The sequence below is a fragment of the Thamnophis sirtalis genome, unplaced genomic scaffold, assembly GCF_051295495.1.
Source record: "Thamnophis sirtalis isolate CommonGarterSnake01/CBP01778 unplaced genomic scaffold, rThaSir2_p1.2 scaffold_4, whole genome shotgun sequence".
Classification (NCBI taxonomy): Eukaryota; Metazoa; Chordata; class Lepidosauria; order Squamata; family Natricidae; genus Thamnophis; species Thamnophis sirtalis.
Window position 1 is genome coordinate 127,383,648 of NW_028261384.1, and position 72,089 is coordinate 127,455,736.

Genomic DNA, 72,089 nt, shown 5'->3' on the forward strand with positions numbered 1-72,089 from the left:
GATGTGCACCTTGCCGTTATATAAATTCCTAAATATTTCATTTTCTTTTCAATCTGAATGTTTATTTCCTTGGCCAATTCCTCCCTCTGCTGCTCCATCATATTTTTGATTATCATTTTTGTTTTATCTTTATTGATTTTCAATCCTGCTACCTTCCCATAGTCCTCTAATACCTCCATCAGCCTCTTACCCAATTCTAGTGGATCTTCAAAGATAAAAACTGAATTGTCTGCAAATGGTTGCAGTTTATAGACTTCTTTCCTAATTTCTAGACCTTTAATTTAAGATTCTTTCCGAATTACCCTTGTTAGCACTTCTAAAGATAATATGAATAACAAAGAAGATAAAGGACACCCTTGCCTTGCACCTTTCTGAATTTTAAACTTTTTGGCCACTTCTCTGTTCACTATTACTTTTGCTTTTTGGTTGGAGTATATCGCCCAAAACATGTTTAAAAATTTATCACCAAATTCCATATATTTCAATTGTTGTAATATGAATTCCCAATTAACGTTGTTGAATGTTTTTGCCATTCTGGAAATAACAGTGTTTCCACTATGTTTCTCCTAGTATTCTAAGATATCTAGAATTATTCTTATATTATTTTTTATTTGTCCTTTAAGTAGTAAACAATTTTGGCCTGTGTGTATAAACTTGTCTAGGAACCTTTTATATGTTTTGCTATTATTGAAGTGAATACCTTGTAGTCTGCATTTAACAAGGATATGGGCCTATAGTTCTTAATTAGCATCTTGTCTTAGTTTTCTTTTGATATTGGACAATATTCAACTTGAATCAGCTGAGCCAGAAAGAAGGAAATATAGGACAGGAAAGGGTGGGGGGCAAATATCAGCAGATATAGAACTCTTAAAGCCTTTTATGGCCGAGAATATGTTAAAAACACGTAACCAAATTAAAAATGACACAAGAAAGTTTGAGGCAAGGTTTGATTCATCAGCAAGGGAACTCTGGGAAGAAATCCAATGTCTGAAAGGAGACATGAAAAAGTGAAAGCCAGAGTAGATTATATGGAGTATAAATTGGAAAAGACAAAGCCCTTATGTGAAGCTGAACTGGAAGCTCAGATTGAAGAATCCCAATTGAGATTTTGTGGAATACCTGAACAACCAGGAGAAGACAAAGATGAAGGATGGTGAAGGCCTTGGCCCAGTTAATTAATAAAGGAGAAAAAAGAAATGGGAATCGATTTGGACAAGATTTACAGAATAAAATCCTGATTTGCCTTCAGAGGAAAGTTACCAAGGGATGTTCTAGTTCATTTTGTAAGAAGAAGAATAAGGGATCATGTTCTGGATTGCCATATTAAACACAGGTTGAGAATAGAAAATATAGATTTTATTGTTCAGAAGGAAATTCCATTTTGAATTCCTTACTTACATCATGAAACAGATAAAAAAATATTCCACTAGGATGAGTTGGAAAGGGTGATACTCACCTACCATGAACAAAGATTTAGACTGAATTCCACAGCGTAAGACATTTTGATCAAACATAAATTAATTTCAGCTCGACATGGAGAAATGGGTATAGAAAATAAATCAATGGTTGAGCAAGCTTAAAAGGATGGTATTGAAGAAGATGGCATGGCAGAGAGAAAAAGAGGGAAAGAAGAAGATGTGGCCAAGATAGTTGTACAAGAATCTACTATGTTGCTTAAAGATGGAGGTTAAGTTTATCACATGGCATATTAGTGGAGGAAATACCCCATTTTTAAGTGTAGAAAACTTTTCATTATCTGAGGAAACTTAATGTTGATATAGTCTGTCTCCAAGAAACACATATCAAGAAACTAGGTAAGAAATATTTGACAAATAAACAACTAGGAGATGAATTTATATCAGCTGGTGTAAAAAAGAGCAATGGAGTTGTCTTATATATAAAATCCCAATTTAAACTTAAGCTACCAGATGAATATGATAGATTTGTAGTAGTGGAAGTTGAAGGCAGTGGAATAAAATCATTAATGGTGGGTGTATATAGGTCAAATGTTGATAGAATCATTTATAAAATATTTAATGGACCAGTTACTGCCCTTTTCATGTGGAAACTGGCTTAAGATGGGGAATTGGAAATGAAGTGACTACACCAGCTTTGGGTAGAGCATCCATCAAGGGGATTAAAACCTGACAGGGTAAATTATCGAAGACTTCCTTTGAGAAGATGGACAATGGACATATCAGAGAATATCCTTTTTTTTCTGAAAGACATTAATCTTTTTCAAGGATTGACATGATATGGATATCTAAAAATCTCTCAAATAAAATTCTGAAAGTGGACATTCTGCCTAAATCTTTTTCTGATCATAATCATGTGCTTCTGGTTTTAAGAGGAAAGAACTCGAGTTTTAGATGGAGATTCAATGAAGCTATTCTACAAAAGGAAAGGATTGTAAAAGACCAAAAAGAAACTGCAAGAGTAATTTGAGAATAACTTAGGTAAAAGGACAAACTTAACAACAGTATTGAATGCTAATAAAGAAGTTAGAAGCGGCTATTTTATACAACACAATCATTTAGAGAAGAAAAAAATAACAGGAAAAAGGCACAAAAGATATTGGATGCAATGAGACAGAAAGAAATTCAATTGCAAAAGACACCCATGGATCTTAAAGTTTTATACCATAATCAAATTCTTACAACTATTGTCTATGTTAACAGTACAGGAAATAGAAACAAAATTGAACTAAGCACAACTAAGATACTTCAAGTTTGAAAATAAACCAGGGAGATGGTTGGCATATATATTAATAAAGGAAAAGCAGAAGACAATGATTGTAAACATTTATGTAGGCAGTAATATAATAACAGACATTGAACAGTAAAAAGTCCTTTCATAATTTCTATTCACATTTATACAAAAGACAGGAGATTGATATGTCAAAAATAGATGAATATCTTTGAAGGCAACTGCTGTCTAAACCCAGAGGCATCAATGAACTGATAACTGTTTTTGAAATATCATAAGCCAATAAAAAAATGAAGCCAGGCAAAGCCCCAGGCCAAGATGGTCTTACAGGCCAATTGTCAGGCCTGGCACATTTATTGCTATGAGAAAGTGTGTGTGTGGGGGGGGGGTATTGTACAGGGTGGTGAAGATATCATCAAAACAGTCTTTCTTTCTTTGTGAGTCAAGGACATATTGTTCTGCACCTGGAGTGGCGTGACTGGGAGGCATCTCCAGTCGGGACAGTGCTTGATTGGACCATGGGATGGACATGTGGATGCTGGGCATTAACTTGGACTTTTGCTTGGGTGGGGAAAACCTGGAAACTTTCAGATTTGGGTTTTCCAAGATGTTCCAATAAGACATCTCTAATAAAATGGAACTTTGAGGAAACTCAAGCCTTGGAGTCTTCTGTCATTGGGGGTGTTACTTGGAATCCTGACACCAACATTATAAGTGCTTTGAGGATGAACTTCTCCGATCATTAAAGGACACAATAAATGATACACTACAGGGGGGGAAGATACTGCAGACATGGAAAGAAAGATAACATTGTGTTGCTACCCAAGGAGGGTCAAGATGTTACAAAGACAAAGAATTGTAGACCAATTTTATTATGAAACAAAAATGTTTAATTATTTAATAATTAAACAATAATTATTAAACAAGGATTACAAACTCTTTGCTACCATTTTGGCAGAAAGATTAAAGAAGACATATATGCATGAAGACCAAATGGGATTTCTGCCAAAAAGACAGCTAAGAGATATTGTGAAAACTGTCTTAAACATTATTGAATGCTTATAATATCATAATAAGAAACAGACAGCCTTAATGTTTTTGGAATGTAAAGTAATATAATGTAATGGAATAGAATAGAATAGAATAGAATACCACACCACACCACACCACACCATACCATACCATACCATACCATACCATACCATACCATACCATACCATACTATACAATAGAATTACTGTAATACCCTTACACATAGACATATTTAAATCTCTATTTTGCTTTATGGATCTAATGATTTTATTTTTTTTCTTGTAGCTCGTGTTTTCCTGCCTCTGCAAGTCCTCACAAGTCTTATTATCATTATGAATTGGACAGGAGAAGAATAGAATAGAATACAATAGAACAGAACAGAACAGAACAGAACAGAATAGAACAACGATGCCCTTACACATACATTATATTGCCAAAACTATTCTCTCACCCATCCATATAAACAGAAGCAGTTGTGAGCGAATACTTTTGGCAATATAGTGTACGTATATTTATATCTCTATTTCTCTTTATGGATATAATTATTTTATTTTTTTGTCTTGTGGCTCATGTGTTTCTGCCTCTGAAAGTACTCACATGTTTTGAAGTTGTTCACATATGTGACTGTGTTATTATCATTATGAATTTAATCAGTTTGAGTCTTGCAAATCCTATGGGACTCCATGAAAATAGGAGCAACTAACACTGAATAATGGTATTTATTGTCCCCATCCTATTCCAACCCATGGCTGGGAGCCCCAAAGCTCTGTTAGTTGATTTGATAGTATGTTGCTCTCTCTAGTTTCGTCTGAAAAACATCTCCAGAAGGCATATCAGTCTGATCTACTTCAAAGATCTTGTTGCAGACAAAAGCATTTGTACACAGAAAGAAGACACTCATGGAAGATGTTAGTATTTGTGGAGTTGCTGTTAATAGTATTGCCTGAAGTGGTGTGCAAGAATCCTAGCCTTCAATGTGACTTGCAGGAGCCTCTTCCTATTCAGCACACCTATCATCAGCTTGGAGACATTAATATTGCTGGCATTATTTCTGCCTTCTTTGCATCTTCTAATTCCATTGATTTCATTCAAGATCCTTCTAAGGGATTTCATGATGGAACTATGTAAGTATATCATTAATTTATTGTCAAGCTCTTAACTTTGCTGGTAAATCACATGATGCTTGAAATATTTTCTTCCGGTGGCTAAAACTCCAGAAAGGAATGTCTAAAACAGGATGTCTAGGTTTATAATTAAGTAAAGTGATATTTCACTTCAGTTTCAGGTAAAGTTGAAATGCTTCAAAGAGAGATCAAATTTCCATTTATAATAAATCACATATAAATATCTATTATTTTAGAGGTATGTATGGCTAGATTAATTAAGCTGTCACTGCAGTTAAGAAAGGAAAAGCACATATTTCCCATGATAATTTTTCTCATTGATATTTCTGCTACCAAAATGGGGCAATTTCATTCTGTTTATAAACTATTCTTAAAAGCTGTGCTTTGGTAGTGGGCCATTCTCACATAATATAACACAAAAATAAGAATTATTGAACACATTCAACAAAATATGCTGAACTGAAAGATTGCAAGGCACATAATGTGAAACAGAACTCTCTTAATGTATTTTTAAAAATTGTTTTACAGAATAGTTTTTCAGAATTACCAGCATATCCTGGCCTTAGCATTTACTATAAAACAGATTAATGAAAATCCCCAGATCCTAACCAACATCACGCTGGGCTTCCACATTTTTAACAGCAATTTTAGTCCAAGCTGGACTTACTTTGCCTCAATGGTTCTACCTTTAACTCAGGGAAAATTCATCCCTAACTACAAGTGTGGGATCACAAATACTTTGGCTGCAGTCATTGGGGCACCTGACATCTCTCTTCACATGGCAAGTGTGCTGTGCATCTACAAAGTTCCTCAGGTAAGATTTGATGTAGATATACACTCTCATTCTGTCATAACTCCATAAACATCTGAATGCTTCACTCTGTAAAAAGGAGAGACCTTTCGGATAAGTAGATATTATTTTTGCATGCATGATAAAGTTGGCATAATAAGATGAGTAATCATAAGTCTGAATAGATGGTGAAGCTATTTGACATAGCAAATTCCAGATACTGAACTAAGGTATGAAATATTCATAATAGATTCCACAAAAATGTATTTACTGATACTTCAAGAGTGACATCTTTGTTGTTATTTCCTAATCACTACAAATAATTGCATAATGTTTCAGTATATAAAAATAACAAAACACTCAAATCAATGTACACATTTTCAGTGGCTCACATAGATATTTGCAATTGTATATGTTTATCTTTCTGTAGTTGATATATGGCTCTGCTCCAGTCATGGATAAACAGAGTCAAGCATTTTTCTTCCAACAAATGTTTCCGAATGAATCCCATCAACGCAAGGGCCTCCTGCAGTTATTGCTGTATTTTAGATGGATCTGGATCGGAATTCTTATAGTAAAAGATGAGAAGGGAGAGAAATTCCTACAGGAGGTGCTCCCCATATTTTCTGAACATAGCATCTGCATTGAATTCATAACAGAGTTACCAAATGTAGCTTTTTACAGTGATTTTACTGACACCATAGATGAAGGATTACATATATACCACGTTCTCATGAACAGCACAGCCAATGTGATAATCCTATATGGTGAAACTCAGTCCATATCAGTTCTGAGAAGTTTCCTTCAGTTTTCAGAAGTGGAGGATGTACCAAAGAAGAATAAGATCTGGCTTATAACTGCCCAGACCGATTACACTTCAGTTGCCGTTCATAAATTTTGGGATATCCATTTTCTACATGGTGCTTTATCCTTTGCAGTTCACACAAGGGAGGTCCAAGATTTCCAAGAATTTCTTCAAAACTTAAATCCAAACAACAACCAGCATGATTATTTTCGAAAAGAGTTTTGGGAACAGGCATTTGATTGCTCCTTTTCAAACTCAAAAACCGAGACCTCTGAGAAGAAATGTACTGGACAGGAGAGGCTTGAGACTCTTCCCACATCTGTGTTTGAAACATTAATGAGTGGCCAAAGTTACAATATTTACAATGCAGTCTATGCTGTGGCACATGCTTTGCAATCTCTGCATATATACAAAGCCAGAGGAACAACAGTGATAAAAGAAAGAAGGAAACATTTTCACAATCAAGTGTGGTGGCAGGTAAGTCTGTTAGCAGAGTGGTACAGAAGCCATCATATCTTTAGCTACAACAGGTGTCTATAAATTCTAGCAAAGATTATTCCCCAGGGTTATTGATGTCTGAAAATCCAAAATTGAGATGTAATAATGGATTAACTAATGATAACATTCATATGCTGATATTAAAATTGTAAATGGCATTCTACAAAATTCCTTAGAAGATGCTTCTTTTGATGAAATTAACTTAGCCCTTAAACTTATATACCACTTCACAGTGTTTTACAGCCCACTCTAAGCAGTTTACGGAGTCAGCATGTTGCATATTGCCCCAACAATCCAGGTTCTCATTTTACCAACCTTGGTAGAATGGAAGTCTAAGTCACCCTTGAACAGGTGAAAATAGAACTGTCGGACTGCAGGCAGCTGGCAATTTACCAGAAGTAGCCCGCACTACTGCATTCTAACCACTGTGCCACCACAGCTCATGTTCTTTTTCTATGAGGCATAGGGTTCTGACCTTTCCATAGACTATTTCTATACACAGTTATTATCAACAACACATGAATAATTTTAGAGCAAATGGATGGAGATGAATGAGAGCAGCCTTACATGCTTCCAAGAACATGGTTCTGAGAGATGAAGGTAATGGCTGGATGTGGTTTTTAGTATCTCAGGGCGGTAAAAGAGGACTAAGATTGGATTTTTGAACCTTCTTTTTGAGACGTATGTACTCCTTTAGGATGAAATAATAATAGATTTCAAATGATGGATGTGTAAGCCATCAAATTTAGCATCAACTTAATGCAGGATTTCAAATTCCAGCAGCTCCTGGAGAGGTTGACTCTGGCTCTACTTTAATGCATCCCAATAAAAGAAACGTCATTGCCCTTCAGTCCTCAATTCCCATCTTCTACTGGGACTTTGTTTCTTAAGTAGAATAGTTTCCTAAAATTATTTTCTAAATTAATTTTAGATTTAACTTTCTAAAAGTATCTATCTTCCATTATATTGTACATTTTATGGAGAGTCCTAACTTAATGATGGTCATTGGGACCTGAATTTCTATTGTTAAGTGATGCAGTTAGAAGTTGAGACATCACTTGACCAATTACTGACTTCCGGGATTGGGATCATGCAACCACATTAAGTGAGTCATAAGTATTGCTTGTTCTGCACTGTTGCAGTTTCAGAGGGTTGCTGAACAAGCAGTTATTAAATAATGAACTCCTGTACTCAGTTGCTAAGTCCTGTCTGAGTTTTGCAATCTTATGAACCATAGCAGCCCAGACCCCGCTGTCCTCCACTGTCTTCCAGAATTAAAGTTCATTGTGCTGATGACATTATCCAATCATCCAGCGATGGGATTCAATTACCTTCCCTACCGGTTCACAAATATGAACAAGTGTGCCATGTCAGTGCATGTTCACTATCTTCTGCGTATGTGCACTGGTCTCACATTTTGTCCGGGCAGGTGGCAGCAATCTCCTACTGCCACCGTTACCAGTTCGCCTGAACTGGAGAGAACCAACTGAATTCCACCTCTTCAACCATCTTATCCAATGTTTAATTGAAAAAAGATTTAAAAATTGGAAGAAGAATTTTAAAATTGGAAGAAAAATAAAAAATTGAAAAGGACTTTTTCGTTAAAAAAAAAACAAAATTTCAGAGATTTTTTAAAAAATTAAGAATTTAGAAGAGTTTTGGGCCCTTTCTGAACTAATATGCAACTTCCTTTTTCTTGGAAATCCAAAGCTTTTTTCTAGGGGATGCTTTGCTCTTCACCATCTACTCCCCACCTTGAAAGTTTTCCCCTTTCCTCCATGTCCACAAGTGTTATCCTTATCCTTTTTTCACCGGGTTTCATGGCTGCAATCAGGATCTGCAGTGTTCTTGGAGCCCATGAAAACAAAATTTCTTCCTTTTTGATAGAAACCAGGTGTGGGTTTCAACCGGTTCGCGGCGGTCTCCGTGAACTGGTTGGTCGGCGAAACCAGAAGTAAGTAACTTCCGGGAACGGCGAAGGGCCCACCTGCCCGCCCACGCTCCTTACCGGTCTTTGAAGGCTTCTACGCTTCCACGCAGGTGCATGGCACATACAGCACCTGCACGATTCTCCGTGAGCAGCTGGATGGCACATACAGTGCTTGTGCGAGTCTCCGCGAGCAGCTGCAGCATTGCGCAGATGCTAAAACGCATGCATGAACTGCATGCGTGCACGAGGACGCCGCCGGCCCCATTCCGACCGAACCAGTTGGAACGGGATTAGCAACCCACCCCTGATAGAAACCCATTTTGATCTGGGTGGATAAAACTATTTAGTATTTTTTGAGTCTTCCTGCTAATATTGAAGCAGATAACTTATAGTCTGAGTTTAACAAGGAGATGGTGTATAGTTCTTATTTTGTGATAGATCAGCCACCTCCTCTGCATCAAGGAGAGAAGCAACTTAGAACTGAGGAGAAATTTCCTGACAGTTAGAACAATTAATCAGTGAAACAGCTTGCCTCCAGAAGTTGTGAATACCCCAACACTGGAAATCTTTAAGAAGATGTTGGATAGCCATTTGTCTGAAATGGTATAGGGTTTTCTGCCTAGGCAGGAGGTTGGACTAGAAGACCGCCAAGATCCCTTCCAACTCTCTATTGTATTGTATTGTATTGTATTGTATTGTATTGTATTGTATTGTATTGTATTGTATTGTATTGTATTGTATTGTATTGTATTGTATTGTATTGTATTGTATTGTATTCTTTTGACAGAAGTGTAATATATGCTTCTGACCATGATTTGGGCATCCTGCTCTCTGACCTCACCTTGTTCATAACTTCTAATAGTGGAAGAGACAATGATTCCTGGAGTGTCTTGTAAAATTCCACTGGCAACGCATCAGGGCCTGGGGCCTTTCCACTGTTTTGTTTTTTAAGTGCTTTGGTTAACTCCATCATGGTTATTTTGCCTTCTAGTATTATCTCAATTTCTTCAGGTATCTGGGGGAGGTTGGCTTCTTGTAAATATTGTTTAACTCCCCCCTCTTCTATATTCTCTTGTTCATACAACTTACCATAGTAGTCTTGTATAATTTTCTTCTTTTCTGCATTTCCATAACAAATTTTCCCTTGATCATCTCTTAATTGCAATATTTTCTTTGATTCTCTCTTATTTCAATTTATACGCCAACCATCTACCTGGTTTGTTTGCAATTTCGAAGTAATTCTGTTTAGCACCTCTAATTTTTTGTGCTAGTTCCTCCTTTTCCAACAGGTCCATTTTGTGCTTATTTATGTCCATTTTTATTTTAATGTCCTTTTTTGTGGGGATTTCTGTAACTCTTTTTCAAGAGCTTTATAGCCATTTTCTAAACCTTTAAAAAATTGTCTTTTCTTTATATTTCTCTTTCTTGTGTAGTCTATTATCAAGCCTCTGATATAGGCCTTCATTGTATCCCAAAGGTTCTGCATCGATGTATCTTCTTTTCTGTTTTCTTTGAAAAGGAAGGCCAGTTCTTTTTCCATTTTCTGTACAAAATCCTTCTCTTTTAATATAGTGTTATTTAATGTCCATCTAGATCTTTTCCTTTGTCCTTTCCATTTAATTTTAATTGGATTGTGATCTGCACAGGTACTTGTTTCAATCTCAATTTCCTGCACATTACAAGTCAGTTCCATTGTGGCCCATATCATATCAATTCTGGAACATGATAAATGTCTATTTGAATAGAAAGTATATATATATATATTGTAGGGTTTCTTTCTTTCCAGACATCTTTTAGATTTATTTCATCTATCATTTTTAAAAAAGGATTTTGGGAATGGTTTTCTATTTAGCTTTGTTATTTTTTGTGTTTTATAGTCCATATTCTGATCTACAATTTCATTAAAATCTTTGATCATACAAATATCAGCATAGTCCAAATCAATTATTTTCCTGTGTAGTTTTCTATAGAATTCATCTTATTTATCATTAGGAGCATAAATTGCAATTAAATGTATTTTCTTAGTGTTGTCCATAATTTCCACCATCAGCATTCTTCCATCTTCATCTGTATAAATTGGTTTCACTGGAATTGTATCTTTAATGTAAAAGATCACTCCTCTTTTCTTACAGCTTGCCAATACAGTAAATATTTTCTCAAGTTTTGGCTGTGCCAATAAGTATTCATATTGTTTTTGAATATGCACTTCTTGTATACAGATTATGTCCAATTTTAATTTTTCTAATTTGTGAAATAATCTTCTTCTTTTAATTGCTCAGTTAAGTCCATTTATATTTGTTGTAATCATTTTTTCTTTTCCATGTTTATGTTTTATAAGTAGGATTTATAGTTCTAGTTGATTTCGGTTCTCGTCGTTCTCTAATATCAATGCCGCCTACAGCACTTTCGTTTATTTCAAATCTGCCTACAGCACCTTCTACTTTCTCAGTCTCGGCTGTGGATGCCTCTTAGAGTTCTATCAACAATTCTTCTTTTGCAGCCTACTCAGCTTTAACTCTCAGATGTTTTATGAAGAATGCTTTGCTTTTTCAATTGTATCTATTCTGTATCTTTGTCCTTGCCATGCAAATATTAAGCCTTTTGGTATAAGCCAATTATAATTAACACATTTTTTAAGTAAAATCTTATTTAGGAATTGATATTCTCTTCTCATCTCTCTCACTTCTTGAAATTTGTTTCAGAACAACAATCTCCTTACCTTCATATTCCAATTTTCTATCTCTTGTTCTCTGTAGTATTTGTGATTACATTATTTTCTTAATAAATCTTACATGGACTTCCCTTGGGAGAGCATTTCTCACTGCATATCTTGTGTAGACTCAAAACGTCTCGTCTATAGCATCCATCATCCTCTCTCGGATTATCTCTAACACATCTGTCAGAATGTCTGATATTATTTGTGCCAAGTTCTCTCCTTTTTCTTCTATATTTTGAAATCTTAAGAAGAATTCTGACCGATCCATCTCCCATCCCAATATTCCGCTGTTATCTTTTTCCACCGCACTCAATCTGCTGTCAATGTCCTCAATTTTCTTCTCTCTTTGTTCATCCTTTTCTTCAATTTTTTTGTAGTCTGTCCTCATATTTCATCATCAATTGTTGAATATTTTCAATTTTTTCCTGTTTTACCTGTCTTTTGTTCTATATTTTATGTTTATTGTTCTATTGACACAATTCTCTTTTCCATGTTCTTTTTTTCAATGGTTTCTGTTCTCTTTTCAATGCTCTCTCCTCTTACTTGTAGTTTTTGTATACCTTGCATAATCGCCTTTAATGTTACTCCCTTGTCTTTTTTCTGTTGAAGCATTGTCTGTATTGATCTTTGTCCTCCTGCAGGTGAAGAGGAGGGAGTTGCTGTTGTGGAGCCAACAGTTGTTATTTTTTTACTCATCTTCAAAGGTTTTCTTGTGTTTAATCCACCTCTTCACTCTCTAATCCCTGCCTTGAAAGTTTATCCCTTTCCTCCATGTCCATAAGTGTTATCCTTATCCTTTTTTCACCAGGTTTCTTGCCCTTTGGTTGTACTTTACAGGACATAGCTATACAGACCTCTGCTTTTTAATATGCCATCTAGGTTTTCCAAGAGCAAGCATCTTAATTTCATGGCTGCAATCAGGATCCGAAGTGTACTTGGAACCCATGAAAATAATTTCTGGTTGGGGAATTTCTGTTGAAAATATTGCAAAAAATGCAGATAGGAGATAATTTTTTACAGTCAATTAAAGCAATATACCAACAGCAAACAGGACAAATCATAGTCAATGGAAGTTTAACAGACTCTTTTCAAATTGGAAAAGATAGAAGACAGGGCTGTCCTTTGTTCCCACTATTGTTTATTATAACTCTGGAAGTATTGTTGAATAAAATACGGGGCTTGGATGGTCTAAAATGGATCAAGATTAGGCAGCAAAAATACAGAGTGCATGCTTTTGCGCATGATTTGGTCATAATATTGGAACAACCGCAGGAATCCAGTATGGTTTTAATGAATACGATTAATCAATATGGTCAAGTGTCTGGCTTTAAAATAAATTTAGGAAATACCAAAATATTAGCTATAAATATGAATACTAAACAAAAGGAAGAACTAGGAGGGATGCTAGGATGTGAGGTAATCAAAAAAGTCAAATATCTTGGAGTTAATATTTTAACCTCAAATGGGAAACTATATAAGCATAATTAAACCACTTTGGCATAGTATACAGATAGAGATGAAAAAATGGGAGAAATTGCACTTATCTTTGCTGGGTAGGATAGCGGCAGTGAAAATGAACATCTTACCAAAATTTTTATTTCTCTTCCAAATGTTACCTATACTTTAAAAAGATGCGAATCTTTTAGAATGGCAGAAGAGTATCAATAAATTTGTATGGGCAGGAAAGAAGCCGAGGGTAAAGATGAAAATTATGCAAGATGTATGCAAGAGAAGAGGCTTGAAATTACCTAATCTAAAACTATATTATGATGCAGTGGCACTATCTGTAATTAGTGATTGGACTCATTTAACTAATGATAGAATATTGAATATTGAGGGACACGATCTGGTATATGGTTGGCATGCTTACCTGTTATTCAACAAAAAATTGGACAAGAATTTTAAAAGTCATATTTTAAGAAATGCTTTATTGCGGGTCTGGAAAAAATACCAATATAAATTAAATGACAAGATACCCATGTGGGCAATTCCTAGACATGCAATTGAAAATATGAATATAAGGAAAGAAGGCGGGGCTTAGCAGTGAGAAGACAGAGTTTCAGGCTATTCCTGAAATTCCCCTATTCCGAAGGAAATTGGATGGTTTGTTTTGGACCCAAGCTGTCCCAGAGAGACAGTGAAAGGTAGGAGGAGATCCAGTGATCCCAGAGACGTTTGCAAAGTCCCTGGGGGCTTGGAATTTAACCTCCTTTGCCAGTTCCTTCTGGATTAGCTGTAAGCTAACCGAAACTGCATGTTGCCCCTAAGAATGGTGTGAGTGTTTTCATCTGATAAGCTGATTTTATTACGAGATATGATCCGCATAAAAATTTAAGCTAATTGAAACCAAAGAACAGAAGAATCTAGCGGCTAATTGGTTTTTTTAATGGGTTTATGGCCGGTGGTTACCCTATTTCTTAAATGCTTTAAACGCTATTTACATGGATAAAGGAAAGTTTACTTCAACATCTCCTCTGACTCTCTTTAAATGGGCTGTAAACCAATTTACTATAATTTGGCTCCTCACAATTTGACACTTTTATTGCTTGGCTGTGTTGGTCTAAGATCAGATAAGATTGCACAGTTCCCAGATTGTTTTTACTTGCGAATACCTTAAAGCCTCTAAAGGAATATTAGCTGTGTCATGAATATGGTGTCTATACAAGCTTCAAATGATTCATTTCAAATGATTTTCTCCGCATTTCAAAAGTTGTCTGATACATATGACAGATTTGAAAAAAAGCTGGACTATTTGTTGTTTTTAACATCAAAATATGAAGAAAAAAGTGAGAACATTGAATGTTTGAATGTTCCTGAAATACAAATGAAGAATGTCAGAAATGAAGATTCTCAACTTGCTGACACGCCGGGCGTCTGGTTTACTTCGGAGGGAGAAAGAGATGCAACACTTGAAAGGGGGGCAGCCATACAGAAGATTTATTTCAAAAGACAGAGTGCAGGAGGAATGACAAGCATTAAAGAATCTATACTTTATGAAACATCACTTGCAGAATTTCCGATACCACCCTTGAGAATTAAAGACAAGCGTAGGACAACGTTATTATATCAGAGGCATCCTAAGCAAAATGGTGCGAAGATATTCCTGTTTGGACTTGCTTATAAAGACGTTTGGTGAACTTGTTCCACGAATGGCAATAGCACTAAGGAGGTTTTGTTATTGGAGAGACACTGGCTGATAGATGGGAGAATACAATTCAAAATTAGCTAAACCTAATTACTCTTATTTGTAATAGACATAGCTGAATAATAATTAATATTGATAGTAATGTATATAATGTGGAGTTGATATGATAAATAATAATTGGATATGAGAAGGGAAGGTTGGAAATATTTTTGGACCATATACAAAGGTTATTAATCACAATAATTATCACTATTAAAAAACAAAATAAAACTATATACAGTTAAATGTTAACTAATATGGGGAAAATGTTACAATATACGATATAATTACATAAAGAAGGTAGAATGATAATAAACTATATGCATGGAAGATGGAATTTTTGGTATTAAATATTATGGATGTTCAGCTAAAACAGGATATGAGGATTTGATGTTAATAGAGGATTTTATAAACAAGTAAATGAAATGCTAGCATGTGGTTATGGATTAAATCTTTGGTATAGTTAAGGATGAAGGATGTTTAAATAACTGTAGTCAACTAAAAGTGGAGGTATAATGATGTCAATATGGTAAACATTTGAGTTAAGATATTTGAATTAATATGAATTAATGGAAGAGATGCACCAAAACATGTTGTAACCAGCTGATATACTTTTTTATAATATATACCTGTTTTTTGTTTGTTTGTTTGTTTTTCTTTTGTTTTTCTCCCCCCCCCCTGCCTTGTTTTTTGTTCTTTTTGTCTTCTCTGTGTTTTGATTTTTTCCTTTCCCACTGGTGTGGGCATGTGTTGTTTAAGTAACAAAAATTATTATTATTATTTTTTAAATAATAATTGTAGTCAAATGAAAATGGATATATGATGATGGTTACATGTATGAATATTTGAGTTAAAATTCTTGAGTTAACTTGAATTATGTTTGTTGACTGTGGAAGAGATGCACAAAAGTCTTTTTGTAACCAACTGATACATTTTCTATAGCATGTAAAGAAGGATGTTGTATTTGTTTTAAATTAAAAATTAAAAAACATTTTAAAAAAGAAAATATGAATATAGCACAAAAACAGGATACAATTACCTACAGACAACTTCTCATTTTGGAAAGGGGGGTACTACAACTAAAATCTTTAGAGGTATTAAAAGAGGAGAAGGTAGTTCAAACATGGTTCCAGTATGGGCAATTACAGGCCAGGTGGAAAATAGATCAAAAAATTGGTTTTATCCAAGTTGAGGATAATCTGTTTAAACAAATAAGAGCTCAAAGCTTAATGCATATAAAGAGGATATATAATGTATTAATACAGATGGATTCGGAAACAGAATTAGTTAAAGATTGTATGATTAAGTGGGCTCAAAATATTGAAGAACCAATAATGTTGGATACATGGGAAAGAATCTGGGTAAGAAATGTGAAATGTACACAAGCTCAAAACCTGAGAGAAAATTTTTATAAGATGTTCTATAGATGGCATTTAGATCCTAAAAAGCTGGCTTCTATGTATCTGAATTTACAGCCTAAATGTTGGAGATGTGGTTCTCTCGATGCTACATATTTTCATATATGGTGGACCTGCCAAAAGGTTAAGGCATTTTGGATAAAAATATGGTGGATTATGCAAAATATCTTTAATAGAAGGATAAAGTTTACTCCTCAGTTATTTTTACTAGGTATAAGTACTGACTTTACAATGGTAGAGACTAACTTGATTCTGCACCTAATAACGGCGGCAAGACTGTTGGTGGCGCAATACTGGAAGAAGGAAGACTTGCCTACAACTCAAGAATTTGCTTTCTTACCATCCCATAGATCCATCTGATCTTACAACGGTCCTACTTCTTCCCTCCCTCCCTCTTTCCTTCCCTCATTTCTTCTCTCCTACTCTCCTTCCTTCCCTCCTTCCTTCCCTCCCTCCTTCCCCCTTGCCTCCCTCCTTTCTTCTCTCCTTCTCTCCTTCCCTCCTTGATCAGGAATGATTTAAACTGTTCAAAGTTAGCGTAGCAAGAAGAAGCTAAGATCAATGTAGAGATGTTATTAACTCCCTTTTTTATTTCTTTTTTCTCAATATATTTTAGACTGTGTTTGTTAAAAATCTATACCGTGTATGGGCTCTGGGAAGTTGGGGGGGAGGGAGGTGGGGTGTTGGGGGGAGGGTGGGGGAGGGAGGGATATATACTAGGTTAGATACGATGTGTTAGATTTCAATGTAATGCGACTTCACATGTATACTGTTTTTCTTTAATTTCTCTGTAAAAATAGGATAAGTTAAGTACATTGACATATAGTGGAAATACACCAAGGGGAGGAGGAGTGGGATAGAAGAAAGATGGGTAGAGAGGGCGGGAGAGAGGATGGGAGGGAGGGTGAGAAGGAAGGGAGGGAGTGGATCGGGAGAGAGGAGTGGTAGAGGGGGAGGGGAAGTAGGGTAGAGGGGGATGATGGAGGGAAGATAGAAAGTTGGAGGGGGTGGAAGAAAGAGGTGTACGGAGAGTGGAAGATATATTGGGTTTCTATTTTTGGGGGTATTGTTGACAAGAGGAATTTCTGCGATTATTGTTTAATGTTGTATGGCTCTGGCTATGCACAGTATATATGTGAGTGTATGAAAATGAAAAAATGGAAAATAAAAACCTTTTTCGGGGAAAAAAAAGAAAATAATTTCTGTTCCTCAGGAAGGAGGAGCCAAATCACGATGTCACAATGTGCAGTCTCGATACGCCGAGACCACCATTGACACTTCTGCTGCTGGATGATCCATTGTTACCTAAACTGTCCTGTAGAGACAGTGACCAGGAAGACGAAGCCTTGCTGGTCTCAGGGACATCACAAAGTCCCTGATTGACCCCAGGGAAGCGCTTCAAGCTGTCATTAAACAGGCAGCCCCCAGGCTGATGAAATCAGGACGCTCCAAAAGGAAGGAAGTGAAAAGAGAAAGTGAGTCCATCTGGTGAGGTATTTTTTCTATTTTGCAAAAGACTGTGCAAATAATTTTTTCTTTAAAGCCAAATTAGATCCTTAAGCAAAAGAATTGATCAGCAAAATTAACCCTAATTGAATTGCTGTGGAAAGTTTTTTTTTTGTAACTATTCTTTGTGGTTTGAAGTGCTTGTAACGTTTGTCCTCTTAAAGTGAACAGACTGGGGGTTTTTTCTTCTGCTTTTTGTTGCTTTATTTTTTTATTTCTGGATTAAAACCTTCTTTCTTATTTTAACAATTCTTCCTATTACTTATAATTAAATTTCACTAAAAGAAATCTAAAGAACTTTGTTTCCTATAAGCCAGAGATAAATATTAGAAAGTGAAAAGTAGCACACTGCCACTTGGAGTTCAGAGGCTGGGGTTTTTGAAACAATGTTTCTCTTTTCTTTTCTTCTTTGACTTCACTGACTTTGTAGCTGAAGGGTTTGCAACTTGTTTACAGAAACTAATAAAGAGCCAAGGGCATGAATTGTTTTCACAGGTGCCTTTGAGAACTATTTTGGCAGGGGAAAGAAAGGGAGGGAACAGAACCCTTCTCCTTTGAAGAGCATAAAAGAACTTCTGTTCAAGTCAAACTAAAATAGAAAAATAAAAGAGATCTGAAAGGCTAGAGTGGAAGTAGCTATTAGTTTTTTCCCCCTTCTTTCTTCTGTTTTGGAAACATGAATCAATATTCAGATGAGGAAACCTTAAAATTCCAAAATATTTTGGCTAGTAAATGATTTTTAGCCAATTATAATAACAAGAAGGAAATGTCAATGGACATTGTTTAACAATATATACATGCTATGGTATTGGCAAAAGTAACTTGGATATAAATTCTAAACAGTGAGTTGGGGGGAAAAGGGGGAAAGGTTTAGAAACTTTATTAATTGACTTTTACTTAAAACATGTCATAAAGGTGTAATGTTATTGGAGGATTTTTTTTAAATAGCTAATGAATGCCATTATGTGGTTGTGTCTTTAAGTATGAATGATTTGAGGTAAAAGCATGTTCAAATAATTGTAGTGAAATGAGAATTGTGGTACATTGATAGTAAGAAATACAAAGATTTTTGATTTAAAGTGTATAATCTAATATGAACTAGAAGTAATGACTGTGGAAGAAATCTTGCGCATGCGCGAGAATGGGAATGGCCGCCGAGCTCCAACGCTCCGGCTATTGAAAAGAAACAGCGGAAAATTCCAGGCGACGAGGACCCCGAATATGACAACGGAGGGGTCCTCGCAAATGATCAGCTTTCAGGCTCCCAGGGAAGGTAACTTTTTGAGGAGGGGGCTGCCTTCGGGTGGTCCCGGGACGGCGTTACCTCCCTCGGTGACTTTTCTTTCGATCAGCTGGGCGGCGGCGGTGACGGCGTTGCGCGAGCGGCGGCGGCTTCGGCCCCGCTGCCTCAGGAGGCTGCCCCGCTCCCCTGGGAAGCTGGATCCGTGCCTTGAAGTGCCTGCTTGGTTTGGAGGATTGATTTCCTACCCTCATCGTAATCTTGGTGCCTGGCATTACGGCCCTATTGACTGCTCCCTTTTGAACAGCTGGGTGGCGGCGGTGGCGGCGTTGCGTGAGCGGCGGTGGCTTCGGCCCCGCTGTCCCAAGAGGCTGCCCCGCTACCCTGGGGGGCTTGATCCATGTCCTGATCAGAGGGTAAGGAGCTGCATGGAACTGCCTATTTGGTTTGGAGGACTAGCTTTTTATCCCCACCACAACTTTACTGTTTTGTACTGCGGCCCTGTTGATTGCTCTCTTTCCCCTTGGTACGACATCTCCTTTGGGGTCTGCCGCTGCTTTCACTGGGCTTTGCAACGTTTTATTTACCATCTATCTTCCTGGACTGTGATCCCAGGATTGCAACAACAAACTTTTTATTGTGTTGGGTACCATCTGCTGCTGTTGCTGCCTCAGGAGTGCCACGTCAGGCAAAACTGTCCACCAGATCATCTTGTATTGGACACCATTACTCCGGAAAGGCAGCATATGTGGACTTCTGACTCCCTCCAGTGGCCATTACTGGCGCTTCCTCTAGTTCTTGGCTGGTTTCATCATTTTTACCATCCCTACCGCCTTCTTAATTACCACCTACCTACTCCACCTACAACTACACCCATAATTACATCTGTCGGGCCTCTGCACGTACGAACTAACTGCATCCATCTGGTCAATACTATCTTTTATCGTCCAAGGGAAACCATCTCAACTGCCCAGACTCTGCCTTTACTGACACTATTGACAAATCGGACTTTAACAGCTTTAACGATTCTTTCTAATTGCCTGGACTTTTTCGGGACCTTCCCAAATGCACAAGAAGGGAGGAAGGCTACTCCCCCTTCCATATATACTCTTTTATAAGATCTACGCACGCTGCGCAAACTTTTAAATGGTATGGTGAGTGCATGTGATTGTATGTGTGAATTGGATGATCCCACTTTTATTACCCTATGACTCTTGTATTTTATGTGTTTTAATCACTACGTGGGGACTGTTTGAGTGTATAAATGAGTGTGCTTGATTCGGAGGACCTGCCGGGAACTGCGGGGGCTATGGGGGTGGCTGAGGGGGCTAAAGACACGGGAGAGGGTCGGGGTATCGCGGTCGTGACAGGGAGGGGCAGATACGGCGGGGACTCTAGGGCAGGCCATTACCGGGGAAGGAGGGTTCGCTACATCACAGAGATCCCTCCTTCCGGCCCTAGGAGTCCCACTCCAAGACCAGATGGTGTAAGTAATCAGGACCCTGGTCTCAGGCTGTTGTCGCTAAATGCCAGGTCTGTTGTACATAAAGCACCTCTCGTCCGGGACTTAATTTTAGACGAGAGGGCAGACCTGGCATGTATTACTGAGACCTGGCTGGGCCCAGAGGGAGGAGTCCCCCTTGTAGAACTGTGCCCAGAAGGATTTCAGGTGCTGCATCAGCCGAGAGCCCAGGGAAGGGGTGGGGGTGTGGCCGTTGTTATCCGGGAGTCGTTAGTTCCTCGTAGGGTCCCTGCTCCGGAGATTGTTGGGTGTGAGTCTTTGCTGTTAAAGTTGGACCTCAAGGGTCAAGTGGGTCTGCTGCTAACGTACCTGCCTCCCAACAGCGTTGCAGCAGCCCTCCCCTCGCTCCTCGAGTCAGTAGCCGAGCTGGCAGTTGAGTTCCCTAGGTTGATGGTCCTGGGGGACTTTAATCTGCCGACGCTCGGTGAAAACTCTGATGGGGCGCAGGAGTTCATGGCTTCCATGACAGCCATGGGCTTGACTCAAGTAATCCGAGGCCCAACCCATTCGGCGGGACACATGCTTGACCTTGTATTTCTCTCGGAGCAGTGGATGTGTGATCTTGGTCTGAGGGGGAGTGACATCATACCCCTGTCGTGGTCAGACCATTGCCTACTGAGGCTCGACTTCCGGAGGCCAAACCCCCACTGTAGGGAGGAGGAACCGACCAGGTGGTTCCGCCCCAGGCGTCTTATGGAGCCAGTAAGGTTCCAGATAGAGCTTGGGGTTATTCCTGATACTTTCACCCACAGTCCGGCAGAGACTCTGGCTGCTGCGTGGCACTCGGCAGCGTCAGAGGCCCTCGACCGGATTGCGCCACTGCGGCCCCTCCGAGGCGGCGGATCCCGGAGACCACCTTGGTTTACCGAGGAGCTCCGGGAGATGAAGCGCCGGAGGAGATGCCTGGAGCACCGTTGGAGGTCCGATAAGTCCGCAGCGAACCGAGCAATGGTAACCACCTGCACCAGGGAATATACTAGGGCACTTAGGGCAGCCAAAAGATCACATATAGCCTCCCTGGTTGCGTCCGCTGAGTCCCGCCCAGCCGCCCTGTTTAGGATAACCCGCTCCCTGTTGAACAAAAGGGAGGCGGGGGAACCCTTGCAGGGCAGAGCTGAAGAATATGCCCAATTCTTAGCGGACAAAATTGCTCGGTTTCGGACGGACTTGGACTCCACACCTGCAGTTCCAGCCGAGACTCAGGGGGACCAAGTACAACAGCTCTGGGTTGAGTTTCAGGAGGTTACCCCCGGGGATGTGGACAAGGCCATGAGAGCTGTGAGTTCCTCCACCTGTGCTTTGGATCCGTGTCCCTCATGGCTGGTTTCTAACTGCAGTGAGGTGACACGAGGCTGGATCCAGGCGGTTGTAACCGCCTCCCTTCGGGAGGGGAACTTCCCCGCCGCACTGAAGGCGGCGGTGGTGAGACCCCTCCTGAAGAAGCCATCCCTAGATCCAGCTGTCCTTAATAACTACCGCCCGGTCTCCAACCTCCCCTTTCTGGGGAAGGTTGTCGAGAAGGTGGTGGCCTTCCAGCTCCAACGGTCCTTGGAGGAAGCAGACTATCTAGACCCCTTCCAGTCAGGCTTCAGACCCGGTTACAGCACTGAAACCGCCTTGGTCGCATTGATGGATGATCTCTGGAGAGCCAGAGATGAAGGACATCCCTCCATCCTGGTCCTCCTTGACCTCTCAGCGGCTTTCGATACCATCGACCATGGTATCCTTCTGCGAAGACTGCGGGAGGTGGGAGTGGGAGGCACCGTGTTACGGTGGTTCTCCTCCTACCTCTCGGACAGGTCGCAGTCGGTGTTAGTGGGAGGGCAGAGATCGTCCCCAAGGCCCCTGAAATATGGGGTGCCGCAGGGTTCGGTCTTATCCCCCCTACTATTTAACATTTACATGAAACCGCTGGGAGAGATCATCCGTAGGCACGGGATTAGATACCATCAATATGCGGACGATACTCAATTGTATCTGTCCGCCCCGTGCCAAATCAATGAAGCGGTTGACGTAATGGGCCGGGGGCTCGAAGCCGTCATGGACTGGATGAGGATTAACAAGCTTGTGCTCAACCCAGAAAAGACCGAGTGGCTGTTGTGTTTTCCTCCCAAAAATTCGGCCATTAATCCAACACTCAGGCTGGGGGGTCAAATTTTACACCCCTCAGAGAGGGTTCGCAACCTGGGAGTCCTCCTGGATTCACAGCTGTCATTCGATCATCATATAGCGGCTGTGACCAGGGGGGCATTCGCCCAGGTACGCCTGGTGCGCCAGTTGCGACCCTACCTGAACCGGGAGGCCCTCACAACAGTCACTCGGGCCCTCGTGATTTCTAGGCTGGAATACTGCAATGTGCTCTACATGGGGCTGCCCTTGAAGAGCATCCGGCGACTTCAGCTAGTACAGAACGCAGCCGCGCGAGTGATTGCGGGTGCACCCCGATTCACCCGCATTACACCTATCCTCCGCGAGCTGCGCTGGCTACCTGTTGATCTCCGGATGCGCTTCAAGGTGCTATTGACCACCCATAAAGCCCTACATGGCAGTGGATCTGGATACTTGAGAGACCGCCTTCTGCCAATTACCTCCCTACGGCCTATAAGATCTCATAGGTTAGGCCTCCTCCGCATCCCATCGGCCAGCCAATGTCGGCTGGCAACCACAAGGAGGAGGGCCTTCTCAGTAGCGGCCCCGACCCTTTGGAACGAGCTCCCCGTAGAGATTCGTACCCTCTCCACCGTCCAGGCCTTCCGCACAGCCTTGAAGAACTGGCTCGCCCGTCAGGCCTGGGGATAAGGACCACTACCCCGCCCGAATGTTGTATGCATGTTGCGTATTATTTTATTATGTGTTGTTGTCGTAGTATTGTATTGTATTGTATTCCCCTCTCCCTGGTTTCTGTGAGCCGCCCTGAGTCCCCCCAGGGAAAAGGGCGGCCTACAAATAAAATCAATTCCAATTCCAATTCCAATTCCAAGAAATGCACGAAAGTTATCTGTAACCAATCAACACACTTTCTACAAGATGTAATGAAGGATGATTCTTTTTTTGTGTGTGTTTTTGTTCAATTAAAATAAAAAAAAACTTTTCCAAAAAAAAAGAAAATAAAATATATTCCTGTTTTAATTTCTTCCACTTTTATTTGGTATGAAGTGATGGGATAACATATTCTTAGTTTTTTTTAAAAAAATATTGCATTTCAAGCCAATTTTTGCACTCTATTCTTTTAATTCATCAAGAGGTTCTTTACTTCCTTTTCCCTTTCTGCCCTTAGAGTGGTATCGTCTGCATATCTGAGGTTGATGATACTTCTCCGAGCAATCCTAGTTCTGGGTTGTAATTCATCCAGTTTGGCATTTCACAAGATGTTCTTTCCATGTAATTTAAATAAGCAAGGTGACAATGTTTAGCCTTCTTGCACTTCTTCTATTTAGAAGCAATCAATTCTTCCATGTCAGGTTCTAACTGTTGCACCTTTTCTGGCAGGTGCCAGACCTGCCCTAATCTGAACCTTTAGGAAAGAATGACCGTCCACTCCATTTTGTTAAAGCAAAGGGTTCTTTTATTAAAGGTATTGGTTGCAGAAGTGTGAAGCCAGCTCTGAATTCTTCTGTGCTTGCAAGGTACAAAAAAGGTGCACCCACAGCCCATTCTTCCTCCATCTCTGTGACCAGTCTGTTTCTAGCCAAACAGATCTCACCAAGATGTTTTGATAATGCTGAATTATTTGCAGATGATACACATATTTCGCAGACTTCACCTTGGGATGCTGGTACAAACAAGATCTGGCTGCTCTGGCCTTTATCACCTGTCATTCCCCCTCCCAATTTCCAATCAACTACAAACACAGCTTTATTGCCCTTTCATACTCTCCACCTCTTCCTGCTTTTGACACCAGGAAGCCTTTGATGTTCCAAGCTGAATAAGGCAGTGGTGACATTAGACTTCTCAGGTCACAGTTATGGTGGTCGGGTACTCCCAACACTTTAAGAACTTGCCACAGTTCGTTGTGATCCACATAATCAAATACTTTAGCATGGTCAATGAAGCAGGAGTAGATGGCTTTCTGGAACTATGTTGTTTTCTCATAATCTAGCAAATGCAGGAAATTTAATCTCCGGTTCCTCTGCCTTTTCAAAAAATCATTTGTAGTTTTAGTTCTTGGTTCATGTAATGCTGAAGCCTAACTTGTAGAACTTTGAATATTACCTTGCTAGCATGTGAAATGAGTGCAATTATATGGTACTTTTATACATCCTAGTATTTATCATATATTTACTAGAAGTGATCTGGCTTAAGTATCTTTTGCAATTAAAGTACACAGCTTAATTTTATTTTTTGCTAGTTGTTATTTTATTTTAGAAATCAGATATGTAATCTCTACCACTATATTAGAATGATTGTTATGTTATTTATTTGATAGTGGCCTACAAAAAAGTTTTTAATTGTAATTGTTTAAAGAAAAATCTTTAATTAACATATGCATGCTTTGAATACATGAATTATTTCTCCCTCCCTCTGTTTATTGCTCTCTGATTGCATTTTAGGTTCATTCTTTTCTGAGAAGTGTCAGATTCAACAACAGTGTTGGTGAAAAGATCTCCTTTGATAAAAATGGAGAGTTCATTGGTGGATTTGATATTATCAACTGGATCACATTCCCAAACCAATCCTTTGCTAGGGTCAAAGTTGGAACGGTAGATCCCACAGCTCCAGCAGACAAGTTCTTCAATATTTCTGTAAATTCCATCACATGGCCAGTAAGCTTTAACGAGGTTAGTTTTTTGAATCTAGATTTCTCTGCCTTCATTTAAATAACTTTATTGAAGAAAGTCTCACAGTATCATCTCTGACTAACCTAGGTACAAATTTCCTGGAAAAGGAATGATACCAGTAAGACTTTTTAAAAAAACTTCTTGCTAATTAGGAAATATACTATCCTGGCTCCCTGTTAGTTATGGGCAATGGTTTTCAGAGTTTTGAAGTAAAAGCTGAAGGCCAGCACTTTAGATCTCATAAGTTTGCTGACATCAAAATTCAGAAATTGAGAAAACCAATTTTAACTAACTAGTACAGAAACTGTATTTGAAAAGAGATGATGGCTAATGAAGGCTACATATATTTATTTAATTATAATTTCAGGGCAATTATATCTAAAATTATGTCATGCTGCTACTTCATTTTTAATCTGTTGATTCCCCAGTAACTCTCCAAGCACTTCCTTTCCTCTCCGTATCTTAAAATATTATTCTACATTCATTGATAGGAGTTACCTATATCTTTGTGTAATGATCCTTGTGAGACAGGACACAGCAAGGCCAAGAAAGAAGGAAAGCTGTTTTGTTGCTATGATTGCCATCGGTGTCCAGAGGGGAAAATATCAAGGGAGAAAGGTAGGAAAATTCCAAAAATAATAGGACTAAGCCATGATGGCACAGCACTATAATTCCTATTAATTCACCCGCATTCTTATTTCAGACATAGATGACTGCTCTCCATGTCCACAAGATCAATATCCAAATCCTGGGAAAAATATGTGCATTCCAAAGCGGATCATCTTTTTGTCCTATGAAGAACCTTTGGGGATCAGTCTCACTGTTCTTTCTCTTTGCTTTTCATTAATGACAACATTGGTAATCACAATCTTCATGAAACACAAAGAAACTCCCATCGTCAAAGCCAATAACCGGAATCTCACTTACACACTCCTAGTTTGTCTTCTCCTCTCTTTTCTTTGTGTCTTTCTATTTGTTGGGAGGCCCAATACGATTGTGTGTCTCTTTCGACAACCAGCTTTTGGCCTCATTTTTTCTGTGGCAGTTTCATGTGTATTGGCCAAAACCTTTCTTGTGGTTCTAGCATTCATGGCTACCAAACCTGGTTCCAGACTGAGGAAATGGGTGGGGGGAAAGATGGTCAGTTTCATTCTATTATCCTGTTCCCTTGTTCAAATATGTATTTGTGCTGCATGGCTGATAACATCCCCACCATATCCAGATATTGATGCAGAGACAATGTCTGAAGAAGTCATCTTGGAGTGCAATGAAGACTCTGTCATGTTCTACTGCGTTTTGGGCTTTATGGGTTTTCTTGCTCTCCTTAGTTTCTCTGCTGCTTTTCTAGCTAGGAATTTACCTGACAGTTTCAATGAAGCCAAATTCATCACCTTCAGCATGTTGGTCTTCTGCAGTGTTTGGTTGTGTTTTATTCCAACCTATCTAAGCACAAGGGGAAAATATACATTGGCTGTGGAGATCTTCTCCATGATCTCCTCCAGTGCTGGCTTATTGGTTTGCATCTTTCTTCCCAAGTGTTTTATTATTGTGATGAGACCTGAACTGAACGATAAACACCAGCTCATGAAGAGAAAGTTTTAAGAAATCTTTATCTTTGACTGATATGTTTTATATCTGCATATCTGCATGTTGGAGAACAAATAACAGGGGTCTATAAAAACATAAATTGCAGCACAAATTAATGGATTGACGTATTTATTGACATTATTGATTTATTGACATATTTTAGTATGTTATGGTGATGTTAGGTAGGAGCTGAGATATCCAAGCCAAACAAAGAAGCTGGAAATAACATGAAATTAAGCATTGTGGAAATTAATCCTGAAAATACTTTTGCAATTTTTGGCTTAAATCTTTCAGAGAACTTTATATAATTAGCTGACTCTATAGATCTGGGGTTTTTTTTGGGGGGGGGAGTATAAATAAGAACTCTCTGTACAAACTTCTGAGAATGCTATGAGGTGAGGGTGAACAATTTCATTTTTAACATCTCCTGAAAGGCCATTTGTGGCAAAACCTAAGTTTAGATGCTTTTATATAATAGAGCTGATTCACCAATAGAGGAAGCCAAAGACTATAGTATTGCCAACTCTCTTTAAGGTTTTATTAGTCTTAAACGCACTGGAATATAATTTATAAATCTGAAACTTTTAACTTTAAAATTAAATATTGTCATTTTAAACCCAACATAACTATGCAAAACATAGCTTTTGCATAGTTATGCAAAAGAAGACAGAAAAATTAGGCAGATGATCAGCAGTCTTTTATGGCTGAGTATATGTTAAAAACACATAACGAAATTAAAAATGTCAGAAGAAGTTTGAGGCAAAGTTTGATTCACTAGCAAGGGAACTCTGGGAAGAAATCTAATGTCTGAAATGATATAGGAAACAGGTGAAAGCCCGAGTAGATTGTATGGAACATAAATTGGAGAAGACAAACTCTTTATGTGAAGCTGAATTGGAAGATATAATAATTCTGGAAGTTCAGATTAAAGAATTCCAATTAAGATTTTGTGGAATACCTGACCAACCAGGAGAACATATCAGATTAAGGACAGTGAAGGCCTTGGCTCAGTTAATAAATAAAGAGGAAAAAGAAATAGGAGATGATTTGGGCAAGATTTCCAAAATAAATTCCAGATTTGCCATCATGATAAAGTTACCATGGGATGTTAGAATTCATTTTTTAAGAAGAATAACAAGGGATCAGGTTCTGGATTGCTATTTTATCAGCTGGTATAAAAAAGATCAATTGAGTTATTTTATATATAAACCTCAATTTAAACCCAAGCTACCTATAGCAGATGAATATGGTAAATTTGCAGTAGTTGAAATTGAACTCAATGGAATAAAATAAAAAATGTGTATAGGCCAAATGACGATAGAAGCATTTTTTTAAAAAAATTTAATGGACCAGTTACTGCACTTTTCATGTGGAAACTGGGGGATTGGAATGGAATGACTACACAAGCTTTGGGTATCGATCAACGGGATTAAACCCTCACAGTAAATTATAAAAGTCTTCCTTTGAGATGATGGAAAATCGAAAATTAATAGAATCATGGAGAAATAAAAATGGAGACACCAGAGAATATACCTTTTTTTCTGAAAGACATTAATCTTTTTCAAGGATTGACATGATATGGATATCTAAAAATCTCTCAAATAAAATTCTGAAAGTGGACATTCTGCCTAAATCTTTTTCTGATCATTATCCTGTGCTTCTGGTTTTAAGAGGAAAGAGCTCGATTTTTAGATGGAGATTAAATGAAGCTATTCTACAAAAGGATTATAAAAGACCAAAAGGAAACTGCAAGAGGCCTTTGAGAATAATTTAGGTAAAAGGAGAAGCTTAATGACAGTATGGGATGCCAATAAAGAGGTTATGAAGGGCCATTTTATGCAGCACAATCATTTAGGAAACAAAAAATCTCAGGAAATGACACAAAGGATATTGGATCCAATGAGACCAAAATAAATTCAACTGCAAAAGACACCCATGGATCTTATAGTTTTACACTATATCAAATTCTTACAAAAACTATTGTCTATGTTAACAGTACAGGAAATAGAAACAAAATTGAACTAGGCATAACAAAGAAACTTCAAGTTTGCAAATAAACTAGGGAGATGGTTGGCATATAAATTAAGAAAGGAAAAGCAAAAGACAATGTTTGGAAAAAAATTTGAAGGCTGTAATGTAATAAGATGCAATGAATTTATTAAAAAGTCCTTTCATAATTTCTATTCAAATTTATACAAAACACAGGAGATAGATATGTCAAAAATAGATGAATATCTTTGAAGGCAACAGCTGCCTAAACTGATTAGTATTAGTATTTATTAAAGTTGTATGCCGCCCTATTCCAAGGGGGACTCAGGGCGGCGAACAAACACATGGGGAAGGCGCAATACAAAAACGAACAAGACAAACAGAATACAGAGACAGATTAAAACTAAAATAAACGCAGCAATTCAAGTGGGGCCGGGAACTCAACAGCCCCAGGCCTGCTGGAACAGCCAGGTCTTGACGGCTATGCGGAAAGCCTGAAGGGTGGTGAGGGTCCGAATCTCCACGGGGAGATCGTTCCAGAGGGCTGGAGCAGCCACAAAGAAGGCTGGGTGGTCGACAGGCGACACTGGCTAGTTGATGGTATCCGGAGGAGGCCTAATCTATGGGATCTAATTGGTCATAGGGAGGTAATTGGAAGGAGGCGGTCTCTCAAGTACCCAGGTCTGATACCATGTAGGGCTTTAAAAGTAACAACTAGCACCTTGAAACGCATCTGGAGTCCAATAGGCAGCCAGTGCAGCTCACAGAGGATAGGTGTAACGTAGGTGTACCGAGGTGCACCCACAATCACTCACGCGGCTGCATTCTGGACAAGCTGAAGTCTCCGAATGTTCTTCAAGGGCTGAAATAGGATGGAGGCATGACCCCCATCCCTGGATCTCCAGAGATCATCGATCAGTGCGACAAAAGCAGTTTCCATGCTGTAGCCAGGCCTGAATCCAGACTGAAAGGAATCCAGATAATCAGTTTCATCCAAGGACCGCCAGAGCTGAGAGGCCACCACTTTCTCAACAACCTTCCCAACGAAAGGGAGGTTGGAGACTGGACGGTAGTTATTCAAAATGGCTGGATCCAAAGACGACTTCCTCAGGAGGGGTCTCACCATCGCCGCCTTTAGGAGGGGCGGGAAGGATCCCTCCCAAAGAGAGGTGGCAACTATCGTCTGGATCCAGCTATGTATCACCTCCCTGCTGTTCACAACCAGCCAGGAGAGGCACGGGTCCAGCACACAAGTGGAGGCACTCACCCCTCCGATGGCCTTGTCCACTTCCTCAGGCGTGACCAGTTGAAAATCAATCCATAAATTCCACTCAAGACCCTCCCCCGGTACCTCGACTGGCTCTGAGCAATTGGAGTCCAGGTCTGTCCAAATCCAAGCAACTTTATCCGCTAAGAACTGGGCAAATTCCTCAGCTCTGCCTTGTAAAGCGTCAACCGCATCCCTCCCTTTCAGGAGGGAGTGGGTTATTCTAAACAAGGCAGCTGGGCGCGATTCAGCAGATGCAATCAGAGTGGCAAAATATGTTCTTTTTGATGCCTGTATTGCCAGGAGGTAGGCTCTGATGCAAGCTCTCATTAGGGCTCGGTCTGACTCAGACTTACTGGCCCTCCAGCGGCGCTCTAGGCATCTCTTTTGGCATTTCATCTCCCGGAGTTCCTCGGTAAACCAAGGGGCCCTCCTGGATCCACTACCTCGGAGAGGCCATAAAGGCGCAATCTGGTTAAGAGCCTCCACCGCCGCTGAGTTCCAAGCAGTGATCAAGGTCTCCACCGGACTGTGGACGAGAGTATCAGGTATAACACCAAGAGCCGTCTGAAAACCCAGAGGGTCCATTAGGCGCCTGGGGTGGAACCACCTAATCGGTTCCTCCTCCCGACAGTGGGGGATTGGCCTCCGAAAGTCGAGCCTCAGTAGGAAGTGGTCTGACTATGACAGGGGCAGGATCTCAATACCCCTCAAACCAAGATCACGACTCCACTGCTCCAAGAGAAATACGAGGTTGAGTGTGTGACCCGCTGAGTGAGTCGGACCCTGAATTACTTGGGTCAAGTCCAAGGCTGTCATGGTAGCCATGAACCCCTGCGCCCCATCAGAGTGCTCGCCGAGCGAAGGCAAAATGAAATCCCCTAGCACCATAAGCCTGGGGAACTCAACTGCCAGCTCGGCTACTGACTCGAGGAGCGAGGGGAGGGCTGTTGTAACACTGTTGGGAGGCAGGTATGTTAACAACAAGCCCACTTGACCCCCAAGGTCCAACTTTACCAGTAAGGACTGACACCCAACAAGCTCCAGAGCAGGGATCCTACCAGGAACTAGAGACCTTCGGATAACAATAGCCACTCCCCCACCCCTTACTGGGGTCGCGGCTGATGAAAACCCTCTGGGCACATCTCAGGGGGACTTCTCCCTCCGGGCCCAGCCAGGTTTCAGTAATACATGCCAGGTCTTCCCCCTCATCTAAAATTAGGTCCCGGACGAGGGGAGCCTTGTGAACCACAGACCTGGCATTTAGCTACAGCAGCCTGAGACCAGGGCCCTGACTACTCACGCCATCTGGCCTTGGAGTGGAACTAATAGGGCCGGAAGGAGGGATCTCTAAAATGTAGCGAACCCTCCTTCCCCGGTAATGGCTCGCCCTAAAGTTCCCGCCATATCTGCCCCTCCCTGTTATGACCGTAATGTTCCGGCCCACTCCTGGGTCCGTGGTCACCCCATCCCTCCCTCTGGCTACCGCATTCTTCGACAGGCCCTTCGAATCAAACATCCTAGGCTGAGATTGGGCCTAGGCCCCTCTGATACTTCTGCAGTGCACTCAGTGCAGAAGCTACCCAGTTGTGGTCCCAGCCTACTCAGACACACAACACATCCATTCACCCAAGCAATCCCCACGTAGCAATTAAAAACACAAAAATACAACAATAATGGATTAATAAAAAGTGGGCTCATTCATGCAATCATACAATAACACCCATATCACATGCACTCCCCATACAAGTTAAAAATTGCCCAGTGGTGCAAGAAGTTCGTAGAAAGCTTATGCTAATATGGAAGAAGGAGTCCTAGTATTCCTGGTCTTCTCCTCTGGGGAGTCCCGCAGAGAGGGCAAAGTCCAAAAGTCTGGAGCAATAGGAAGTTAATGTCGATTGGAGGAAGGTGCGGAGCAAACTCCCCGCCCACGTCCTCTTTGTCCACTGCTTAAGTGGGAGTCTCAGCGAGGCTGGGAATGGCATCAATGACTCGATAACTGTTGTTGAGATATCAGAAGCCTTTAAAAAAATGAAGCCAGGCAGAGCCCCAGGCCCAGATGGTCTTACAAGCCAGTTGTCAGGTCTGGAAGCCATCTTTTGCATTAGGCCTTCAGACCTGGGAAATTTATTGCTGTGGGAAAATGGGAGTTTGGATTGAATGGAGTGGGATAGATATAGTCAAAATAACATTTCTTTCTCTGTGAGTCAAGGACATCTTTTTTATTATTATTAATTTTTAAAATTTTTTAATTTAAAACAAGTACAACATCCTTCTTTACATGCTATAGAAAGTGTATCAGTCGATCACAAATAAACTTTTGTACATCTCCTCCACAGTCAACAAACATAACTCATGTTAACTCAAGTGTTTTAACTCAGATATTCATACATATCACCATTGTCATATATCCATTTTCATTTGACTGTAATTATTATTTTAAAATATTAATAATAATAATACTCTTAAACAATACATGCCCAGACCAGTGGGGAAAAAAAAAAGAATCCGACAAAAAAGACAAAAAAGACAAAAAGAACAAAGGACAAGGCAGGGAAGAAAGAAAAAAAAAAGCAAAAAAAACAAAAACAAAAACACAGGTATATATTATATAAAAAATGTGTATCAGCTGGTTACAACATGTTTTGGTGCATCTCTTCCATTAATTCATATTAATTCAAAAATCTTGACTCAAATGTTTACCATATTGCCATCATTATACTTCCACTTTTAGTTAACTACAGTTATTCAAACATCCTTCAACCTTAACTATACCAAAGATTTAGTCCATAACCACATGCTGACATTTCATTTACTTGTTTGCAAAATCCTCTATTAACATCAAATCCTCATATCCTATTTTAGCTGAGCATCCATAATATTTAATACCAAAAAGTCCATCTTCCATGCAATGTAGTTTATTATCATTCTCCCTTCTTTATGTAGTTATATCATATATCATAACATTTTCCCCATATTAATTAATATTTAACTGTATATATTTTATTTTATTTTTTAATAGTGGTAATTATTGTAGTTAATAACCTTTATATATAGTCCAAAAGTATTTCTAACCTTCCTTTCTCATATCCAATTATTATGTATCATATCAACTCCATATTATATACATTACTATCAATATCAGTTATTATTCAGCTATATCTATTACAAATAAGAGTAATTAGATTTAGCTAATTTTAAGTTGTATTCTTCCATCTGTCAGCCTATGTCTCTCCAATAGCAAAACCTTCTCAGTCCTATTGCCATTTGATGAATAGATTTTCCAAATGCTTTTATAAGCAAGTCCAAACAGGGATATCTTCGCACCTTTTTGCTCAGATTGTCTCTGATGAAATAGTAATGTTGTCCCAAGCTAGTTAAACTTTTCAAATTGACTTTAATTCTCGAAGGTGGAATTATGGAATCTGCCAATGATGTTTCATAAAGTGTAGTTTCTTTAGCTCTCCCCCTTTCCAGCATAGCATTTCTTCCTTCCTCCGAGAAAGAACAGATGTCATTTCTCACATTTTCCATTTGTATTTCAGGAACATCCAAACATTCAGCGTTCTCACCTTTTCCTTCAAGTTTTAATGTCAAATAATCCAATTTTTTTTTCAAATCTTTGATAAGAATCAAACAGTTTTCGAAATGCAGAAAAGAGTGTATGAAGCGAGCCCTTGGAAATATAATTTGACGCCATGTTGTGTCGTAGTTAAAGACTCTAAGATACTTGCAAGTAAAAACACGCTGGGAACTGTGCGATCTTATCTGATCTTAGACCAACACAGCCAAGCAATAAAAGTGTCAGATTGTTAGTTTTACAGCCCACTTAGAAAGAGTCAGGGGGAGATGTTGAAGAATTCCTTAAAGCATTTAAGAAATAGAGTAACCACCAGCCATAAATCCATTACAAAAAAAGACCAATTCGCCGCTAGATTCTTTTGTTCTTTGGTTCCAATTAGCTTAAATTTTAGTGCGGACCGTCTCTCTTTGAGTGATAAAATCAGCTTACCAGTTGAATCCATTCATACCATTCTTAGGGGCAACCTGCAGTTTCGGTTAGCATATAGCTAATCCAAAAAGGAGTTGGCAGGAGGGGTTACTTCCACCCCCCAGAGACTTTGCGATCGTCTCTGAGGTCACTGGATCTCCCCTCACCTTTCACTGTCTTCTACGGGACAGCTAGGGTCAATGACCCGTCCAAATTCCTTCGGAATAGGGGAATTTCAGGAATAGCCTGAAACTCCATCTTCTCACTGCTAAGCCCCGCCTTCTTCCAGAGTCAAGGACATCTTGTCCTGCACGTGGAGTGCAATGACTGGGAGTCATCTCCAGTTCCCACGGTGCTTAATTGGACCATGTTATGGACATATGGGTGCCAGGCATGGACTTGGACTTTGGTTTGGGTGGGGAAAACCTGGAAACTATCATATTTGGGTTTTCCCTGATCTGCCAATATGACATCTCTAAGAAAATGGAACTTTGAGAAAGTTTCTCAAAGTCCTCTGCACGTCCTCATATGTTTTGAAGTTGTTCACATATGTGACTGTCTTACTATCATTATCAAATTAGTGAGTTTTCTCTTCCAAATCCTATGGGACTTCATTAAAATAGGAGCAACTGACACTGAATAATAGTATTTATTGTCCCCATCCTATTCCAACCCATAGCTGGAAGCCCAAAAGCTCTGTTAGTTGATTTGATAGTATTTTGCTCTCTCTAGTTTTGTCTGAAAAACATCTCCAGAAGGCATATCAGTCTGATCTACTTCAAAGATCTTGTTTCAGACAGAGGCAGAAAGAAAGGTGTTCATGGAAGATGTTGGTATTGGTGGAGTTGCTGTTAATAGTATTGCCTGAAGTGGAGAGCAAGAATCCTAGCCTTCAGTGTGACTTTCAGGAGCCTCTTCCTATTCAGCACACCTACCATCAGCTTGGAGACATTAATATTGCTGGCATTATTTCTGCCTTATTTACATCTTCTGATCCCATTGATTTCCTTCAAGATCCTTCTCAGAGTGTTCATAATAGAATTATGTAAGTATATCATTAATTTATTGTTAAGTTCTTAACTTTGCTGGTAAATCACATGATGCTTGAAATATTTCCTCTAATGGCAAAAACTCCAAAAAGGAACATCTAAAATAGGATGTCTAGATTTATTTTATGTAAAGTTATATTTCACTTCAGTTTCCAGGCAAAGTTGAAATAGAGATCAAATTTGCATTTATAACAAATCACATCTAAATATCTATTAATTTACATGTATGTATGGTTATATTTATGAAGTTGTCACTTTTACTTTACTTTACTTTTGCCTTTATTTGTATGCCGCCCTTTTCCCTAAGGGGACTCAGGGCGGCTCACAATTCAAAAGGGAGGGGGAAACAACAAACAATACAGCATATTAAAAGAGAAAAACGCAACAATCACACCATTCGAGTGGGGCTATAATCTTAACCCCAGGCCAGCCGGGACAGCCAGATCTTTACAGCAGCACGGAAGGATTGGAGGGTGGTGAGGGTCCGAATCTCCACGGGGAGTTCGTTCCAAAGGGACGGAGCAGCCACCGAGAAGGCCCTCCTCCGGGTAGTTGCCAGTTTGCACTGGCTAGAAGATGGGATTCGGAGGAGGCCTAATCGATGCGATCAAATCGGTCTGGTGGAGGTAATTGGCAGTAGGCGGTCTCTCAAGTACCCATTTAAGAAAGGGGAAGAACATATTTCCCATGATAGGTTTTCTCATTGATATTTCCAAAATGCAGCCATTTCCTTCTGCATATAAGCAGCTGTGGTTTGGTAGTGGGCAATTCTCACAAACTACAATATAGAAATAAGAATTATTAAACACATTCCACAAAGTATGCTGTACTGGAGGTTTGCAAGGCACATAATGCGAAACATTCTTAATGTATTTTTTAAATTGTTTTACAGGGTACTTTTTCAGAATTACCAGCATATCCTGGCCTTAGCATTTACTATAAAACAGATTAATGAAAATCCCCATATTCTAACCAACATCACGGTGGGCTTCCACATTTTTAATAGCAATTTTAGTCCAAGCTGGACTTACTTTGCTTCAATGGTTCTACCTTTCACTCAGGGAAAATTCATCCCTAACTACAAGTGTGGGATCACCAATACTTTGGCTGCAGTCATTGGTGCACCTGACATCTCCCTTCACATGGCAAGTGTGCTGTGTATCTACAAAGTTCCTCAGGTAAGATTTGATGTAGATATACACTATCATTCTGCCATAAATTCCTAAACATCTGCATTCTTCTCTATGTAAAAAGGAGTGACCTTTAGGATACGTAGATATTATTTTTGCATGCATGGTATCATGAGTAAGTGTCAGTCTGAATAGATGGTGAAGCTATTTGACCTAGCAAATTCCAGATACTGAACTAAGACTCAAATTTGAAATATTCACAATAAATTTCACAAAAAATGTATTTACTGATACTTCAAGATTGACATCTTGGTTGATATTTTCCAATTAACGCAAATAGTTACATCATATTTCAGTATATAAAAATAACAAAACACTCAAATCAATGTGTACATTTTCAATGGCTCACATATATGCAAGGATTGCAATTGCTATGTTTATCTTTCTGTAGTTGATATATGGCTCTGCTCCAGCCTTGAATAAGGAGACGCAAGCAGTTTTCTTCCAACAAATGTTTCCGAATGAATCCTACCAACGCAAGGGCCTCCTTCAGTTATTGCTGTATTTTAGATGGATCTGGATTGGAATTCTTGTAGTAAAGGATGAAAAAGGAGAGAAATTCCTTCGGGAAGTGATTCCCACATTTTCGGAGCATGGCATCTGCATTGAATTCATAGCAGAGTTACCAAATGTAGCTTTTTACAATGATTTTACTGATATGGTAGATGAAGGATTACATATATTCCATGTTCTCATGAACAGCACAGCCAATGTGATAATCTTATATGGTGAAGCTCGGTCCTTAGCAATTCTGAGAACTTTCCTCCAGTTTTCAGAAGTGGAGGATTTGCCAAAAAAGAAAAAGATCTGGTTTATAACTGCTCAGACAGATTATACATCAATTGCCTTTCATAAATATTGGGATATCCATTTTCTACATGGTGCTTTATCCTTTGCAGTTCACACAAGGGAGATCCCAGAATTCCATGAATTTCTTCAGAACTTGAATCCAAACAACAACCAGTATGATCATTTTCGAAAAGATTTTTGGGAACAGGCATTCGATTGCTTCTTCTCAACCTTGGAAACTGAGACCTCTGAGAAAAAGTGTACTGGACAGGAGAGGCTTGAGACTCTCCCCACATCTGTGTTCGAAACACTAATGAGCAGCCAGAGTTACAATATTTACAATGCAGTCTATGCTGTGGCACATGCTTTGCAATCTCTGCATATCTACAAATCCAGAGAAACAGCAATTGTGAAAGAAGGGAAGAAACAGTTTCATGATCAATTGTGGTGGAAGGTAAGTTTGTGGTGGAGAAACCACCATATCTGTAATTACAAGATGTATCCATAAAATTTAGTGAACAATAATTTTTTGTAGGATTGACACTAGGTTTAAATCTGAGATAGAGTAATAGATTAACCAAATGAAACTTTTTATGTGTTCTGACCTAGGCTTCCTGATACAATAAAAATCAGACACTTAGAACCAAATACATCCCCTCACTTTGGAGAATTCACCTCCTTACTACATTCCATAACTCTGCCATGTTAGTCTATTAATAAATAGAATCTTTTGCAAAAGGATTCTCAATCATGAATGAAAGAAAGAGAATGTTGAATAGATCCGAATACATGGCTTAAATACATTTTGAACAGGCAAATTAAAAAAAAGTTTTTTCATTCTGGTGACCTCCCCAAAACCTCCTGTTTTTCATGAAACTGGGCCCGGTTTCTGGAAAAAAAAAGGTGGGGGGGGTATCCATAGCCTTTAGGAGGCTTATAGAATGTGACTTAGGGGGGTTGGGGAACTGAGCAAAAAATTGTTTTGGGTGACCCAAAATCCTGTATTCAGTGTATAAGATGCACCCAGATTTTCATCATCTTTTTTTGAGGGAAAAAGGTGCGTCTTATACTCCAAAAAACGCCTAAAAACTGTAAGCTTTTTGCCTATACTGCAACAAATTCCCAAACCAGAAATCCCCTTTAGAATTCCCTTACCTCATCATGGCAGTTTTCTTCCTGACACTGTCCAAAGTAATGTCAAGCTGACCTGAGTTTTATGTTCTAATCAACCTTATAGCCTTGTTTTTCCCCAAACAAACCCTTTACGTAATTACTTATCTTAATGTTTTACAGATGAGCTGCTAAAGTTATAAAAAGTGTAAATATGGAGTCACTCGGGTTCTTTTCTTTTACAAGAATAATCCTATTTCTCTCAGAATCATCAACCATGGTATCCTTCTGCGACGCCTGGGGGAGGTGGGAGTGAGAGGCACCGTATTATGGTGGTTCTCTTCTTACCTCTCTGACAGGTCACAGTCGGTGTTGGTTGGGGGGCAGAGGTCGACCCCTAGGCCCTTCGAGTGTGGTGTGCTGCAGGGTTCGGTCCTGTCCCCCCTCCTATTTAACATCTACATGAAGCCGCTGGGTGAGATCATGCGACAGTATGGGGTAAAGTATCACCAATATGCTGATGATAATCAATTATATCTTTCTGCCCCTTGCCAGCTCAGTGAAGTGATGTGCTGATGTCTGGAGGCTGTTAGGGTCTGGATGGCGGCGAACAAACTTATGCTCAATCCTGATAGGACTGAGTGGCTTTGGATGTTGCCCCCGAAAGACTGTTTGGACAGTCCATCCTTAACCCTGGGGGAAGAAAATTTACGCCCCTCAGAGAGGGCTCACAATTTGGGAGTCCTCCTGGATTCGCAGCTGAAATTGGAACATCATCTGTTGGCTGTGACCAGGGGGGCTTTTACCCAAGTTCGTCTGGTGCACCAATTGCGGCCCTATTTGGATCAGGATGCACTTCTAACAGTCACTCATGCCCTTGTCACCTCGAGGCTGGATTATTGTAACGCGCTCTACATGGGGCTACCCTTGAAAAGCGTTCGGAGATTGCAGTTAGTTCAGAATGCGACCGTGCGGGTGATAGTGGGTGTGATGAGGTACACCCACGTTACACCTATCCTCTGTGAGCTGCACTGGCTACCTATTGGTTTCCGGACTCAATTCAAGGTGTTGGTTATCACCTTTAAAGCCCTACATGGCTTAGGATCAGGATACCTTTGAGATCGCCTGCTGACACATACCTCCCAGCAACCAGTAAAATCCCATAGATTGGGCCTCCTTTGGGTGCCATCGGCCAAACAATGTCGGCTGGTGGGCCCCCGGAGGACAGCCTTCTCTGTGGCTGCTCCGACTCTTTGGAATCAGCTACCCCCAGAGATCCGGACCATACCCACTCTCATGGCCTTCAGGAAAGCCGTAAAAACTTGGCTGTTCCGGCAGACCTGGAGATGTTGACCTCACTGTTGAGGTCCGGCCCTGACTAGAATGAATTTATGAGGGATGACTGTTGTTTTAAATTGTATTGTTGTTATGTTTTTTTTATATTTTCTTTGTAAGCTGCCCGGAGTCCTTTGGGATTGGGCGGCATATAAAAGCTATAAATAAATAAATAAATAAATAAATAAATAAATAAATAAATAAATAAATAAATAAATAAATAAATAAATAAATAAATAAATAAATAAATAAATAAATAAATAAATAAATAAATAAATAAATAAATAAATAAATAAATAAATAAATAAATAAATAAATAAATAAATAAATAAATAAATAAATAATAAAAATGGACATTTAAGCCATCAGAACTAACCCCTGCTTAGTGCAGGATTTCAAATTCTAGCATCTCAGCAGATGTTAATTATACCTCTCTTTGAACGTATCAAGTGAAAGAAAGGGCACTGTCCTCGATCTCCAATTATCACTGCTGAACCTCTTCTACTGCAACTTTGTTTCATGGATAGAATATAATTTCTAAAAATAATTTTCCAGATTAATTTTAGATTTTATATTCTAAAAGTAAGTCTGTCTTTCATTTTTATACTGTACATTTTACAGATCGTCCTTACTTAACTTTGGTAAGTAACTTGAGAAACCGCCTGCTGCCGATTACCTCCCTTCGACCGATTAGATCGCACAGACTGGGCCTCCTCCGGATTCCATCCGCCAGTCAATGCCGACTGGCGACTACACGGAGGAGAGCCTTTTCTGTTGCAGCTCCGACCCTGTGGAACGACCTCCCCGTCGAGATACGCACCCTCACCACCGTCCAGGCCTTCCGCACAGCCCTTAAGACCTGGCTATCCCAACAGGCCTGGGGATAGGTTTCCAATTTCACCCCGCCCGAGTGTTGAGTGTTGAATGCAAGTTGTGTTTTTATCAATTTATTATTTTATTCACATATTGTTTGTTTTTGCATTTCACCCCCTTCCCTATGATTGTAAGCCGCCCTGAGTCCCCTCAGGGAAAAGGGCGGCCTATAAATCCTAATAAACTAAAAAAAAACCTAAAAACTGGTAATTAGGGCCTGAAGTGTTGCCAATTTCCTTTGGTAAGTGTCCTTTGACCATGAATTTTAGCAAATGCAATTCCAGCAATTCCCAGTTTCCATTGTTAAGCAAGGACTGTCCAGGTTTTTAAGCACCTCATGGATTACAACTTTTCAATTTACTTCCAGTTTCTGCCTTGACTTTGCTTGAGGAAAGCCAGCAAGAAAGGTTTCAAATCACAATCATGTTTTGCAACTTTGGGATGTTGCAAAAGTCAGAAAACCAATGGCCAAGTCCCAGTATTGTGATCATGCTATCACAGGGGTATTGCGACAACTGGAATTTCAGGAAAGTCATAAGTACCATACATTCTGCACCATTGGAATTCAAATGTTTGATGAACAAGTGACCATTGAATGAGGATTACTTGTACTTAAATATTCCTGTGTTGTCTCATATGTAGAGACCTCCAAGACATTTTCAGCCAAAAAGATAGACCAGACTGAGAAATCAACACCATGTAGGTCAGGACTAATTTTATTGCAAGAGCTACAGTAACTGAATCTTGTAATGTGCTGAGTCCTGTGCTGAATCCTCCATTATATTCTCTTTCTTTGATATAGTATGGCTTCTCTGAAATGTTTTCTCAATTCATGTTTCTTGGTCAAGGTTCAAGCTCTTCTTATTTGACTATTGCCTTGATAGCGGCTCTCCCTCTTGTCATTCAAGATCATTCATGCGATCTTTAGAAATGTAAATATTTCCACATTCATAACACATTCGCTGGAGGAGAAGGAGCCTGACTCCCTTTGTCTTTTGCTAGCTGATCAGGAATGGGGATATCCGACATTGTAGCCCAGTTCTGTATATGAGCCATTATTGAATGGATATCACTCCTCCAATCCCGGAGTCCTTCGGGATTGGGCGGCCTATAAATAAAATTAAATTTACAAAATTAAACTTACAAATTGAAGTGATTCTGAACCCCATCTAGGTTACCATAACTTAGCATGTCTTATGATTATTTTTCTCTCTGATTTGAATATAAGATAATATATTCATATATATAATATCTACATAAGACATATTGTAAGCGGAAAGATGTGTGTGTGTGTGTGTGTGTGTGTGTGTGTGTGTGTGTGCACATGTGCATGTGTTTGTTTATGTACCCTGTTTTCCCCAAAATAAGTCCTCCCTGGATAATAAGCCCAATTTGAGTTTTGAGCAGTAATCCTTCTTCTGCAAATATTGCAACACAGCAGCAGCCATGAGGTGACCATGCTTGTTACTTCCTGTACTTCAAAAATAATAAGACCTTCCTGAAAATAAGGCCAAATGCTTATGTTGGGGGTCAAAAGAAAATAAGATGGGAAACACAATATATATGTATCATCCATCCATCTATCTATCTATCTATCTATCTATCTATCTATCTATCTATCTATCTATCTATCTATCTATCTATCTATCTATCTATCTATCTATCTACCAGCTCTATCTCCATCTCCATTTCCAATTCCGTCCATCCGTCCGTCTGTCTGTCTGTCTGTCTGTCTATTATATATAAATATACATCTTTTAGTTATATTTTGTTTTATTTTGTGAGTACATTGTCCCTAGTCTGGTGGATTTTAACAGTAATAATTGAAATCAAATTTTAGTATGGCTACAACAAGTATAAGAGCCTTTCTAAGTAAGAAGAGTATTCAATTTTATAGCCCTATATATTCTATTGTTGTGGTTTAATCATTAAGTTGTATCTGAGTCTTTGTGACTTCATCGACCCTTGCATCCCACACCCCCTGTCCTCCACTGTCTTCCATACTTTGCCCAAATTAATATTAATTATGTTGATGACACTATCTAACTCTCTCATTCCCTGTGGTCCTCTTCTCCTTTTGCCTTCAATCTTTCCCATATCAGGGTTTTTTCCAATGAATCCTCTCTTCTCGTTAGGTGGCCAAACGATTTCAACTTTAGTTCAGTATCTGTCCTCTAAAGGACATTCAGGATTGATTTCCTTTAGGATTGACTGTTTTACTCTCCTTGCAGTCCAAGGGGCTTTAAATAGTTTTTCCAGCACCACAACTCAAAAGCATCAACATTTCAGATTTCTGGTCTAACTCTCACAGCCATACATTACTATTGGGAAAACAATAGCTTTCATTATACGGACTTTTTTCAACAAGGTGATGTCTCTGCTTTTTAATATGCTGTGTAGGTTTGCCAGAGCTTTACTCCCAAGGAGCAAGTGCCTCTTAATTTCATGGCTGCAGCCACTATCTGAAGTGATTTTTGAGCCTGACAAAATAACTCTGTCATTTCTTTCTTCTCCTTCTATTTACCAGAAAGTGATAGCACTGAATCAGAGGTGACATTCAATTTTTCCCTACCAATTCTGTGGGTGTGGCTTGGTGAGGGGATCCTATGACTGAGTGCGCTTGGCCAACATAATGTCACTCATGGCCATGCCCACTGTCACATGTCCCCACCACTTGGACTGGATGCAATGATCTTAGTTTTCTAATGTTGAATTTCAAGCCAACCTTTGCACTCTCATATTTTACTTTCATCAAGAGGTTTTTGATGAAGGTAAAACTGCAAAGAAGACCAACAAAGGCCTTGAGACAAAAACGTATGAAGAACGGTTGCAGGGTTTGGCTAGTCTAGACAAAAGAAGGACTAGGTGACACATGATAGCTGTATTCCAGTATTTGAGAGGTTGCTACAAAGAGGAAGGGATCAATTCATTTTCCAAAGCATCAGAGGGCAGGGCAAGAAACAATGGATGTCTTGGAGCTCCTCCTTCCTCATGACTATAGTTGTTTTAATGTCCCTTTATAACAAATATTCCAAAACTTAAAACAAAACCACCTAATGGCATTCCATTATCTATTTTCTTTCCAATTTTTTTTATTTTTTAAATAAAAACAAATAAAATCATCCTCCATTACAAAGTTGTAGAAAGTGTGTCAATTGGTTACACAGAGTTTCCATGCATCCCTTTCACTGTCATCATCTCTAATTCATATCAAATTGCCATCCCAATATTGTAGAAGTAAAGACAAAAAAATTAATCCATAGATAAAAAAGGAAATAGAAGAAGAAAATACAAAACTTTCACTTTAAAAAAGTAAAGAGTAAAAAACAAAAATTCACAAAACTTCCATCAATAGAAAAAAAGATAACACACTGTCCAAGAATGCTTAATTCTGCAACTAGAGCCAAGGTGGCGCAGTGGTTAAATGCAGCACTGCAGGCTACTGCTAGATCAGCAGGTCAGCGGTTCAAATCTCACCGGCTCAGGGTTGACTCAGCCTTCCATCCTTCCGAGGTGGGTAAAATGAGGACCCAGATTGTTGGGGGCAATATGCTGACTCTCTGTAAACCGCTTAGAGAGGCCTGAAAGGCCTATGAAGCGGTATATAAGTCTACTGCTATTGAAATTTATTGAAATTGAACTTTTTTCCTTTTCTTTACCAATTTAATTTTACTTCAATCTTTTTTGGGCACTCTTTTATAAAAATAAAATTTCCTCACCAGATGGACACACTTTCTCTTTCTGCTTTCCTCTCATTGCAGAGCTGTCCCAACTTCAGTAACTTGGGGCTGTGCTTATGTTGCCGGCAAGAAGAGATTCTCTTGAACCAATCAGGGACTTTGTGGTGTCCCTGAGATAGCAAGACGTACTCTTCCCTGTCACCATCCCTTCAGGATGGCTTAGGTCCGAATGGACCATCCAGCAGCAAAAGTGTCATCGTGACGTCAGCTCTCGTCTCCTTAATTTTATTCATTTTTGGTGTTTTTTTTGCAACTCTACGTTAGTTTTATTTCAGTAATCCAAAAAGTTATCTCTACCTCTTTGTTAGAATGATTGTTATGTTATTTGTTCGATACTGGCCTACAGCTTAAATAAAAAAGTGTTCATATTATCTATGTTTAAACCAGTGGTGGGTTCCTACGGTTCAGCCGAACTGGTCCAAACTGGTAGGAACCCAACACTGGTTTGGCAGCTTACCATGCCCCCAAACCGGTTCTCCCGGCAGCTCCATAGGAGCTGCCATCATAGAATAGAATAGAATAGAATAACAGAGTTGGAAGGGACCTTGGAGGTCTTCTAGTTCAACCATCTACCTAGACAGGAAACCCTATAACATTACAGACAAAGTGTTATCCAACAACGTCTTAAAAACCTCCAGTGTTGCAACATTCACAGCTTCTGGAGGCAAGTTGTTCCACTGATACATTGTTCTAACTGTCATTAAATTTGTTTTCAGTTTTAAGTTGCTTCTCTCCTTTATTAGTTTCCACCAATTGCTTTTTGTTCTACCCTTAGCTGCTTTGCAGAATAGTTTGACTCCCACTTCTTGGTGGCAGGCCCTGAGATATTGGAACACTGTTATCATGTCTCCCCTAGTCCTTCTTTTCATTAAACTAGACATACCCAGTTCTTCATATGTTTTAGCCTCCAGTCCCCTAATCATCTTTGTTGCTCTTCTCTGCACTCTTTCTAGAGTCTCCACATCTTTTTTACCTTGTGGTGACCAAAACTGATTGCAGTATTTCAAGTGTGGCCTTACCAAGGCATTATAAAGTGGTATTAATATGCCACGTGTTTTTGATTCTATCCTTCTGTTTATGAAGCTTAGAACTGTGTTGACTTTTTTTGGGAGCTGCAGCACACAGCTGGCTCATATTTAATGTTTTTGCTTCTGTGCATGCACAGAATGATTTTTATTGCTCTGCATGTGTGCGCAGCTGCACCAAGCACATGTGTGGCACATCCATGAGGGAATCGGCAGTAGAGATTGCCAGAACACATCCATGGTTTAAACAAACATTCATATGTATATTTTGAATATATGCATTATTTCTCTCTCCCCCTGTCCTCTTCTCTCTTTGTTCCTATCTGAATATCAATGAATTTCAGGTTCATTCTTTTCTGAGAAGTGTCAGATTCAACAACAGTGTTGGTGAAAAGATCTCATTTGATAAAAATGGAGAGTTCATTGGTGGATTTGATATTATCAACTGGATCACATTCCCAAACCAGTCCTTTGCAAGGGTCAAAGTTGGAATGATAGATCCCACAGTTACAGAAAAGAAGTTCTTCAATATTTCTGTAGATTCCATCACTTGGCCAGTAGGCTTTAATCAGGTTAGCTATTTGAATCTAGATTGGTCTGCATTCATTTAAATATATTTATTGATGAAAGTCTCAGAGCATCATCTCTGACTAACCCAGATACAAATGTCCTTGTGTAGGAAAAAATATCAATACTGTTTTATTACTTTTGTAGCAATTGCTATTGAATATTTGAGGTTTTTATTTTGAGGTTTTATTGGGATTTATATGCCGCCCTTTTCCCTGAGGGGACTCAGGGCGGCTTACAACCACAGGGGAGGGGAAGTGCGAGGTCAAAACAAAACAATTGGTGAACAAAAGAAAATTAATATTGTATCCTTTCCTGGCTCATTGTTAATTATGGACAATGTTTTTCAGGTTTCGAAGTAAGAGCTGCAAGCCAGCATTCTAGATTGCGGATTTCAAGTTAAGAAAACCAAATTTAATTAGCCAGCACAGAATATTTCTTTGGACAGTGATGATGTGGGTTATCAAAGACCATAAATATCAATAACTGTAGAAATTTAATTATTATTTTGAACCAATTTTATCTACAATTATGTCATCACATTATTTTTCATCTCTTGATTCAAAAGTAACACTAACTCTCCATGCACTTCCTTTCCTCTCTATATCTAAAAATATTCTTTTTCATTCATCGATAGGAATTACCTTCATCTTTGTGTAATGATCCTTGTGAGACGGGATACAGCAAGGCCAAGAAAGAAGGGAAGTTGTTTTGTTGCTATGATTGCCATCGGTGTGCAGAGGGGAAAATATCAAAGGAGAAGGGTAGGAAATGTCTAAATATAATAGGACTAAGACATGATTGCACAGCACTATAATTTCTATTAATTCACCTACATTCTTATTTCAGATGTAGATGATTGTTTTCCATGCCCAGAAGGACAATATCCAAATCCTGGCAAAAATATGTGCATTCCAAAGCGGATCACCTTTTTGTCCTATGGAGAACCTTTAGGGATCAGTTTGACTGTTCTTTCTCTTTGCTTTTCTTTATTGACAACTATGGTAATCACAATCTTCATTAAACACAAAGAAACTCCCATCGTCAAAGCCAACAACCGGAATCTCACTTATACACTCCTAGTTTGTCTTCTCCTCTCTTTCCTTTGTGTCTTTCTATTTGTTGGGAGGCCCAATACATTTGTTTGTCTCTTTCGACAACCAGCTTTTGGCCTCATCTTTTCTGTGGCAGTTTCTTGTGTATTGGCCAAAACCTTTGTTGTAGTTCTAGCTTTTATGGCCACCAAACCTGGTTCCAAATTGAGGAAATGGGTGGGTGGAAGAATGGTCAGCTACATTATTCTTTCCTGCTCCTTTGTTCAAATATGTGTTTGTGCTGTGTGGCTGATAAGATCCCCACCATATCCAGATTTTGATACGCAGTCAATGTCTGAAGAAGTCATCTTGGAGTGCAATGAAGACTCTGTCATGTTCTACTGCGTTTTGGGCTTTATGGGTTTCCTTGCTCTGGTTAGCTTCTCTGCTGCTTTTTTAGCTAGGAATTTACCTGACAGTTTCAACGAAGCCAAATTCATCACCTTTAGCATGTTGGTCTTCTGCAGTGTTTGGTTGTGCTTTATTCCAACCTACCTAAGCACTAGGGGAAAATATACATTGGCTGTGGAGATCTTCTCCATGATCTCCTCCAGTGCTGGATTATTGGTGTGTATATTTCTTCCCAAGTGTTTTATTATCGTGATGAGACCTGAACTGAATGATAAACACCAGCTCATGAAGAGAAAGTTTTAACAAATCTCTCTTTGCTGAGAGAGAGATGGACACACACACACACACACACACACACACACACACACACACGTAGATAGATAGATAGATAGATAGATAGATAGATAGATAGATAGATGGATGGATGGATGGATGGATGGATGGATGGATGGATGGATGGATGGATGGATGGATGGATGGATGGATGGATGTTGGAGAACTTATCCACTTGAAGTTAGAAAGCATCATGCAATTAGATTGGTGTTCTTTGATCCCCTGTTCCCCGAGTTTTGTACAGTTTGAAATTCTTTTTCCTTCTGGAAGTTAGTTAAAATTGGGGCCATAAATGTATAAATAAGGACAAATGGAAATATTGACATATCAGCATGTGATAGACAATATTGACTTAATATATAGATTAAATGTGAATTGAGTATTTATCTTTACTGGTCATCTTAATTTATATGCAGACTAGAATGTGTAATAAGAAATGGGGATTAAACAACAGCGAGCCTTTCATTTAAACAAGGAAGATCTATGAATACACGTTAGTATCCAATTTACATAATAGTCTCCTTATATTTTGATCTAGGCTTCACAAGAACATGAAGCATACTCCTTGCTCTGACAAAAACTCCTTTTATTAATTTACTGTAAATTATGCTCATTCACATCCAAACAAAAAGTCTTTCAAGGGAGGATTTACAGTCACAGACCATGTTTGACATGGAAAGCTGACAGGCTGATATCTGCAAAACCTGACAAGGAGTCTTGGAGAGTCATGATTAAGCAAACTAATTGTCTCCTGCAAACTCCACTCCCTTTCATTCCTCTTTTATTTCCTCTGGGAGAGGTCCTTCATTGTCCACCTGTGGCCTTCCCCCAAAGTTGACCCCTGTTCTTTAGCTGCTCCCTTTGTCTACAACTCTGTGCATGTGCATACTGGGAACAGACTCCAGCTCTTCATCTGCCTCACTGATGACTGACTCTGAAGGCAGCTGATAAGTGGCATACGGCTCTGGCTCACTCTCTGCCTTTGACACAGAGCCCTCATCAGAGCATTCCCAGACTCCAGGACTGGCCCACGTTCCCCCCCAACCTCCTCACTGTTCGAATCTGCTGCTAGTTCCACTATCAGGCCACAACACCGTCAAGGAAATTAAATCAAGTGAGATGATTGTGTAGAACAGCATGTTCCAGGGTCATAAGTTTGTTTGAGTAGGCAGAGTTTTGCAACACTTGAATGAGATGATGATTCAACCTATGTTGTAATCTATTGCCATGATCACCAATGTCAGATGCCAACTTTCCAAAAAATTGCACTGGTGGATGAAACATAACCCAAGAAAGTGTTGCAAAATGATACAGCTGATTACAGATGTGCACCCCAGCTTAAACAAATATCAAAGGGAAAATCTTGAGCAGCAACCAGAAGAGACCATCATACCAGAACATATAGAAAGACTGGTGGCCACCATCAAGACTACTTCCAAAAGACATGCTGGGAAAAGGAAAAAGAAATGACAAACAACACTACTCAAACTAAACCCAGATTAGTGCATATATATATGTTTTCTGAGGTTTTCGCAGGTGTTAGTATGTAGGTCTCTAGTTGTTCGGGTTTTCTCCCACGTAGAATTGGAGATGTCTTGGCGACGTTTCGACGAAGTCTCATTCGTCATCTTCAGGCTGCTTCAGACTACTTCAGGTTTGGTGTTTCCAGGAGTAGTGTGAGATCTCGGCTGTTTGTTCCTTTTAACTGCCAGTAGGGGATTAAATTTTAACTGCAGGTAGGGGATTAATTTTAATTGTATATATATATACACGTATGTGTGTGTGTGTGTGTATGTATATGTGTATGTGTATGTGTATGTGTGTGTGTGTGTGTGTGTGTATATATATATATATATATATATATATATATATATATATATATATATATATATATATATATATATATATATATATACACACACACATACATACATACATACATACATACATACATACATACATACATACATACATACATACATACATATATATATATATATATATATATATATATATATATAATGATGCTGATGATGTTTGTATGCTTATACATTAACACCTTGGACATCTGGAATTACTATGTTTTGTCACACAATCACCAGAAGTTCTGGTTGGATTTGGCATTTTTATCTGAATATTGGACCTGGCATAGGCAGATGTAGATATTGCATGTGTTACAGTTATCATCACTGGATGTAAACTGCTTCAAGTAAAGTTGCCTTTGGCAATTTGTCAGTGCCAATGTGGTTCATGTGGTGCTCCAATTGTTTGGTATTTAACCCAAGATACCTATTACTATTGGTACCACCTTTGCTTTTTTTTGCCACAGTCATTCTATCTGTATTTGCCATCTTTGTATTTTGTTATTGTCTCAGTTCATTCTCTTCTACTTTGTTGTCTCCATCTACTGCCATGTCTAAAACATGATCTAAAACTTCAAGTGGTCTTCAACTTACAACCACAGTTGAGACCCCAACATTCATTATTAAGTGGTGCAAATGTTAAGTGAGGCATCATAGAACTGTGGTGGCACAGCAATTAGAATGCAGTACTGAAGTCTAATTCTACCATAAGTAGCTTGATCCTGACTGACACAAAGTTGACTCAGGTTCAGGTTTTCCCAGATGTGCCAACATGACTCTCTTAATAAATTGGAACTTTAAGCAATACCTTGCCTTGGACTCTGATTTAATTTTGGATGTCATTTGGAACCCTGACACTTGGATGCATAACAAACACTCCTGTAGCCCATTTTTTCACCAGATGTACAGTAACTCCAAAACCTTAGATTGGTCTGTCTTGACATATATGGGTTTTTCAGAACACACTACATCAAGGTTTACCTTCACTGGCACTCAAAGAACTGCCTCACATTCACCATATGTTCAGAATGGATTTGATATTTTTTAATCTGCATATGAAATCCTTCCCAAAGACTCTTCTGTTGGAATCTTCCACCTTTGAAGTCAATGGAGGTATTAGCTCTGATACAGACCCTCTACAGTTTTAGGCTTAGAGTGTTTCCTAAGCCAGAAGAATCCCAAATCCCGGGATAGGGGGAGGCTTTGGAAATTGACCCTTTTGCTCAGGGGCTGCAACTAGTTTTATACTCAGTTCGGTGATCACATGCACGCATGCCTAAAGCACTTGTGTGAAGCATTCAAACAGCAATTTAAAGCTCAGCTCTAAGGCAGCCCCTGTAAGCAGAATAGCGAAGGTGCAGAAATCAGCTGTGCCATGTGAATCGACTGAGCTAGAAAGAAGTAAATATAGGACAGGATAGGACAGGGGTGGTTGGGTGTGGTCAGCTGATTGTCAGAAGTGCCAGTTTGCCTGAACCTGCCTGATCCAGCAGCAGCCAAACACTGCTTTAGCTTCCTTGGGCAGCCAAACACTCTCAGACTGCTTCTTGAAGAAAAAGAAGAAGTAGTCAGATGAATCCCTGGGTGGGGCAGGGCAATAAAAAAAATTAACTGTAGAAGAATCAGCCATTCTCAATGTACAATCAGGGTTTCACTGCTTCTTATACACTAGATTGGTTTTTTTTTTTTGCATGTTTACCTTTCATACAAAAAGAGACTTTCTCCAGTTGCAGCCTGCCATTTCCATTTTTGCGGATCTATCATCATTTTTGAGGCTTTTTTGATTGAAAGATAGCAAGAGGGAGGAGATGAGATATCCGAGCCAAACAAAGAAGCTGGAAATAACCTGAAACTAAAACATTGTGGACACTGATCTTGAAAATACTTTTGCAATTTTTGGCTTAAAACTTTCAGAGAACTTCATATAATTAGCTCAATAGATTTGTTTTTTGGAGTTTAAATAAGAACTCTCAGTACAAACGTCTGAGACTGCTATGAGGTGGGTTTCATTTTTGACATCTCCTGAATGGCCATTTGTGGCAAAGCCTAAATTTAGAGGCTTTTTTATATCAAAGTGCTGACTCACCAATAGAGGGAGTCAAAGACTATAGTATTGCCACCTCTCTTTAAGGTTTTGTTAGTCTTAAACCCAGTGGAATATATTTTATAAGCCCATAACTCTGAAACTTTTAACTTTAAAATTAATTTTTGTCATTTTAAACCCAAAGACATGGCTATGCAAAAGAAGACACAAATATTAGAGAGATGATCATCAGATATAGAATTCTTAAAGCCTTTTAAGACTGTGTATGTTAAAAACACAAAACCAAATTAAAGAAGAAAGATTGAGGCAAAGTTTCAGTGACCAGCAAGGGAAATCTGGGAAGAAATCCAATGTCTGAAAGGATATATGAAACAGGTAGCCCTAGTAGATTGTATGGAGCATAAATTGGAGAAGACAAACTCTTTATGTGAAGCTGAATTGGAACAGATAATAATTCTGGAAATTCAGATTAAAGAACCCCGATTAAGATTTTGTGGAATATCTGACCAACCAGGAGGAGATATCAGATTAAGGATGGTGAAGGCCTTGGCCCAGTCAATTAATAGAGAGGAAAAAGAAATGAAAATTGATTTGGACAAGATTTACAAAATAAACTCCAGATTGGTGATCATGAGAAAGTTACCATGGGATGTTATAATTCATTTTGTAAGAAGAAGAAGAAGGGATCAGGTTCTGGATTGCCATTTTATCAGCTGGTATAAAAAAGATCAGTTAGAAGTTATTTTATATATAAACCCCAATTTGTCTTATATATAAAATCCCAATTTAAACCCAAGCTACCTTGGATAGTGGAAAGAGGGGGATATAACTAAGGCAGAATATCAGCAAATAGCCCGAGCCTGTAAAGATGAAGTGAGGACTGCTAAGGCTCACAATAAAGAAAGGCTTACCACAAAAGTAAAAAAATCACACAAAAAGCTTCTTCCAACATGTTAAAAACAAGAAAAAAGTAAAGGAAACAATTGATCCATTGCTGGGAGAACGTGGCAAGAAGGTGACAAGCAACAGGGAGAAAGCAGAACTATTTCACTCGTTTTTTGCATCTGTCTTTACACAAAGGGAAAAAAACAGTCCAACCTATCAAAAACAGCATCACAAAAATCAGATAAGGAACACAAATTGAAATAGGGAAGAAAATGGTAGGTGAGCACCTGTCAACCCTAGACGAGTTCAAATCACCAGGACTGGATGGATTACACCTAAGGGTTCTGAAGGGACTGGCAGACGAGATCTCAGAACCACTGAACTATATTTTTCAGAGAGCACCTGGAGCACCGGGAAACTACCAGAGGACTGGAAAAGAGCTGATGTGGTTCCCATCATCAAAACAGGGGGAAAAACAGATCCAGGAAACTATAGACCTATCAGCCTGATCTCAATATGAGGAAAGATTCTGGAAAAGACAATCAAGTAACAAATTAGTGAACACCTAGAAGTAAACAAAGTAATAGCAAAAGTCAACATGCATTTTTCAAAAAAAGATCATGCCAGACTAATGTTATTGCATTTTTTGACAAAATTAGTGGACCAGAGGAATGCCATTGATATAATTTACTTGGACTTCAGTAAGGCATTTGATAAAGTAGACCATAACCTACTACTAAATAAAGTAGAAAAATGTGGGTTAGACAGCATCACCACCAGATGGATTCGTAACTGGCTGACCAACCACACTCAATGTATAGACCTCAATGGAACTGCATCTACATGCAGGGAAGTATGCAGTGGAGTACCCCAAGGCTCTCTTTTGGGCCCAGTACTCTTCAACATCTTCATCAATGATTTAGACGAGGGGATAAATGGGGAGCTCATCAAATTTGCAGATGACACCAAACTGGCAGGAATAGCCAACACTCCAGAAGACAGGCTTAAGATGCAGAAGGATCTTGACAAACTTGAACATTGGGCACTAGGTAATAAAATGAAATTCAATGGTGAAAAGAGTAAGGTTCTACATTTAGGTAAGAAAAACGAAATGCACAGGTACAGTATAGGTGGTACCTTGCTCAACAGTAGTAACTGTGAGAGGAATCTTGGAGTCCTAGTGGACAACCATTTAAATATGAGCCATCAGTGTACAGCAGCTGCAAAAAAGCCAACACAGTTCTAGGCTACATAAACAGAGGGACAGAATCAAGATCATGTTAAGTGTTAATACGGCTTTATAATGCCTTGGTAATGCTACACTTGGAATACTGCATTCAATTTTGGTCACACGGTGTAGAAAAGATGTGAAGACTCTAGAAAGAGTGCAAAGAAAAGCAACAAAGATGATTAGGAGACTGGAGACTAAAACATATGAAGAACGGTTGCAGGAACTGGGTATGTCCAGTTTAATGAAAAGAAGGACTAGGGGAGACATGATAGCAGTGTTCCAATATTCAGGGGTTGTCACAAAGAAGAGCGAGTCAAACTATTATCCAAGGCACCTGAGGGTAGACCAAGAAGCAATGGGTGGAATCAAGGAGGGAAGCAACTTAAAACTGAGGAGAAATTTCCTGACAGTTAGAACGATCAATCAGTGGAACTGTTTGCCTCCAGAAGTTGTGAATGCCCCTGTCAGCGTTCCAAGTATCATGTAGAATTAAATCAGAGACCAAGGCAAAACGACCCTTAAAGTTCCTATTTAATAAATCAGACATCTTGGCATTATGCTATGAAATCCCAATACTGGAAATGACATCAGAATTTCACCCAGTTAAAAGTACATGATCTTGTCCCCACACCCACAACCCATCACATGGTCCAATCTTCGTCTTCCATGCTGGCATCCACACCCAGCTGCTTCTGGTCAGGTGTACTAGTGCGGAGACAAAATACAACCTTGGCTTCTAGAAAAGATTGATAACAATACATTCCACAATCTTACTCCTGTCTATTCCCCCCTCCCATCAACTATAATAATGAAACAGCATATTGAAATAAGAGAAAGTGTGGCAGGCCAAAATTCTAAAAGGAATATAATTGCAGGCCTGACAGCTCCAACACTGGAAGCCTTTTTTTATATAATATTTTTTTAAATTTTTGAATAAACACAAACAGACAAAACACAAGAAACGCCACAAAAATATCTTAAATATCTAAATTGTAAAGAAGGGTGTCAATTAGTTACAAAGAGCTTTTGTGCAACCCTTCCACAGTGATCACCTACAATTCATATCAAGTTATATGTTTAAAATCAAAAAGAATTTGTATGTATGTATGTATGTATGTATGTATGTATGTATGTATGTATGTATGTATGTATTCTGAGGTTTTCGCGGGTGTTAGTATGTAGGTCTTTGGTTATTCGGGTTTTCTCCCACGTAAAATTGGAAGTGTCTTGGCGACGTTTCATTCGTCATCTTCAGGCTTGTTTGCTTGGCTTGGTGCTTTCAGGAGCAATGTGAGATCTCAGCTGTTTCTTCCTTTTAACTGCCAGTGGGGGTTTGAACTGAATGGGTGGGAGCTTGGCTGTGTTCTGATTGGGTGGAAGTATGTTCTGCTTGGTTGGGGGTTTGTGTTTCATGTAAGGATAGGAAGGGTTTAAAGTGGCTAATGGTGCGGTTGCGGTCTGGCTTCTGGTCCTTGGTCGTGCCTCATCATCAGCGTGGGTTTTTGTCTGCTTTCTTTGTGGATGTTTGGTGGTGACATCCTGTGTAGCTATTGTGAGTGTGGGCCTGGTGTCATTCCTCATGTTAGGGACTCGTTTGTCAATAAGGAGGGGCTTCCAAATGGCTGGCAGGCAGGAGGTATCGTCCCGCTTGTTCATGCTGTGTGGGCGTTCGTCGAAATGTCGAGACTTTGTCGAAACGTCGCCAAGACACTACAATTTTATCCGGGAGAAAACCCGAATAACCAAAGACCTACATATATATCTTTCTTAGCTTAATGGCTAAGACGTCTGCCTAATATGTAATATAGCCCAGGTTCGAATCCCAGTAAGGGTATGGCTAGCTGATGAGAGCTAAATAGCTTGAAATAGATCTATACTAATCTCCCTTTATTTATTTATCAGCACAAATTAAAAAAACACAAATATAACAAAGGCAACAGTAAAAATATTGGGTTTCTGTCGTGATGGACTCTTGTGACGAGCCGATTGACAGATGATGGAAGCAGTTAGCTTCCTCCCATAATTGGGGCTTACCAGGGGTTGTAAAAATCTAATAGATACCTTTCACCCTGACTTCGCTGATAACGGATAAGAGCCTGTGGCCTAATGGCTAAGAAGTCTGCCTACTATGTAATATAGCCCAGGTTCAAATCCCAGTAAGGGTATGGCTAGCTGATGAGAGCTAAATAGCTTGAAATAGATCTATACTAATCTCCCTTTATTTATTTATCAGCACAAATAAAACACACACACACACACACACACGTGTGTTTTTGTTTTTTTATTTGTGCTGATAAATATATATATACACACACACACACACACACACATATTACTATCATCATACCTCAGACTTCATATGACTATGATTGTTTTTATGTCACTTTATATAAAATATTCCAAAATTTAAAGCAAAATCACATGATAGCATTCTGTTATCTATTTTCAATATCATCCAGCAACATTACATCTTTATCACACTTTCTAAATAAAAATTAATTATGTTTAATAAGTTTCTAGACCTCCTTTCTTTTTACAATTTATATCCAATTTTCCTTTCATTATATCAATAGAAATATTACATTATTATCATTATCAATCATTTATTTAACAATATCCATCATCATTTCTTTTTTCTTTTTGGTCTTATTTTAACTAAATTTGACTTATTCTTTTTAAATATTATAAGCTTTTATACATAACAGAATTTCTAAACTTCCTTTCATGATCACCATTTAGAATTTATATCAAATTTCCTCTTATTAAACCAATACATATGCGTACATTGTTATCATTATCTATTATTTATCTAACTATATCCATTATCACTTCATTTTTAACATAATGCTCTAACTTTAACTAAATTTGACTAATATTTTGTTATTAGTTTTAATATCTTAACCTGTGTCTTTCCAGTAGTCGTACAATCTTATTTCTTTTGCCATTTGTGGAATTAGCTTTCTGGTTATTTCCTTAATCAAATTTGTGTGGACTTCTCTTCACAATGTGTTGCTTTTTACATATCTTGTAAAATCTCAAGACCCCTCCATCAGCTTCTTTAATCAGCTTATCTTTGGTTATCAGGAGTGCTTTTGTTAAAGTTTTTCTCCTTAAATCCATCAGTTCTTCTCTTTCTTCTTCTTCTTCTATACCTTGAAATCTGGGGTAGAGATCCTTTCCATCTATCATCCCTTTCCATGTTCCATTCTTTCCATTTCCAAAGGCCACCTGCATAAACAACCCATCTTATCTCTTTGCAAGCTAAAACCTTTGAAGTGCAAGGTCAAAATGATCAAAGAGAGGGAAAAATATTTCCAGAACTCAGCCTCCAACCTCCAAGTGGCAGTGTAACTTCTTTTCCATCTGATGTTACTGCTCTCTTTATATTCCTTTTATATCTTCTTTATATTCCAAGCTTAAAAGAAAGAAGGCTCTTAAATGGAATAAAAGAAAAAGAAATCCCATCTAAGCCAGTATTGTGAAAAAAAAAGTTTTAATCCATAGGTTAAAAAAAGAAATAGTAGAAGAAAATACTTTCATGGTTGGCATATAAATTAAGAAAGGAAAAGCAAAATGTTTGTAAACGTTTATGTAGGCAGTAATGTAATAACAGACATTGAACATTAAAAATTCCTTTCATAATTTCTATTCAAATTGGTACAAAAGACAGGAGATTGATATTTGAATTTGAATTTAATAACATTTATATGCCGCCCAATCCCGTAGGACTCCAGGTGGCTTACAATACAAAATAAAATCAAAATGAAAATATAAGGAAAAGAAAAGATAGATTTAAAAACAACACTCCATGCACTCAGTTCTAGATGGGGCTGGACCGTATTTTGGGGTCAACAGCTCCAGGCCTGCCGGAAAAGCCAGGTTTTAGTGGCTTTTCGGAAGGCCACTAAAACCTAGATATGTCAAAAATAGATGAATATCTTTGAAGGCAACAGCTGCCTAAACCCAGAGGCATCAATGACCCAATAACTGTTTTTGAGATATCAGAAGCCATTTAAAAAATGAAGCCAGGCAAAGCCCCAGGCCCAGATGGTCTTACAAGCCAATTGTCAGCTCTGGAAGCCCTCTTTTGCATTAGGCCTTCAGGCCTGGCACATTTATTGCTGTGGGAAACTTGGAGGGAGGTTGTTTGGGGTGGGAAAGATATAGTCAAAATAAATGGACTTGTACTTTGGTTTGGATGGGTAAAACCTGGAAACTTTCAGATTCGGGTTTTCCCAGATGTGCCAATATGACATCTCTAATAAAATGGAACTTTGAGGAACCTCAAGCCTCGGAGTCTTCTTTTGTTGGGGATGTTATTTGGAACCCTGACACCAACATTATAAGTGCTTTGAGGATGAACTTCTCCAACCACCAAAGGACACAATAAATAATATACTACAGGAGGGAAAGATACACCAGACATGGAAAGAAGCCAACATTGTGTTGCTACCCAAGGAGGGTCAAGATGTTAAAAAGACAAAGAATTGTCGACCAATTTCATTATTAAACAAGGATTACAAATTCTTTCCTGCAAATATGGCAGAAAGATTAAAGAAGAGTTTACAGATATTTATATACCTAAGAATTGTAGACTAATTTTATTATGAAACAAGGACTACAAACTTTGTGCTGCCATTTGGGCAGAAAGACTAAAGAAGATTAGGTCTATACATGAAGACCAAGAGCGCTTTCTGCCAGAAAGAGATATTTTGAAGATTGTGTTAAACATTATTGAATGCTTACAATATCATAAAGAGAAACAGGCAGCCTTAATATTTTTAGAATGGAATGGAATAGAATAGAATTACAGAAATGCCCTTACACATGCACATATTTGCATCTCTATTTCACTTTATGGATCTAATAATTTTATTTTAAGAGCCAAGGTGGCGCAGTGGTTAAATGCAGCACTGCAGGCTACTGCTAGATCAGCAGGTCAGCGGTTCAAATCTCACCGGCTCAGGGTTGACTCAGCCTTCCATCCTTCCGAGGTGGGTAAAATGAGGACCCAGATTGTTGGGGGCAATATGCTGACTCTCTGTAAACCGCTTAGAGAGGCCTGAAAGGCCTATGAAGCGGTATATAAGTCTACTGCTATTAAGTCTACTGCTATATTTTTTGTCTTGTAGCTCATGTCTGGACAGGACAGGACAGGACAGTACAGGACAGGACTGAACTGGACAGGAAAGGAATAGAATAGAATAGAATAGAATAGAATAGAACAGAAGAGAATAGAACAACGATGCCCTTACACATACACTATATTGCCAAAAGTATTCACTCACCCATCAATATAATCAGAAGCAGTTGTGAGCGAATACTTTTGGCAATATAGTGTACATATATTTATATCTCTATTTCTCTTTATGGATATAATTATTTTATTTTTTTGTCTTGTGGCTCATGTGTTCCTGCCTCTGAAAGTCCTCACATGTTTTGAAGTTTTTAACATATGTAACTGTCTTACTATCATTATTAAATTAGTCAGTTTTCTCTTCCAAATCTTATGGGACTCCATGAAAATAGGAGCAACAGACATTCCATAATGGTATTTATTATCTCCATCCTATTCCAACCTATGGCTGGGAGCCCCAAAGCTCTGTGAGTTGTTTTGATAGTATGTTGCTCTCTCTAGTTTTGTCTGAAAAACATCTGCAGAAAGCATATCAGTCTGATCTACTTCAAAGATCTTGTTGCAGACAAAGGTATTTGTACACAGAAAGAAGGCACTCATGGAAGATGTTAGTATTTGTGGAGTTGCTGTTAATAGTATTGCCTGAAGTGGTGTGCAAGAATCCTAGCCTCCAATGTGACTTGCAGGAGCCTCTTCCTATTCGTCACACCTATCATCAGTTTGGAGACATTAATATTGCTGGCATTATTTCTGCATTCCTTGAATCTTCTGATCCCATTGATTTCCTTCAAGATCCTTCTCAGAGTTTTCATAGTGGAATTATGTAAGTATATCATAAATTTATTGTCAAGTTCATAACTTTGCTGGTAAATCACCTGAGGCTTGAAAAATTTTCTTCCAATGGCAAAAACTCCAGAAAGGAATTTCTAAAACAGGATATCTATGTTTATTTTAAGTAAAGTTATATTTCACTTCACTTTCCAGGTAGAGTTGAAAAAGATGAAATAGAGATGCAATTCGTATTTGTAAAAAATTGCGTCTAAATATCTCTTACTTTACAGATATGTATGGCTACATTAATGAAGCTGTCACAGCAGTTAAGAAAGGAGAAGCACATATTTCCCATGATAAGTTTTCTCATTGATATTTCTGGTACCAAAATGCAGCAATTTCATTCTGTTTATACGCTATTCTTTAAAGCTGTGCTTTGGTATGGGACATTCTCACATGCTATAACACAGAAATATGAATTATTGAACACATTCAACAAAATATGCTGTATTGAAGGTTTGCAAGGCACATAATGTGAAACAGATCTCTCTTAATGTATTTTTTAAAATTGTTTTACAGAACAGTTTTTCAGAATTACCAGCATATCCTGACTTTAGCATTTACTATAAAACAGATTAATGAAAATCCCCAGATCCTAACCAACATCACGCTGGGCTTCCACATTTTTAACAGCAATTTTAGTCCAAGCTGGACTTACTTTGCCTCAATGGTTCTACCTTTCACTCAGGGAAAATTCATCCCTAACTACAAGTGTGGGATCACAAATACTTTGGCTGCAGTTATTGGGGGACCTGACACCTCTCTTCACATGGCAAGTGTGCTGTGCATCTATAAAGTTCCTCAGGTAAGAATTGATGTAGATATACACTCTCATTCTGTCATAACTCCCTAAACATCTATATGCTTCTCACTGTAAAAAGAAGAGACCTTTTGTATAAGTAGATATTATTTTCCTTGATAAAGTTGGCATAATAGCATGAGTAATCATGAGACATACAGATGGTGAAAGCTATTTGACATAGTAAATTCCAGACACTGAAGAAAGGCTCAAATTTGAAACATTCACAATAAATTCCACAAAAATGTATTTACTGATACATCAAGAGAGACATCTTGGTTGTTATTTCCTAATTAACAGAAAGAGTTGCATAATGTTTCAGTATATAAAAATAACAAAATACTCAAATGAAATCTACACATTTTCAGAGGCTCACATAGACTTTTGCCATTGCATATGTTTACCTTTCTGCAGTTGATATATGGCTCTGCTCCAGTCATGAATAAAGAGACTCAAGCGGTTTTCTTCCAACAAATGTTGCCGAATGAATCCCACCAACGCAAGGGCCTCCTGCAGTTATTGCTGTATTTTAGATGGATCTGGATTGGAATCCTTATAGTAAAAGATGAGAAAGGAGAGAAATTCCTCCAGGAGGTGCTTCCCACATTTTCGGAACATGGCATCTGCATTGAATTCATAGCAGAGTTACCAAACGTAGCTGTTTACAGTGATTTTACTGATCTCATAGATGAAGGATTACATATATACCATGTTCTCATGAACAGCACAGCCAATGTGATAATCTTATATGGTGAAACTCAGTCCTTATCAACTCTGAGAAGTTTCCTTCAGTTTTCAGAGGTGGAGGATGTACCAAAGAAGAATAAGATCTGGCTTATAACAGCTCAGACAGATTACACCTCAGTTACCTTTCAAAAATCTTGGGATATCCATTTTCTACATGGTGCTTTATCCTTTGCAGTTCACACAAGGGTGGTCCGGGATTTCCAAGAATTTATTCAAAACGTGAATCCAAACAACAACGAGCATGATTTTTTTCGAAAAGATTTTTGGGAACAGGCATTTGATTGCTTCTTTTCAAACTCAAAAACTGAGAACTCTGAGAAGAAATGTACTGGACAGGAGAGGCTTGACAGCCTTCCCACATCTGTGTTTGAAACATTAATGAATGGCCAAAGTTACAATATTTACAATGCAGGCTATGCTGTGGCACATGCTTTGCAATCTCTGCATATATACAAATCCAGAGAAACAGTAATTGTGAAAGAAAGGAGGAAACAGTTTTATGATCAAGTGTGGTGGCAGGTAAGTTTGTGGTGGAGAACCACCATATATGCAATCGCAAGATGTATCCATAAAAATTAGTGAACAATAATTTTTTGAGCACTAGGTGAGATATAGAAATGTGAGATATAGAGAAACAACAATGATGAAAGAAAGAAGGAAATATTTTCACAATCAACTATGGTGGCAGGTAAGTCTGTAAGCAGAGTGGTACAGAAACTACCATATATTCAGTTGCAATAGGTGTCCATAAACTCTAGCAAATATTATTCTTCAGGGATATTGATGTCTGAAAATCAAAAAGCGAGATGTAATACTGGATTAACTAATGATAATGTTATTAAATTTGTGTATGGCATTCTACAAAATTCATTAGAAGATGAAATTAACTTTGCACTTAAACCACTTCACAGTGTTTTACAGCCCTCACTAAGCAGTTTACAGAGTCAACATGTTGCATATTGCCCCCCGAAATTCAGGTCCTCATTTTACAAACCTTGGTAGAATGGAAGACTGAGTGATCCTTGAGCCGGTGAAAATAGAACTGTCGAACTGCAGGCAGCCAGCAGTCAGCAGAAGTAGCCTGCAGTACTGCATTCTAACCACTGTTCTAAGCTCATGTTCTTTTTCAACCCCATGAACCATAGCAGCCCAGACCCAACTGTCCTCCACTGACTTCCAGAATTAAAGTTTGTTGTGCTAATGACATTATCCAACCATCCAGATTCACTTACTTTCCCAACCCGTTTGCAAATGTGAACAAATGCCACTGATTTAACTTATTTTACTTTTATTTGCTATGAAGTGATGGAACCAGATACCATATTCTTAGTTTTTTTAACAGGGCATTTCAAACATATTTTGCACTCTTTTAACTCATCAAGAGACTTTTAGTTCTTTTTCCACTTTCTGTCATTAGAGTGGTATCGTCTGCATATCTGAGGTTGTTGATATTTCTCCGAGCAATCCTACTTCTGACTTGTGATTCATCCAGCTTGGCATTTCACAAGATGCACTTTCCATGTAATTTAAATAAACAAGGTGACATTATATAGCCTTGTTGTACTTACCCTATTTAGAAGCAATCAATAATTCCATATCTGTTTCTAACTGTTGGTTCTGATGGGCCCCAATCTGATCCCTTAGGAAAGAAAGACCCTCCATTCCATTTTGTTAAAGCAAAGGGTTCTTTTATTAAAGGTGTTGGTTGAAGTAATGTGAAGCCAGCTCTGAATTCTCCTGTGCTTGCAAGATACAAAAAAGCTTCATCCACAGACCATTCTTCCTCTATCACTATGATCAATCTCTTCCCAGCCAACCAGATCTCACAAAGATATTTTGATAATATTGAAATATTTGCAGATAATCCACATATTTCTCAAGCTTAGCCTTGGGATGCTGGTACAGACAAGATCTGGCTGTCCTGTCTTTATCACCTTTCATTCCCTCTCCCAATTCCCCATCACCTAGAACAGTGGTTTCCAAACTTTTTCAGTTCACCGCCCCCTTGGTGTTACAAACTGATCCCCAGAGCCCCCTACCCAGTGGTGGAATTATTATTTTTTACTACCGGTTCTGTAGGCATGACTTGGTGGGCATGGCTGGGGAGGGGTGTCATGTGATTGGGCGGTTTGCACAACGGAAGGAAGATAGTAACAGTAAAATTCAAAATAATTAATTGCACATTTATTCAAAATCTAATTTAAAAACATTTTTAGTTAATGTTGATTCAACAAAATTGTTGAACATGATTCAGTGATACCAGGTTTTCAAAGTCTGATAGTCAGTTATCAAGAACCTTAGTAACTAGTAACTTAGTAAACTCAGTAAAATTTAGTAACTGCTTCACTGTTCAGTAAATTCTGTGTAATACAGTACATGCTTGATCACTCACACACACACTGCTGCCTTTTGTTTTTTTTTCAAAATAACAGGGTGGGGTGAGGGTAGAGAAGGAAGACGAAATTTCAGAAATGCTCATTAGACTGCCCCACAATCAGTCTTTCTGTATTCCTCAATATATTGGTGCCCAGCAGCTGTTCAAAACCCTAGTAGTACTTATAGAGCTGTAGATGATACTATGGCAAAATACAAGCCTTGCAGCTCATGTATATTCATACAAGATAAGAGTGATGCCATTATCCAGATTTATCCGTGACAAAGGTCTCACTGTGCATAAATATCAAGATAGGAAGGGCACTTTATTAAAATAAACTGCAGTGTTTTGACTCGATTTGGTTATAAAACATCTTGTTTGACATACTGGAACATTTAGACAGCATTTTCTTCAAATATGGGACGTTGTTCTATCATAATTTTGTTTTTCTTTGCTTTTTCCTGTATGTGACAATATCCAACTTTAGACGGTAATTAGACCACTTTTTAATTTACTTTTTTAAAAACAGTATATGTTGGAAATGCTTATCTCTTTTCCACAACCTCTCCTATATTTCAGCCTTCAATGAGATTACTTTGCAACTCAAAGTTTGAGAAACCACCCCAAGTGCCCTTTCTCCCACTCCTTGCTTTTTAAGGCCACCTCTACGAATGGAGCGAGGAGGCAGAGGGGGCCTAGCCTCTCTCTCCCCACCCACCGCATGTTTACCTGTGTTGCATTTCTAAGGTAGAAGGGGTAGAGATAGGCGAGAGTGGCGCGTCCGTGTGGAGCGGGTGCAAGAGGGATTGGGGGGCTGGCTCCATTGTACAGGGACTGCATGGCGTAATCCTCACAGAGGCGGCTCGCAGCGCAGCCCCGGAAAGGGAGTCAGAAGTAAAGCCATTTATAAAATCCCACATCTCTTCTCTGTGCACAGAACACACAGAATCGTATCAGAGGAGAAATGCAGGCAATAGGCTCTTCTCTTCTTTCTCTGCCCCCCCCTTTGCCTCCCCCCAGCCTGACATTATTGCATGCCTCCTGAATGAGCAAGGAAGCGAGCGAAAAATCCTTCCAGTCTTTAGGACATTAGACTGAATTTCATCCCTGCCGGAAGTGCTCAGCTGACTCCCAACCAACAGAACCCCAGGCAGAATTGCGCCCTGCGAGAGGGCCACCTCCAGCATTCCTCTGCCACCTCCTTTGCCTCTTAGCTCTCCCCTAAGTCATCCCACTGCCCCCTAGGAGTAGTACCGCCCACTTTGGGAACAACTGACCTAGAAACACAGCTTTATTACCCTTTCGTACTCCCCACCTCTGCCTGCTTTTGATAGCAGGAAGCCTTTGAGATTCCAAGGTGAATCAGGCATAGGTGACATTAGCTTTCTCAGGTGACAGTTATGGTGGTCAGGTACACCCAATACTTTAAGAACTTTCCACAAATTGTTGCGATCCACATAATCAAAGGCGTTAGCATGGTCAATGAAGCAGGAGTAGATGGTTTTCTGGAATTACGTTGCTTTCTCATAACCCAGCAAATACAGGAAATTTGATCTCCAGTTCCTCTGCCTTTTCAAAAAATCATTTGTACTTCTTAGTTCTGGGTTCATTTACTGCTGAAACCTAACTTGTAGCATTTTGAAGATAACCTTGTAGTGTGTGAAATCAGTGCAATCATATGGTACTTTTATACATCCTAGTATTTGTTAGAAGTGATCTGGTTAAGTAGCTTTTGCAATTATACCACAGAACTTTATTTTATTTTATTTTTTGCTAGTTGTTTACTTTGAGTATTTGAGTATTTGAGTATTTATTAATACTTATAGGCCGCCCTTTTCCCTGAGGGGACTCAGGGCGGCTTACATAAAATGAGGGGGGGGGGTATACAGAAAATAGACACAAACAATACATAGAAGTAAAATAGTAAGCAACATTCATTCATCATTCGGGTGGGGACAGTTATCTTTGTCCCCAGGCCTGATGGGCTAGCCAGGTCTTAAGGGCTGTGCGGAAGGTCTGGATGGTGGTGAGGGTACGAATCTCCACGGGGAGATCGTTCCAAAGGGTCGGAGCTACTACTGAAAAGGCTCTCCTCCGTGTAGTTGCCAGTCAGCACTGACTGGCAGATGGAACTCGGAGGAGGCCTAATCTATGTGATCTAATTGGTCGCAGGGAGGTAATTGGCAGGAGGCGGTCTCTCAAGTACGCAGACCCACTACCATGAAGGGCTTTATGAGTGACAAGTAGCACCTTGAAGCGCACCCGGAGATCAACAGGTAGCCAGCGCAGCTCGCGGAGGATAGGTGTTATGTGGGTGAACCGAGGTGCACCCACAATCACTCGCGCGGCTGCGTTCTGGACTAGCTGAAGTCGCCGGATGCTCTTCAAGGGCAGCCCCATGTAGAGCACATTGCAGTATTCCAGCCTAGAGGTCACAAGGGCCCGAGTGACTGTTGTGAGGGATTCCCGGTTCAGGTAGGGTTTGCAATTCTATGTTATTTTTATTTTAGAAATCTGATATGTAATCTCTACCACTATTTTAGAATCATTGTTATGTTATTTATTTGATACTGGCCTCCAAAAAAGGGTTTTTTATAGAGTCTTTGTTGAAAGAAAAATTATTTAATTAACATATGCATGTTTTGAATACATGAATTACTTCTCCCTCCTTCGATTTGTTCTTCTCTGATTGCCTCTGTGTTTCAGGTTCATTCATTCCTGAGAAGTGTCAGATTCAACAACAGTGTGGGTGAACAGATCTCCTTTGATAAAAATGGAGAGTTCATTGGTGGATTTGATGTTATCAACTGGATCACATTCCCAAACCAATCCTTTGCTAGGGTCAAAGTTGGAGTCATAGATCCCACAGCTCCAGCAGACAAGTTATTCAATATTTCTGTAGATTCCATCACATGGCCAGTTGACTTTAATCAGGTCAGTTTTTTGAATCTAAATTTCTTTGCCTTCCTTTAAATATATTTATTGATGAAAGTGTCACAGTATCATTTCTGACTAATCTAGCACAACTTTTCTTTTAAAGGAAAGATATCAGTAAGATTTTTTAAAACTTTTCTAGCAATTGCTATTGAATATTAGAAAATATATTTTCCCGGCTGCCTGTTAATCTTGAGCAATGGTTTTTAGGTTTTTTAAGTAAAAGCTGCAAACCAACACAGTAGATCTTGTCAGTTTGCAGGCATCAAAATTCAGAAGTTGAGAAAACCAACTTTAACTAACTAGCACCGAAATTGTCTTTGAAGAGAGATGATGATTCTATCACATGGCCAGTTGACTTTAATCAGGTCAGTTTTTTTTATCTAAATGCAGGCTACACATATTTATTTAATTATAATTTCAGAGCTATTACATCTAAAATTATGTTATCCTGCTACTTCATTTTTAATCTCACAGTAACTCTCCAAGCATAGTCTTTCCCCTCTGTATCTTAAAATATTCTTCTTCATTCATTGATAGGAATTACCTTTATCTTTGTGTAACAATCCTTGTGAGACAGGATACAGCAAGTCCAAGAAAGAGGGGAAGTTGTTTTGTTGCTATGATTGCCATTTATGTCCAGAGGGGAAAATATCAAAGGAAAAAGGTAGAAAATTTCCAAATATACTGGGATCAAGCCAACATTATGATTTTTTATCAACTTACTTGAATTCTTATTTAAGACCTAGATGACTGCTCTCCATGTCCAGAAGGTCAATATCCAAATCCTGGTAAAAATATGTGCATTCCAAAGCGGATCACCTTTTTGTCCTATGAAGAACCTTTGGGGATCAGTCTGACTGGTCTTTCTCTTTGCTTTTCTTTAATGACAACATTGGTAATCACAATCTTCATGAAACACAAAGACACTCCCATCATCAAAGCCAACAACCGGAATCTCACTTATACACTCCTAGTTTCTCTTCTCCTCTCTTTCCTTTGTGTCTTTCTATTTGTTGGGAGACCCAATACGATTGTGTGTCTCTTTCGACAACCAGCTTTTGGCCTCATTTTTTCTGTGGCGGTTTCATGTATATTGGCCAAAACCTTTCTTGTGGTTCTAGCATTCATGGCTACCAAACCTGGTTCCAGTCTGAGGAAATGGGTGGGGGGAAAGATGGTCAGTTTCATTCTATTATCCTGTTCCCTTGTTCAAATATGTATTTGTGCTGCATGGCTGATAAAATCCCCACCATATCCAGATATTGATGCAGAGACAATGTCTGAAGAAGTCATCCTTGAGTGCAATGAAGACTCTGTCATGTTCTACTGTGTTTTGGGCTTCATGGGTTTTCTTGCTCTCCTTAGCTTCTCTGCTGCTTTTCTAGCTAGGAATTTACCTGACAGTTTCAATGAAGCTAAATTCATCACCTTCAGCATGTTGGTCTTCTGCAGTGTTTGGTTGTGTTTTATTCCAACCTATCTAAGCACAAGGGGAAAATATACCTTGGCTGTGGAGATCTTCTCTATGATCTCCTCCAGTGCTGGCTTATTGGTGTGCATCTTTCTTCCCAAGTGTTTTATCATTGTGATGAGACCTGAACTGAACGATAAACACCAGCTCATGAAGAGAAAGTTTTAAGAAATCTTTATGTTTGCCTGAGATATTTTATATCTGCATTTTGGAGAACAAATAACTCTATAAAACATAAATTACATCACAAATTAATATATTGACATATTTTGATATTGATTTTTAAATTTATTTTAGTATGTTATGGTGAGTCCTGAGTAAATGTATTGATTAAATGTGAATTGTCAATTTGTCTTTACTGGTCATCTTAATTCATATACAGTAGAATGTGTAAAAAGAAGTGCAGTCAAATATGTGTAAGAATTTGTTTAAATGTGGAAAAAATCTATGATTTTTTTCTGAAGAAATTGGACAGAGGGAATTCCCTCTTATATTGGGCTACAAAACATGGGGTAATTTCAAAACCTGGACATATGCCTTTTTCTCAATAGAAAAGACAAGAGAAATCTCTGGCAAAAAAAATAATTTTAGTAAATTCAAAAAAATTCAATCAAAAGTCCAATAGTATCCAATTTGCATAATGGTCTCCTTTTAAGAGATTCAATTGAGCATGATGACTGTTTAGGACAGCATGTTTCATGGTCATAAGTCTGTTTGAGTAGATAAGAGTTTTGCAATACTTGAATAACTGTGTAGAACTGGAAGTTCAATGGTCATAAATCTCAATAGTTTTGCAGCACTTGAATAAGAGGGACACAGTTATTCTATGGGCCAGTTGATGACCTCCAGTGGGTTTAACTGTTTATGCATGCTGGCACACGAGTGATGCTCTGGATCCCATTGGTCAAGGAATTTTGACTTATAGGGTACAGGAGAAGAGTACCGTATTTTCTGCTGTGGCTCCTGTACTTCAGAATATCATGACTGCTGAGGTGATTAATTTCTTGCTACCTCCTCCTCATTCATACCTTACTCTTCTCTAACAAAATTCAGTTGGTTAACTGAATTTTAACAGAATTTTAAATATGTGCATTTTTGTTATTTCAGGACTCTTTATCATATTTTAATCATTGGAATATAAATTGTGTAGGGTCATCTTGGGAAAATGGATGGCATAGGCATTTAATAATAAATAAATCTCGGCTTGCTAATCTTATTTTCCAGCCTGATGTTTCATTTTGCATCCTAGTTATAACTGGAACTGTGCTGTATATTAGTTGGTTTGTTTCTGGCAGTGTGCTGATGCTTATATTTGATTTGATATTACAAATATTATATTTGATATTACAGTATTGGTGTCTTTTAATACTTGTGCTAGTCATTTCTTTGGAACAAGCTTCAACATAGGGAACCTTATCCTTATTCTCTCACCAATGGAGAGAGCAGAGGAATGGCATGTTAGCATTCCAAATACATGTAGATTCAAATCAAAGTCGAAGGCAAAACAATGCTTAAAGTTCCAATTTAATAAAACAGGCATGTTGGCACATAGCTGTGGGGATTCCAACTCTGGAAGTTACATCAGAATCCCACCCAGTTAAAAGTTCATGATCTTGCCCCCACACCCACAGTCCATCACATGGTCCAATCTTCTTCTTCCATGCTGGCGTCTACCCCTAACTGCTTCCAGTCAGGTGTAAAGATTTGGGAGACAAAAGATGACTTTGAGCTTCTAGGATGGAATTTTTTATTTTGAAAACAACACATTCTACCCTTTGCTAAATCCCCCCCTTAATAAGAGTGTGGCAGGCCAAAGATTCTTAAAGGAACCACTGCAGGCCTGACATGGTGACCTTCAGTAGTGATGTACTCCTGCGAGCCCTCTGGAATGGTAAGAGAAACCACTAAATGTCCCTACTGTGGAGACGTGTTCAAGGCACAATGTTAATAGCCAACACTAGTTTCCCCAGCAGGTGGGATAATATGGCCAGAGAGACCCTGCACTGACTCAGTACCTTCCCAACCAGTTGTCTAATGCTTTCCTGTCTATCCCTCAACAGAAACACCTGACCTGAGATGGAATCAATCCATACCCCTAGGTGTAATATCCGGGTGGTGGGTTCAAGATGGCTTTTCTCCCTGTTTATAGAGAAGCCATGGGACTCCAGGGTGTAAATGGTTATGTCAAGGTCTCGCCTTGCTCCAGATAGCAACCTGGATTGTCATCAAGGTAGCATTGGATATGCACTGGCTGAAGCCTCAGATGTGCTGCTAATGCTGCCAGAACTTTAGTGAATGCCTGGGGGGCAGACGAGAGGCCAAATGGCAAGGCCATATACTGATAATTATGCTCCCATAACAGAACCTTGGAAATTTCTGGTGATCGGGCCTAATTGGGATGTGGAGGTAGGCCTCCATCAGATCAATTGACGCCAGGTGGTCACCCTCCCACACCCCTGCCGGAATGGATTGTATGGAGTGCATCTTAAACCTGCGGTATTTTAAATGCCGGTTTAAGTGCTTTAGGTCTAGAATTGCTCTCCAACCCCCAAAGGCCTTAGGGACGACAAACAAAATAGAATAAAACCCTTGATGTAATTGGTCCTCTGGAACCAGTTGAATTGCCTTGATGTCCAAGAGATGTTGTATAGCTGAATTCATGAGGGCTTGTCTGTCCGGGTTATGGGACATCGGGCAACGAATAAAGAAACTCAGGGGAGTGGAGAGGAATTCTAGAGCTAAGCCAGACCTAATGAAACAACTGACCTGAGATGGAATCAATCCATACCCCTAGGTGTAATATTCGGGTGGTGGGTTCAAAATGGGTATTCTCCCTGTTTATAGAGAAGTCATGGGACTCCAGGGTGTAAATGGTTATGCCTAATTCATCTGAGGTAATCTCAGCCCACCAGTCAGCAAAAAGTTGTAACCGTCCCCCGATGGGAATGGAGAACCAATGAGAACTAGGGCTTTCAGTAATTTTTGGGCCCCGCCCCCACCAGAAAGGCTTCTCCCCCGGGCCCTGTAGCCATAGGAGCCATATTCATGGCCTCGAAAGGAGGTACCATAGTCCTGTGCCCGAAAGGACTGCCTCCTAGAATATGGAGCAGCACATGAAGACCCTTTCCTGGAAGTGGACGGCAAGATTTTTCACTTGTCTTTATCCTCAATAAGAAGTGGCTTTAGAGTATCTCCAAACAGGAACTCCCCACCCTTTATAAGGAGCGGACACTAGTCACCACTTATGCCTCATCCGCCTGCCACTGGCGGAGCCAATGCAGATTACAGAAGGCAACCGAGGCCGCCATCACTCTAGAGGCAAAGCGAGTGGCATTAAGTGTGGCATCAGCCATAACTTGGATGGCAGCCACTATTTTATTGAGGTCTTGATGCGCCCTCAAGTCGGTTGCAGGCAGACATTGTTGAAACTGCTGTAGCAAAAACAGGCAGGATTGAGAGAAGAACGAAGTGGCTGAGGAAGCTCGGACTGCCCAAGCTGCTGCTTGATGCCCACGGTACATCGTGAGGTCAACACTCTCGTCCTCCAGCTTGAGGACCTCCTCCTGGGAACCGGGAATGTTGGTCGCTGACTGAAGGGCTGCTACTGGGACATTGACCTTTGGAATCTGAAGGAGCTGTCCCAGGTTAATGGACACATTGTAAAAAAAAATGTCCATGGATGATGGTGCTGGACCCGATGTCAGGGATGCCCACTGGTATTGCACCACATCGAGAAATGACTTTGGGGCTGGAACTGTGTCCATCTCCACCATCTGCTTGATGAAGAACAAATTGGCCTACGTAGAAGCCATTGCAGGGGCCAGCACGGGAGGCATTGCTGTGAAGGTAGTAGATGCTTTGGCCTTGGTCAGCAAAGTCTTGAAGTGGGCTGGTTGGAACAGGCCCAAAAATGGTTTTTTTTTTTCTGGTACTGCCTCCTCATCCCCAGAAAACTCTGCATCTTTAATCTCCCCGTTTTCTGAGACGGGGGACTGGCTAGGCTGGGATCTAGCCAGCACACCTGCTGCCCCTAGTCCCAAACTGAGGATCTTGCAAGAGATGTCCCTGCAGATCAGAGCCATAGCCCCACAGTACAGAGGTATTTATTGGGAACAGGGGCCTGAAAGGACCAGGGGCCTGATCCAGTGGAACTGGAGTGGGTTGGACAGAAATACTGCCATTGGTCTGTGACACTGTATTCCCCTTAGAGGATGATGAGGAATTTCTACGAG

General features: G+C 39.3%; 3 protein-coding genes across 3 annotated transcripts; all 3 read left to right on the forward strand.

The window, feature by feature from the left end:
• The first annotated feature begins 4,644 nt into the window (after positions 1-4,644).
• Positions 4,645-26,910, forward strand: LOC148046464 (vomeronasal type-2 receptor 26-like). Its single transcript, XM_087714757.1, has 6 exons — positions 4,645-4,862; positions 5,391-5,676; positions 6,083-6,934; positions 25,022-25,249; positions 25,741-25,867; positions 25,953-26,910. Exons 1-6 carry the CDS (start codon positions 4,645-4,647, stop codon positions 26,849-26,851), a joined length of 2,610 nt encoding a protein of 869 aa, XP_087570883.1. The 3' UTR covers positions 26,852-26,910.
• An 8,000-nt stretch (positions 26,911-34,910) lies between these two features.
• Positions 34,911-47,509, forward strand: LOC148046465 (vomeronasal type-2 receptor 26-like). Its single transcript, XM_087714758.1, has 6 exons — positions 34,911-35,128; positions 36,025-36,310; positions 36,714-37,565; positions 45,539-45,766; positions 46,399-46,525; positions 46,611-47,509. Exons 1-6 carry the CDS (start codon positions 34,911-34,913, stop codon positions 47,507-47,509), a joined length of 2,610 nt encoding a protein of 869 aa, XP_087570884.1.
• An 11,794-nt stretch (positions 47,510-59,303) lies between these two features.
• Positions 59,304-68,025, forward strand: LOC148046466 (vomeronasal type-2 receptor 26-like). The gene is made up of 6 exons (XM_087714759.1): positions 59,304-59,521; positions 60,049-60,334; positions 60,743-61,594; positions 66,156-66,383; positions 66,924-67,050; positions 67,127-68,025. Exons 1-6 carry the CDS (start codon positions 59,304-59,306, stop codon positions 68,023-68,025), a joined length of 2,610 nt encoding a protein of 869 aa, XP_087570885.1.
• Positions 68,026-72,089: the final 4,064 nt, after the last annotated feature.

Coding starts and splice junctions, on each gene's coding strand:
- LOC148046464 (XM_087714757.1), top strand. CDS start 4,645: ATGTTAGTATTTGTGGAGTTGCTGTTAATAGTATTGCCTGAAGTGGTG. Junction 4,863..5,390: donor GGATTTCATGATGGAACTAT/GTAAGTATATCA, acceptor ATTGTTTTACAG/AATAGTTTTTCAGAATTACC. Junction 25,250..25,740: donor GGCCAGTAAGCTTTAACGAG/GTTAGTTTTTTG, acceptor ATTCATTGATAG/GAGTTACCTATATCTTTGTG.
- LOC148046465 (XM_087714758.1), top strand. CDS start 34,911: ATGTTGGTATTGGTGGAGTTGCTGTTAATAGTATTGCCTGAAGTGGAG. Junction 36,311..36,713: donor GTATCTACAAAGTTCCTCAG/GTAAGATTTGAT, acceptor ATCTTTCTGTAG/TTGATATATGGCTCTGCTCC. Junction 37,566..45,538: donor ATGATCAATTGTGGTGGAAG/GTAAGTTTGTGG, acceptor AATGAATTTCAG/GTTCATTCTTTTCTGAGAAG.
- LOC148046466 (XM_087714759.1), top strand. CDS start 59,304: ATGTTAGTATTTGTGGAGTTGCTGTTAATAGTATTGCCTGAAGTGGTG. Junction 66,384..66,923: donor GGCCAGTTGACTTTAATCAG/GTCAGTTTTTTG, acceptor ATTCATTGATAG/GAATTACCTTTATCTTTGTG. Junction 67,051..67,126: donor GAAAATATCAAAGGAAAAAG/GTAGAAAATTTC, acceptor TTCTTATTTAAG/ACCTAGATGACTGCTCTCCA.